General features: G+C 53.5%; 3 protein-coding genes across 4 annotated transcripts; 2 read left to right on the top strand and 1 right to left on the bottom strand.

Moving 5' to 3' along the window:
- Positions 1 to 11,936: 11,936 nt before the first annotated feature.
- On the top strand, positions 11,937 to 26,805 carry SIDT2 (SID1 transmembrane family member 2; the record flags this gene model as incomplete). Of its 2 annotated transcripts, XM_079708810.1 has the most annotated exons (27): positions 11,937 to 12,119; positions 13,750 to 13,871; positions 14,184 to 14,348; positions 14,437 to 14,482; positions 14,899 to 15,000; positions 15,113 to 15,196; positions 15,973 to 16,072; positions 16,270 to 16,335; positions 17,253 to 17,346; positions 17,693 to 17,745; positions 18,786 to 18,857; positions 19,005 to 19,085; positions 19,278 to 19,340; positions 20,149 to 20,267; positions 20,556 to 20,629; positions 20,738 to 20,804; positions 21,359 to 21,432; positions 21,577 to 21,700; positions 22,251 to 22,368; positions 22,856 to 22,992; positions 23,180 to 23,288; positions 23,521 to 23,597; positions 23,772 to 23,818; positions 24,080 to 24,185; positions 24,815 to 24,925; positions 26,556 to 26,669; positions 26,743 to 26,805. In XM_079708810.1, the coding sequence occupies 27 exons, from the start codon at positions 11,937 to 11,939 to the stop codon at positions 26,803 to 26,805; spliced, it is 2,571 nt and encodes an 856-aa protein (XP_079564936.1). The 2 variants fall into 2 exon arrangements, with proteins under 2 accessions (XP_079564936.1, XP_079564937.1); XM_079708811.1 differs by lacking the exon at positions 19,278 to 19,340.
- Positions 26,806 to 30,057: 3,252 nt separating this feature from the next.
- TAGLN (transgelin) lies at positions 30,058 to 35,372 on the top strand. The gene is made up of 5 exons (XM_079707597.1): positions 30,058 to 30,195; positions 33,583 to 33,774; positions 33,880 to 34,057; positions 34,345 to 34,447; positions 34,792 to 35,372. The coding sequence occupies exons 2-5, from the start codon at positions 33,595 to 33,597 to the stop codon at positions 34,934 to 34,936; spliced, it is 606 nt and encodes a 201-aa protein (XP_079563723.1). The 5' UTR covers positions 30,058 to 30,195; positions 33,583 to 33,594; the 3' UTR covers positions 34,937 to 35,372.
- A 1,252-nt stretch (positions 35,373 to 36,624) lies between these two features.
- Positions 36,625 to 57,272, bottom strand: PCSK7 (proprotein convertase subtilisin/kexin type 7). The gene is made up of 15 exons (XM_079708728.1): positions 56,790 to 57,272; positions 55,928 to 56,062; positions 54,970 to 55,135; positions 53,692 to 53,782; positions 52,739 to 52,793; positions 52,155 to 52,293; positions 51,255 to 51,355; positions 48,403 to 48,570; positions 47,843 to 47,950; positions 47,098 to 47,200; positions 39,306 to 39,462; positions 38,510 to 38,604; positions 37,606 to 37,699; positions 37,273 to 37,390; positions 36,625 to 37,002 (listed from the first exon to the last, which is right to left on the bottom strand). Exons 1-15 carry the CDS (start codon positions 57,258 to 57,260, stop codon positions 36,640 to 36,642), a joined length of 2,364 nt encoding a protein of 787 aa, XP_079564854.1. The 5' UTR covers positions 57,261 to 57,272; the 3' UTR covers positions 36,625 to 36,639.
- Positions 57,273 to 57,846: the final 574 nt, after the last annotated feature.

Genomic DNA, 57,846 nt, shown 5'->3' with positions numbered 1-57,846 from the left:
TTACTCATACATATTCTCAATGTTATAGCAACATATAACATCAGATTGAACGTGCTTGTCATTCAAGTATGGGAGATGCTATGGTTACAGGTGAATTTGTTCCACTCTGTTAATCTTTCCCATGCTTAGCAGTGAAAAATAGGTTTTGCCCCATTTGGGGGACTCAATGGAGGGTATTATTTTTATGCTGCTGAATATCATGTCTGTAATAGACCCATGCATGCAGCCTTTCCTCTATTCCCCCTCATCCCCTCTTTTTTTTGGTGGGAGGGGTCCTTGTTAACATTACAAGCTTTTAACACGTTTTTGACCTAGGAGCTCTGTTGCTGGAAGTATAAATCCCCAGCCAGTTACTCTCATGATGATATTACTGATGTGTAATTCATTCTTGTGTGGTGGTCTGTGCTATAGAGTCTGTGTAGTGCTATCCATATTCAGAGTTCTGGTTTGGTTTGTTTTGTTTTTCCCTTAGAACCTGTTACAGTTTTCCTTCTTTTGGGGGGAAGAAAACCCCAGAACTCTGTTTCCCACTCCATAAGCCCTGACTTTATTTCAAGTTTTGTAGTATTTTAAGGTGTATATTTTATTTTATTTTTATTGGCTTAGTTTTTAAATTATTATTAGTCCAGAAAAATTTGGCCTCTTCTCATGGGGAAATGGTGAAACTGCTCTTCCGAATAGACATTCTGCTTGATCCCACTGTTCTAGTAAAAAAAGAACTAGTAAAAAAGAACTTCGTTTAACCTTCAGGATTTCTCCTTAATACATCTTCATCTGAGAATTTCTTTCAAGAGAGCTCTTTATAATCTTAATGGTTTGTTGAGCTACAAGAACTGCCATTTAAAAAATAATAGGACAACAGGTGGTTTATTGTTTAATATACCTATGGAATATGTACAAACTGGATTTACAGACAAATACTTTAAACTGGACCAGGTGGATATTGAAGTAACCCATCAAAATGTGCTCTGCAATGATTCTGCTTAACGTTCAAGTTCAGTAACTAAGGCATATGTTTCTTACTCTGCTTGCAAGGCACATGGCATTGCTTTTGTGTGTTGGAGGGGGATTTGTGGTTTGTGCTAAGAGCCGCTTCTGACTGAAAGGGATAGAACTTGGGCTGATTTTTTTTTTTTTCCTCGTCGAGGCTTTTTCTGGGAATTTTGTTTTTTGGTTTTTTTTGTCTTTAAAAAAAAACAAAAACAAAAACTTTCCTGAATGTATCATGTCTTCATTAACAACTGAAAATATATGTGGTGTTTACTAAACTTGTTTACTATATTAAATTTTCCTTTTTATTTTTAGTAGCCCAGGTTCTTGAGGTTTTCAAGACAGATTGTTTTTTTCTTAGCTGAGGTATAGTTCTAGGGAGGAGATTTAATTAAGTCACAATTTTGTGTGTGAAAAGACAGTTTCCTATCCAGGTCTTTTCTGTTGTCAGAGGGAAGGAGTATGGTCCAAACAAACCCCATTAGGTTACTCCTGCAGCATGTGCTTTTAGCTTCTCTCTCTTGACTAAGGATCAAATATCCCTTTGTGAATTGGCCTTCAGCTCCTTTGCTTCTGTGTATAAACCTTGGATGTTAACTACATTTTATATCTACCAGAGCTATTTGAGCAATAGTATTTGAACCACTAGCCTTTTAAATAAAAGTCTGCCCCATTGCTAATGTGCAGATACTGAGTCCACTTTCATTTCTTGCCAGCTTTCTTTGCACTGCTTTAGGCAAAAAGTGTTCATCTGTTTTTCTTTGATTGACACCCCAGTTTGTTGCAGTGACAGAACTTAATGCATAATCTTTGGATTTCATATATATATATATATATATATGAGAAATATACACACACACATATATGAAGTTTAATGCACTGTCCAAGTGAAATGTCCTAGTTGTCCTTGTGATTAAGGGGCCAACTTTGCAGGCAGCCAGCAGAGGTGTTAATTCTGTTTGTCTCCCAGCAAACTTTCATTCCTTTGCCCACCCATTCCCACTACACTAGATGGCAGCTGGTGATGGCACAATAGAGATTTCTGTAGTCCCATCTTGAACGTGGCAGGTTGAAGATGTACTGCCAAGGGTGATCTAGGGCTTGTTTTGCTGCCCACATATTCTAGACTGCCATGGGCAGTGCTCTGGCTACCACCTTGAGTCTATTTGGACATCTGTCTAAACCTGAATTTTTTGTCAAAAACCTTAACCCAACAAAACAAATCTTGAGTGGCTCATGCCCTACTCTTAGGAATTCTGTCGTTGTTTAAAAATAATGTTCAACTTTCTTTTTTATTTTTTTAACCTAGTCACTGTTTACAGTTGTATGCTAAAGCCTGAAATATTGTCTGTGCTGTGGTATATGAGCATTGCCAATTTTATATTTATTGCAGCGAAGAAGAAACTAAAGATATAAGAAAATGAGGAGCGTGGCTGTGCTCCTAAATCTCTGTGGGTGCATGTGGGAGAAGTGAGTTGGGATCTCTTGAAAGGAGGCTTTTTGGGGTGGGGTCTCCCAGGCTTCTCCTTGGTGTTCCTGCTTGGGGATCACTGCTGCTAGTTGACTGGACCTCCCCAACAGAAGTTTGTGATTCCGCTTTGGCAAAATTTCATTGACTAGTAGAACTCATTCTGTTTTAGTGCATATTTCAATATAAATGTAAACATTTCACTCAAACTTGCTGTCTTTCTGTCTCCTTTATCATAGTTTGAATTCCAATGAAGAGAGAAGGGATTTTTTTTTTCCTACCTTATCACAAGCAAATTGGATACTTAGATCATCCTGCTGCTTTTCTGTGGAACTGAATGTACCAAGCTGACCCTCATCACTTATCTCCTTGGGGGTGCAGAATGGCAGGGTAGGATGAGCAGATAGAAGGAATCCTAAGTAGATAAATGGAAATATTGTCAAGCGAAATGTTTCAGATTTGTTAATAGTATCTGGTAGTGAAAAACAGAATTAAGTCATTAAATTGACCTCTTGACCCTTTTTCCTAATTTCAAATCTTTAGAATTTTATTCACGTTAATTGTCCCAATTTCTATAGTTTCTCCATTCCTCATGGTAATAATCACCAGTTCTTCTTTTTCACACTTTGGAATATTTCTTTCTACTGTTACCCCCAGCTTGAACTTAAGTGCCTCAAATTAATTGGAGTATTCTGAGTTCCTGTGTCGTCTAGGGAGAAAAGCTTCAGGATGACATTTCCCATATATTAACCTAAGCAATTTAGGTAGGTGCATTTCCACTTTACTGTTGCCTGGGAGGCCTGGAGAAGTCTTCTGTCTTGTCAAAGATGAGTCATGTAATATAAATGGTTGAGCTGGGATTTGAACCCAGCTTTACCTGAATTCAAAGTCCTTGCTCTTAACCACTACTCATTCAACCTGGGGTGTCTTTAGCTCTAGATTCTGATTCACTGAGTTCATTGCAGATACATCCCTAGTTTCCTATCAGTTGAAAGTCCTGGGAATGAAGTGACAATCTCACCTGGACCAAAGGCAACAGCTTCCTTCAGTCTTTCTGCAATCAATATACTCCCTTTTGATTCCATCCTCCACGTGGCCACAGAATTATTAGAATTTATTTAAAGTGCATTATCTGGCCATCTTGTTTCCCACCTTAAAACCAGCAGTAGAATTTAAATTGTGTTTATAGAGCCAAGAATTTTTGGTGGTGCGCATGAGGGGGTTCAAAGACTGGCAACTATATTAACATGTCAGGAAGTTCAGATTGACAGGAGGATACTACTTGGGTAAGTGAAATAAGATTTAAAGTCTAAAACAGTAAAGTGTAAGTACAGTCAGTAATAAATGGCAGAATGATTAAAATAGGAGTTGTCAGCTTCCATATGCTGAGGGGTGGTGGTGGGGGCCGCAAGTGCAGATGGAAATACTGAATGAGGGTTCATGTCAGACCTTCAGAAAACACAGCTGCGTCCCTTGAAGTCCACTCCATACATGAGTCCAGACAGTTCTGCAGGTGGGTTTCAGTGGATGTGTGCTGTGGACCACCTCATCTGACCTGGGTGAATGGCCTCAGTCTCAGTATAACAATGTGGCTGCTAGTGACAACGTGGACATAGTTCTCCTTTATCACCCTCGCCTCCCCAAGCTAACACATCTGCCCCAAGGACAACCTCTTAAGAGCTGTGTGACCAGAACAAGGGTCACTTACCTGGCCCATTAGGGCCTATCCAGATGACTAACACCACCAACCACGCCAGCGATGATTACGGCAGATTGATATGCCAATAAAATGTTCCTAAGCAGCTAACAGTGTCTGTGGTTTTTGCGACATTCCCTTTATCACTTCTCACCATGGTGAGGCTATTGGATTAAAATGATTCACTCCTATAAAAGGATAAAATTTGGAGATAACAGGTATTTTTGCTTTTCTACTTGCCTCCCCCTGCCTGCCCTCCCCATCTAATCACACCAAGTTCCTCTCCACCCACCCCCCAGAGGCATTGCCTTGTGAGCTGGTCACAGGTTCCCCTTAAATCACAGGACAGCAGTGAAAGCAGCCTGGGGCCTGAGGCTTTGCTGATTGTTTCCAAACTATGCCGTGTGAACCTCTTCAGTGGCCCAGAAGTGGAAGAGAGGGTAGTGTGGTGGAAGGGGAAGCTCCCTCACCAGCATCTACTTGGGGAAGGAACCAGCAGGAGAATCCATCCCTGCTTTTCTCCAGCCAAGGCAGGAGTGAAACCTTAACTCAGCTACATATTTTTACATAGCCACAAAGCAAAGAACTTAATTGTTTTGCTACACACATAGTCTTTCTTGGGCCTGGTTTTATGCTATGCCTCTTGCTTCTTGCTTATTTGCTGGCTTATTTTATCTTAACAAATCACATCAAAAATATGTATCAAAAAAAACAATTTTACACACTGATAAAGCTTTGACAACACCCCTGTAAAAATTAATGACACATCAGTGTACTGCAGCATGCTCTTTGATAACCACTGATAGTCCAAGCTATTAAATATAACATCCAATGTGCTCCATGACCTGGCCCTCTTCAATTCGTTTATATCCTCCCACCTCTTACTTTGAACTTTCATGCCAATAGCATTGAACTCTGAGTCTATGCCTTTGCCCCAAGTTGAGACCCTCTGTCTGGAATATGCTCCTGCCCCTTTGCCAAGCTAGCTCCTATTCATCTGTTAAGTCCTTCAGAGACTCCTGGAATGTTTTCTGATTTCTCCTATTTTCAGCTCACATCTGTACTAGGTCTCTCATCTCTCAATTCCCATAATACCCTGTGTAAATCTTTTATCATTGCACTTTATCACTTTTCTACACTGCTAGATATGAATTCCTTAAGAACAGAGAATGTGTTTTAAGTATCTCTGTGTTCCCAGCACCTAGCTTAGTGACTAATACACACTTGGCACTGAATGAATGAATGAATGAATGGATAGGAGATCCAGTAATTTCTTCATGGTCATCTAGCCAGTAACGGTCAGAATTGAAACAGGAATACAAATCGTTTGACTTCAATTTCTGTCCTTTCAATGGTATTATGCTGCTGCTTGTAAGAAACAGTAGACATTATTCCAGCTAGTGATAAATTTACTTAAGAACAGTGAAAAACAGAAAGATGCAGTATATACCTATTACAAAAATTATTGAGACATTTTCTGGAATTGTTTGATTAGAACTAGATGGAATTATGAAAGATACATGCACTCCAATATTCATAGCAACATTATCTTCAGTTGCCAAGACATGGAAGCAACCTAAGTGTCCATCAACAGATGAATGGATAAAGAAGATGTGGTATTATATACACAATGAGATAGTACTCAGCCATTAAAAAGAATGAAATTTCACAATTTTCAGCAACACGGATGGACATGGAGGGTATTATGCTAAGTGAAATAAATCAGACAGAGAAAGACAAATACTGTATGATATCACTTGTATGTAGAATCTAAAAAATACAGCAAACTAGTGAATATAATAAAAAATAAGCAGACTCACAGATATAGAGAACAAACTAGAGGTTACCAGTGGGGAGAAGGAAGGGAGGAGGAGCAAGATAGCAGTAGGGGATAAAGAGGTACAAACTATTATATGTTAAATAAGCTACAAGGATATATTGTACAACATGGGGAATATAGCCAATATTTTATAATAACTATAAGGAGTATAACCTTTAAAAATTGTGAATCACTGGGCTTCCCTGGTGGCGCCGTGGTTGAGAGTCCGCCTGCCGATGCAGGGGACATGGGTTCGTGCCCCGGTCCGGGAAGATCCCACATGCCGCGGAGCGGCTGGGCCCGTGAGCCATGGCTGCTGAGCCTGCGCGTCTGGAGCCTGTGCTCCGCAATGGGAGAGGCCACAACAGTGAGAGGCCCGCGTACCCAAAAAAAAAAAAAATTGTGAATCACTATATTGTACACCTGTAACTTATGTGATATTGTACATCAATATAATACAAGTATACTTCAATAAAAAATAAAAAAAGAACTAGATGGAATTAATAAAGATGGTTTTTATAGGAAAAGTGAAGCTAGAAGAAAAAGCTAGACTGGTTCAGAGGAACAAAAGTATCGTGAATGAGAAAATCACCTTTGTGAAGGCTCTAGGAACCAATGAAATAACAGAAGCAGCTATGGGATGTAGCCTGTGTCCGAGCCAGAGTGTAAAGAGAGGGGACCTGTTCTAATAAGAACAACTTGGAATAAGGACTGGGTAGCTGTATGTGATCTTTAGATACAGTCAGAGAGGAGTGAAAGGTTCTTCAGTTGCATCTTCTGATTTCTTAGCCAGAGACCCAAGCTTTCTTGAAATAGGAGGATGGCTGGCTCAGTTTTATCAGTGATCTTTGGAGACACGGATTTGAGGTGATCAATTATTCATCTGCTTGTTTTCAGCAACCTGATGACCAGCCTCATTTCCTGGAAAGCCCTGATGTTGGTTCCATCACATGGTCACAGGGAACCGGATGCAGGGCCTGAACGCACTGTGCACATTTCCCCTTCTGAATGGTGAAAACGAAGGTTTAGGAAATGCAGGGTGGCTGATCTGTCTCTGGCAGAAAGTCCTGGCCACTTGGTCAAAGCTCTTCTCCCTCGACTCCCCTTCTACTCTTTAGACAATAGTTCAGGATGATGAATTCAGTCAAGCCCAGCTCCACTGTGTGCGGCATTTAGGAGGACAATGGAGATGAGAGGTGGATACTGAAGGCTCAGAAATTGCAATTTGCCTACGATGCACAATATAGGGAATTAAACATAGAACTTTCTATCATCCAAGTCCTTGTTTTTTCCACACCACCATGAAGCTGTGGGACGGGTATGAGATCTTATCCCCAGAATGACAGAGTAAATACTGTATCTTTAACTGATTCCTAATCTGATGTGCACCCCTTTTCACAGTCCTTGATGGAGAGATAAACAGACATGAGGGCAGCTCTGGGAAAGAACAGAACTTGCATGGTGGGAAGAAGGGCTGTACTCTTGCTTCTGGGGCTGCCTATACCCAGGACAATTCTATTTGAGCTCCAAGTAGATACACTGAGCCCTTTTTACGGTCACAGTGAAAACAGGGAAATTCAACTTCATTTCCTTCAGGGGGGCTGGTTTTGCAACATTTTTTTCTGGGTTAAAGTTATACCATTAGTTAATTCTAAAGTCTGTTTTTGATTCTGCCACCCACCTACAGACACGGCCACTACCTACCACCCAGATTCCTAAATTATTCGATCGGATTCAGCTAATCCATTTACTGTGATTCCTACAGCATCCTGCTGTTGGTGAGTCTTAAGGTCATTTTAACAATACCCCTGAGCCAGCCGAAGCTTCCTTCCTGTCTTCTTGCTCCAAACTCTGAAAATCCTGTGACACAAAATGGAGCTGGACTCGTGGAAAGCTGTGAACCTTGTCAGCTGCCTGGTGAATGGTCCCATTTCCCAGGTCCTTTCTGCATTCAGGATCAGAAGAATGGCCCACAGGGAAATGAAAGGAAGTCATCCAGCCTTGTGACTCAACACTGCCCCCTTCATCGCCAGGGCTGAGGTTGGGCTTTTTATATAACATGGCAGAGAATGCAGTAGCTGGGCCTGTGCAGAAGGCCAGGGGGCCTGCCTTCAGGACGTGACATCTCTTTGCACTTAGAAGTCTGGCTTTGAGACCCAGCACTGCCCTTCTTTTATGCTGAATGCTGCAGCCAACAAAAAAAGCCTTCTCTCCACTCAGGGCTGCCAAACCTCAGAAAGGGCCTATTCATAACAGGCTTGTGCTGTCTGTCTCTCCCTCCAGCCCCCAACCCTCCTACCCACCGTGGGTGGGGCAGCAGGGCTGAGGAAAGTTCTGCAGACCTGAGAACAGCAAGAAAACACAGGGCTGCTGCCCTCCCACCCCGTCTGAACACTCAGGGTTAAGCCCTTGAGACCTTGAAAAAGGAAAAGATGTTGCCCGGAGAAAGGGAGCAAACAGAAATATTGATCGTCCACAGTTGTTTGGCCCCAGAGCGGTAGTTCTCAAAATTTATTGTGCATAGCAAACTTCTGGAGTGCTTCCTAATATGCAGATTCCTGGGTTCCACCTCTAAAGACTGTGATTCAAAAACTGCAAGTAGGGTCTCCATGCGCATTTTAAACAGGCCTAGAGGCACATTTTGCCCCCAAACCTGAGGCAGAGTTGGAATGTTTCTCTCCACCCCCAAGCCCAGCCTGGGATTATTCAGTACAGCCTCAGCACCAACCAGCCTATGGCAGAGATGCTCCGGTCCTCAACCTGTGGTCCTCACAGAACCCGGGAAAGTTCCTGGCACAGACAGGGTAGACCAGTTAAATCACATCAGCCTCTGTGGGGAGCTCAATCTCAGGGTGGCAGTATTTCTTAGAGTTCCAGATTTACTGGGAGGTTTGTGATGAGGGAAAAAGTGAAGTCCAGTTGGAATGTGGAAATCTACATTGACTCTCCACACTGGGCTGCTGACTGCATGGAGGGCTCATTATGAAGATACCTCTTGTAATCCTGAGGGTCCTCCGATTCCAATTCAGGTTTGTATAGATATGTGGGATAGAGTACTGGACCAAGGCACAGGGGACTTTAGTGAGCTACTCATGAGCTGACTTTTTCTGGGCTTCGCTCTGCCTATCTGTAAAATGAGGGATTGGCCCAGGAGTCTGCTAAAGTTCTAGAGTTCTCTAGCCCCTGCAGCTTGCTTCTGTTCTTCATCCTCACGTATGAATGCTTGGGCAGGGGCTAGGTCTAATTCTCTCCCTCACTGTTTGCCCAGTATAACTAGAACAGTACCTGGTACATAGTACGTGCCATTAAATATTTATTGCAGGAATGAATACATATTTATAACAGGTCATAAGCTAAAATAGTCCTCATTGGAACAATGCCCAGGTAGTAAGGCAGGGCAGGGACTGAGGCTGCTGGAATCTTGCAAGCAAGAGAACCCTGACAAGCCAGTGGCCTAGGTGGCTTCATCAGGGTATCTGACAACTTCAGAGGTGGCCTTTCTTTCCCTTTAAACATATCTAATTTGTCTTAGATATGTTCTTAGAATTTGTGTACATTGTAGAAAATTTATAAATTTTAAGAATATATTAAATAAATTTAAAGACCATCCAACCAGTGATCTTTCTTTTTTTCTTTCTTTCTTTCCTGAACTTGTCTATACTTTTGGAATTAGAGGGAAATGACATGATACGTGTTATTTATTTAAATTTATTTTTATTTATTTATTTTTGACTGCATTGGGTCTTCGTTGCTGCGCGCATGCTTTCTTTAGTTGGGGTGAGTGGGAGTTACTCTTCGTTGTGGTGTATGGGCTTCTTACTGTGGTGGCTTCTCTGTGCGGCCTCTAGGCGCGGCCTTCAGTAGTCGTGGTGCGTGGCCTCAGTAGTTGTGCAGGGGCTTAGTTGCTCCGCGGCACGTGAGATCTTCCCGGACCCCGTGTCCCCTGCATTGGCAGGCAGATTCTTAACCACTGCACCACCAGGGAAGCCCGATACATGTTATTTTAAAAGGCACCTGTAATTCAAGGGTAATCATTGCTAAATTTTATGCAGTTTTCAACGTTTTTCTATGCATGTTTATGTATTTGGAAAACATACTGTTTATATAGTGTCATAACCTGAATTCTCTGCTTGCGTGTTCCTTAATGTCTTAAGCATCACTTTCAATGGCTTCATGATAATAGTACATTTAAGCACTCCCTCATTATGGACATTTAAGCTGTTTCCTTTAAGCTTTGTATTATAAGGATCACAGTGATGAGGATATTTGCCCACACATTTTTTTTTTTTTTTTTTTTTTTCGGTACGCGGGCCTCTCACTGTTGTGGCCTCTCCCTCTCCCGTTGCGGGCTCCGGACGCGCAGGCTCAGCGGCCACGGCTCACGGGCCCAGCCGCTCCGTGGCACGTGGGATCTTCCCGGACCGGGGCACGAACCCGTGTCCCCTGCATCGGAAGGCGGACTCTCAACCACTGCGCCACCAGGGAAGCCCCATAAGTGGCCCTTTGAAGAGCTAATAACTATATGAAGAGTAGTTAATCTTTTTTTTTTTTTTTTTTTTTTTTTTGCGGTACGCGGGCCTCTCACTGTTGTGGCCTCTCCCGTTGCGGAGCACAGGCTCTGGACCCGCAGGCTCAGCGGCCATGGCTCACGGGCCCAGCCGCTCCGCGGCATGTGGGATCTTCCCAGACCGGGGCACGAACCTGTGTTCCCTGCATCGGCAGGCGGACTCTCTACCACTGCGCCACCAGGGAAGCCCTGCCCACACATTTTTTAATCTGTATTTCTCATTTCCTTAGGATAGCATCCCAGAAGTGGAATTACTTGGTCAAAGAGTGTAAAGCTCTTTAAGCTCCTTGAGACGTGGTGCCAAACTATTTTGTAGAAGTTTCTTTCAACGAGCTTTGTAGCTGCCTCAGCAGAGAAGAGAAACAGCCCTGCGAACTTGAAGGCATCCTTGAAGCTGTGTGGCCGCTGCGGTGGGAGGTGGGAGCGCACAGGGCTCCTCGGGCATTTCTGTCTCGGATTCCCCTCCACGGGCAGTTTCCTAGTTCTTAGAAATTTTTCTTTTCTTAAGATAATTGGGAGAAAAAAAAAAGTCCCAGGGGTGGAGGATGTTAGTGGTAATGGCAGTGGTGGTGGGGGTGAGGGTGATCCTTACGTGTGAAAAAGAGAATTTGTCAACAAGAATCCAACACTTGGAGATCCTTCACGGAAACATCCACCTAATCCAAAGTGAGCTTCCAGAGAAGGTCAGGATAATGAAAGAGGAGCCGGTAACAGGATAGGAGTGGGAGAAGGCCTCCAGCTGGAAAGCGGCGTCCCCTTTAAGGCCCAAACCGAGGCCTGGCCCTTTAAATCTGTGTCAGTTTCCCCTGACGTCAGCGGGCGGGCCGGCAGCCCTGCTGTTTACCGGCCCGCGGCGTTGCTCGCTCCCCGGAGTTCTGAGCGCCGAAGCCGGAACCCCATAAACTCGCCGCGTCGCGCGGCGTCGGGTCGCTACCACCTAGCACGCCTCTCACCCTCAGACTCTCCTCCCTTCGTGGCCGACCCCGCCGCCGGCTTCCCCTTCCTCCCGCCCTCCCTCCCTCCCTCCCTCGCTCCCCTTTCCCGGCGTCTCCAGGCTCCCAGCAACTAGCCGCCTCCGGGCTGTCACGGCCCTGGCGGGCGCCCGCCGGGTCTCCCAGCCGTGCTCGGCCCCTCGCGAGCTGGGGCCCCTTCCTGTGGCCCGTACCCCAACCCCTCCCCACCCCCTCCCAGCCGCCCCATCCCCTCCCTGGCCGCTGAGAGCATGTCTGCGGCTCCAGGGGAGGGACCGTTTCCTAATCTCAGGCCGAGGTTAAAGTTCTGGTCCTGGTGAGATGCTGGAAGCTGCGGCCAGAGCCGCAACCCGCCCTGGAGGTGACCTGTCGCTTATCGTCGTCGCCGCCGCCGCTGCTGCCGCCACTGCCGCCCGGCCGGGGCCATGTTCGCTCTGGGCTTGCCCTTCTTGGCACTCTTGGTGGCCTCGGTCGAGAGCCATCTGGGGGTTCTGGGGCCTAAGAACGTCTCGCAGAAAGACGCCGAGTTTGAGCGCACCTACGTGGATGAGGTCAACAGCGAGCTGGTCAATATCTACACCTTCAACCATACTGTGACCCGCAACCGGGTGAGGGAAGGGGCTGGGCTCGGGGCTGGTGGTGAGTGGGCGAGCGGACCAGGGTTCCGCGGTGCTGTCAGTCCCCAAGAACAGCCGCCCCACTGGGTTTCCCAGAACCACACTGGACCCTCTTGCCAGCCCTTCTTCCTTTCCCAGGGATGTTTGTTCTGAAGCTACCAGTGGACAGTTTCTGAAGTTGCCTCTTTCCCATCTTCTCTTTGATCCCTTCCTTCCTACCAGCTGTAGTCTGAGCAGGACTGGCCTGCTCCCTACCCAGCACCCAGAGTCTGACAGTGCTGTGGGGTCTAGGAGCAAGGAAGCAGCCTTGCTACTGGGCTTGGCCCAGAAAACCCCAGGGGGATGAGACAGGCCCAAACTGAAAGGCTCTGCCCCCAGGCAGTTATAGCTGAGACTCCCCAGGGAAATGAATGCAGGACTTCCCAGGCTGCTGTAACTGCTGGGACCTTCCCAGCCCTCTTCCTTCCCTTGGAAAGACAGCTGGCCTTGTAAGTTGAAGGTGGTGGAGATACAGCCAACCCCAGGTTGTGTGGGAGGGGAGAAGGAGTTTGCCTACCGTGGAGAAGCTTCCTCACCCTGATTTCTCTTTCATTTCTCCCCAGCTGTGAGTTGAACATGGGCACAGCTAGGTCTGGGAAGCCTAGACCCCAGGCAGGGCTGAGATTTGGAGCACTCTTGCAGCCTGGCTCACGGTCTCCTGCTCAGCTCTCACCAGGACTGGATTTACTAAGAAGTGGTGGAGTTCAGAATGGGAATCTGATTTTTTTTTTTTTTTCCAAAATGGGGAGGGATTGGGTTTTGATGGCAGGCCAGGATCTACCTTCAGTGCCTGGTTCTCTGAAGTTTGATCTCATCCAACTTAGAGTCCTTTCTCTTTTTGCCCCCACATGTGGGGTTACCCTGAGAACGGTGGCCTCTATCCGTCTGGGAGGTGCTGCCCTAAGGGCTTGGGTTTCAGCAGCCCAATAACAAGCAATCCCAGGATTTATTTTATTTTCTTTTTTTCTTTAAGCTCCGACTGTCCTATATACTTTCCTCCATAGTGCCCATGGTGGGAGTGTCTCCATTTTATAGAGGGGGATGTTGAGGCTCAGAGATGTGAAGTGACTTTTCCACAGCCCTATCCCTTGGTCAGAGCTAAGGATAGAACTTGGCCTTCTTGGCTTTCAACGATCCCTGTTTCCCCACCTCCCTGTGGCCTCTGGCTGCCAGATGAGTTGTAGAATAGGAACTTCCTGGTTCACAAGGAAGAAGGTTGGGGAGCACTTCTTGCTCTTCCGTGTCCCTGTGTGTGCACATGTGTGTACGTGCACGTGTGCGCAGACGCATGTGTGTGCAGGCATGTGCATCCGTGAACTTTTATAGCAATGGGGTATCCTGGGGATGCCTGAGGTCTCCATTGTGTTTCCCATCCTCTCCCTTAAGTCCCTCCTGGAGTCTGGGGGCTGCTCTGGCAGATGAAGGGGCGTAGGTAGCCCCCCAGCTCGACCTGGATGGGGAAAGCACAAAGCCGTCTGCTTGAGGGAGGGCAGAGCTCACAGTCTCTGGAGCCCTGTGTTCCCGTGGCAGAATTAGAGTCAGCACGGGCTTGACTGAGGGACATTTCCATGTCATCTTGCAGACAGAGGGTGTGAGAGTGTCCGTGAATGTCCTGAACAAGCAGAAGGGGGCTCCTTTGCTGTTTGTGGTCCGCCAGAAGGAGGCGGTGGTGTCCTTCCAGGTGCCCCTGATCCTGCGAGGGATGTGAGTAGGACCCGGGGACCAGGGAGCGGGGGTAGGCCCAGGCCAGGCCTTGCCCAGAGCCTCACTCAGGGCCTTGTCCAGGGCCCCCGACCACCTGGGTGCCCCTCTGTTTCTCCTCCCCATTCCCTGAGCCAGGAGACTGGTCGACGGCACAAGGGCCCAGCCAGCTGACCTGGAGCTTGTCAGCCTAGTAGAGGTGGGGTAGGGAGGTAGTGGGACCAGAGCGGAGGAATTGGGGCTCTGATCCCCCTGGAGCGGCATGCTGGCTGTCATGGGACCGCAGTCATGTCTCGTCTCTGCCTCGGACCGTAGGTTTCAGCGCAAGTACCTCTACCAAAAGGTGGAGCGAACGCTGTGTCAGCCCCCCACCAAGAATGAGTCCGAGGTCCAGTTCTTCTACGTGGATGTGTCCACCCTGTCACCAGTCAACACCACGTACCAGCTGCGCGTCAGCCGAATGGATGACTTCGTGCTCAGGTCTGCAGGGGAGAGCGAGGGAGCCACGGGACCGGCCTCCTTCCCAAGCTCTAGGAGTAACGGTGGGGGGCTCTGCTCTGCCCCACAGGACCGGAGAGCAGTTCAGCTTCAATACCACGGCGGCGCAGCCCCAGGTAAGACCTCCCTGTCAACGGTCCCTCCAGAGGAGAAATGCGGAAGCTTGAAACTTGGGGGTGGGAGTGGTCAGCGCTCTTTGCCAGGAGTTTCAGGTTGGTTGTACTCTCCGTGGAGGACTCTCTAGAAACAGGAGCACTGGCCCTAAGGCGGTGGGGGACAGACAGTATAGGAAGTGCAGAGACATGGGGTCTGGCTGCCATCTTTCCTACTTACCCCTTGGGCACTGTCCTGAGTGCCCAGCTGAGGTTGAGGGGAGTGGTGTATGGGAAATGGACCTGCTTGTGGGCAAGGCCTTTCTTCCCAGAGAGCCTCCACTGCCCAACCCTGGGAGGATTCACACTCTTCCCTTCTAGAGGGGCAAAGACAGCATCCTCATGGGCTGGGGCTCTCCCCGCCCTCCCTATGCCCTCAGTACTTCAAGTATGAGTTCCCGGAAGGAGCGGACTCAGTCATTGTCAAGGTGACCTCCAACAAGGCCTTCCCCTGCTCAGTCATCTCCATCCAGGATGTCCTGGTAAGTAACCTGCCCTTTTACTCTCCACCAGTGGATAGCAGGGCTGCTGAAGAGAGGCGACCGGGCCCAGGACCCTGCCCATCTATCTGTCTGTCCCCTCCTCCCTCTGTAGTGCCCTGTCTATGACCTAGACAACAACGTAGCCTTCATTGGCATGTACCAGACTATGACCAAGAAGGCAGCCATCACCGTGCAGGTAGGAAATGGGCATGGCCCGATGGGGGATGTGGCCAGGTGATTAGCTTTCCTAACCCTCGCTTCTTTTCCCCTACCCCATTCCTACCCTACCCACCGGACTGAGTCTTGGCCGTCCAGTCCCTGAGACTTTGGGTCCCCTGATATATGCAAGCATTGAATCACAGTCCCAGTTGCCTTTGGGGAAAGAGCAGAGTACCCTTTATGGCTGCCCTGTATGCTTCATTCACCACAGCTGGGAGAGGAAAGGGCCCTGGCTGGTGATGAGGGCTGCCCTTGGCAAAGGCTAAAACCTGTGCTGGGGGCAGGGAGGGAGAGGCATGTGTTCACCTCACGACATCTAGTTGTGCAGCTGACGGAGGCACCACAGCCCCTCCACTTTTTCTCCTGACTGATGCCCAGACTATAATAGGGCACCCATGGGCTCCATGATGATGGGGCATACCCTCATTTGCTCACCTGGCAGTAGTGTTAGTGCAGGGTATGGGCTCTGGAGTCAGATGATCCTGGCTCTACCACTTACTGGCAGTGTGACCCTAAGCTAACGTCCAACAGGGATAATGATAGTACTTACTCATAAGGATCTTTGTGAAGATTCAATAAAATAATATATGAGCAAAGAGTTTAGCATAGTGTCTGGCCTGAAGTAGGTATTCAGAAAAGGATGGTGATGGTGATGACAATGATGTGATGATGACAGTCATCTTCATCCTCACCATCCTCACCATCCTCCTCCTCGTCACCATCATCGCCATTATCACCGTCCTCATCCTGCAGCGCAAAGACTTCCCCAGCAACAGCTTTTACGTGGTAGTGGTGGTGAAAACTGAAGACCAAGCCTGTGGAGGCTCCCTGCCTTTCTACCCCTTTATAGAAGGTACGTTTTGGGCCCTGGGCCTGGCCAGGGGTGGGAGGGCTTGGACACTTCCTGGGAGGTAAAAGAGCCTGTGTGGCTGATTGATGGATCTGATGGGATGTGGGTTTTTGGCTCCAGACTCTCCCAGGCCTGGTCCCACCAACTCTAGCCAAGCTCCAGGCAGGCGCTTGTTTGCCATTTTGCCATTTTACTTCCAGGTGAACCGGTCGATCAGGGGCACCGCCAGAAAACCCTGTCAGTGTTGGTCTCTCGAGCAGTCACGTGTGAGTGCGGGTGGCTGAGTGGGGATGGCCTGGCCACTGGCTCTTCTTTCAGGCCTGGGGTAGGGAGTATTCTCTGAATGGGAAGGGTGAGGAGGACCTACTCGAGCAGGCTGACAGGGTGGGAAGGAGGAGAGATCTTGGAGGGCTTCATGACGTGGGGCGGGAGGGTGAGTAATGTGCTTTGGAGCATCCATGAGTGAAGAGAGTTGAGGGACTGAGTTCTAGATCTGTCTCTGCCACTGTGGGCAGTGTAATCTCATTGAGCCTCAGTTTCCCCATCTCTGTAACAGGACTAATAGCATCTGTTAGTCTCTATTAGTCTCACTAAGTCGGTTTAGCACAAAATTAGTAGGAAAGTTCCTGGCCCCTTAGTCATGCTCGATAAATGTTTACTGAGTGATTGAATAGAGCCCTTTGTAAGCTGGAAAGTATAAGATAAAAATAAAGGATTGTGATGGGAGGGGAAAGAAGCGGCCTCTCCTGCATGGATTCCTTATTCAGCACATTTGTTTCGAGTCCCTTCTGTGTGCTTGGTGCTGTGCTCCAGCTGTGGTCCTTAGGGTGGCCCTGTCTAGAGCCTGTTGCTATGCAGGGTGCTGAGGGCTGTGAGGAACCCAGGACAGTCACTGTGGGAGGTCAGGGCAGAGAAAGCCTCCTAGAGGACACAGCTCCTCAGCTGTGTTTTGAAGGTTAAGTCAAGGAGGGGTCTTGGAGAAAGAAGTAGGGGAGAAAGTTCTAGCAGAGGGAGCCGTGTGAGCAGAGCCAGGAATCATGTCGAGTTTGGCATATTGTTGGCACTGGCTGGGTCATTCCACCCGAGGGGAGACATGGAGAGAGATGAGCCTGGACCCTGCGTGCTGTGATGGGCAGGCTTGGAAAGTGCTGGTGTATTTTCCTTCCCACTTCCCTCCCCACAGCCGAGGCCTACGTTGGTGGTATGCTCTTTTGCCTGGGCATATTTCTCTCCTTCTACCTGCTTACCGTGCTCCTGGCCTGCTGGGAGAACTGGAGGTAAAGTGGGACCGCTGGGCCCTCCCCTGCTCTGGGGTAGGTCAGGCAGGGGGAAATGGCCTGGCAGGATCTGTGTGGCCCTGGATAATCTCCATCCATGAGGCATAGGAATGCAGGTCCCTGTGAGGGTCTGAGGTCCCTGGGCTTCTGCTCTGGAAACCAACCCCTCCCCTCAACCTTCTTCCCAAGCAGGGAGACCCCGCATTGCTTCCCAGCCTGGGAGGACCCCTGGCATCATGGATGGAGGACAGGGTTGTGGGGTGGAGAGGGTGGAGCCAGGCCAGCCCGGCACAGGAGGGAACCTCCGGCTGCCCTTCTGGTTTGTCTCTGGATTCTGTCCCTGCAGGCAGAGGAAGAAGAGCCTTCTGGTGGCTGTGGACCGAGCCTGCCCAGAAAGCGGTACCTCCAGAGGGTCTGGGTCGGTGGGCTGTTTGCTTTGTGGTTTGGAGGGGATAGTGGTGGATGGTTCCCTTGGGGGTTGGAGGAGGAAGGTCCCACTGGGGGCTTCTGGATGTTCAGATAGGGAGTAACACCGTAGGTGGAAATGGGGCTGGGGCAGTGTGCCTGTTGGTCCCTAACGTGCCCGTCTTAAAGACTGTCACTTGATTCATTCAGTGTCTGGGTCTAGGTACACTGTCTGCCGCTTCAGACAATGCGACTCACCGTCTCTGGGATTATTAACCTTTTGTTCTCTTCCCCTTTCTTCTACCCCTCTCTCTATATCCTCCCTCCTGCTTGGGACCTTCTCCCTCAGCTTCTCTCCTTGGTAAGCTCCAGGTGCTGTGGGCAGAGGAGCTGGAGTCCAGAGTGGGGAGGGAGGGGAAGTAGAGGGGTGTCTGGGTGGGACCCAGGCAGGCCGATGCTGGTCTGTCCTTGCTGCTGGTAACTTAGATGGTCAATTCCTTGACTTTGCTGTCTTTCTAGGGAGGAAAGAGGGGGATGAGAGTTTCCAGTGGGGCAGGTGGTGGTGGTGGGATAGGTGTTTGCTGGTATAGGTGCTTATTCTTTGCTGCCACCGTGGCCCCTCTGTGTCTCTCTTTGGATTCTTCCTTCCCTTTTCTCCCTGGCTTGCAGCCTCTCTCTGCTTCCAAGGCTACGGGGTCCTTGACTTCTTTCTTTTTTTTTCTTTTTTTTTTATGACTCATAAATTATAGTTTATTGAATTTTTAGAAACAATAATTAAGCATTGCAAATATGTTTTAAAATTTCTGTTGAAAAACCTTTAAAGTGTATTACATATATACTTTAATAACCACAATATACTCTATGATATTTAATTTTTCATGGTAACAAAGGGCTTTGAATATTAATCAATATGCTAAATACTAAACTACTGTAATATGTACAAGAGATTTCCTAGTACATTATTCTCATTTTAGCCCGGTAGCACCCTGCAGATGAGGAAGATAATGTAAGGGGTCCCTGACTTCTTGTTGCAGGTCACCCTCGGGTCCTGGCCGATTGCTTCCCTGGCAGCTCCCCGTACGAGGGCTACAACTACGGCTCCTTTGGTACGCGTCCGCACCCGAGCTCATGCTTGCCCACTCGGCCGGGTCACCACTTCCAGGGTGGCCTCCTCGGCGCCCCCTGGAGACGGGTCCAGAGTCCCCTGCCCTGAGGTTTCTTCTGCCTGCCTCACCATTTACTATTCCCTACAGAGAATGGTTCCGGCTCCACTGGATCTACCGACGGTCTGGTTGGCAGCGCGGGCCCTGGGGACCTCTCCTACAATTACCAGGGTGAGTGGGCCAGGCGGGGCAGAGCTGTGCAGTGCAGGGCTGGTGCTGGCTGCATGAACCGTGACGGTGGGCGGTTGCCTCTTCTGCCAGACGCTGGAACCAGGGAAGGGCTTGCTGTCTCCCCACCCCTCTCCTCCCTCATCCCTTCCTCCTTGGTCCCACTTCCCCGGTAACTTTCCCTTTCCTTTGAAGGGCACGACCAGTTCAAGCGGCGCCTCCCCTTTGGCCAGATGCGGCAGCTGTGCATTGCCATGGGTAGATGTGGGGAGGGCGAGTGCTGCTCTACCAATCAGCTCCTGCCAGGGCGGTTGACTGGAGCCAGAAGGCTCTAGGACCAGAAAGATGCTTTGTGCATGGCTTCCGCACCTAATGCCAATAATTGCTAGCTCGTGTGTCTTTTGAGATAGGCAGGCACTGGCCCCTGATGCTGGCAAGCTGGCACCCCAGCCTCCCCCAGGCCAGATGTTCTGGTTGGCTGTTGTGTTTCCCAGCACCTCACTCTCTGGCCTTCTGGGGCTCATGGGCCGGGGTGTCATGTCCTGGCCTCAGGGGCCTTTGGTCAGCAAGGTTACAGGAGGAAGCTTCCGAAGGCACAAGAAAAGAACAGGATAAAGGATTAGAGAGGAGGCAGCCTCTCACCCTTGCCTGCACCCCAGGGCGCACTGGGTCTTTACCCAGTGGGGGCCAAGGCAGTGTCTTCTCAGAACCCACACAGCTGGGCATCTTCTAATCAGCGTGACTTCTGCCAAATTCAGTCCTGCTGCTCGTATCTGGGGTCCGGGGTCTGCTCAGTGTCCTGGCCTGGAAGCCTAGCTCAGTGAGGCGGCAGGGCTGGAGCAGTCCCTCTTTGGTGGCCTCTTCGCAGAGTCCACCCTTGTTTCCCTCAAGGACTTAGGAGCACCCAATACCTCCTCCCCAGGCCTGAGCCCACCTCTAACCCCGCTCTGAGCCCACAGTTGGCCTCTTCCCGCTGCCTAGTAATTGTGACAATTGTCCCAGGGGGGTGGGGACAGGCCTTGGGTTCTGTGCCCACTAGGTTACCCTTCCCCCCTTTCTGCCCCAGACCATTCCCTCGATCCTGTGGGCACTCGGCCACGACTGGACTCCCTGAGCTCCGTGGAGGAGGACGACTATGACACATTGGCCGACATCGATTCAGACAAGAATGTCATTCGCACCAAGGTGTGACCCCACGTGGGCTGGCCCTGGTCACAGGTTCCCAAGGAAGGGAGATTGTGTGTTCAGCCCCAGCATATCTCCCCACTGGGTGGCATGTTATGAAAGCAAAGGGAAAGAGCTTGGCTGGGGTGGCACAGATTCCAGGGGACACTGAGTCGGCTCCCAGCCCTCCGGACGGCCCGCTGGAATTCTGGCCTGTGGGAGGGAGGCCCCCCATGTCCTCCTCTAACCTGGGCAAGAGGGGCTTCTCTGGGGCGGCGGGGCAGGGGGCTCACTCCAGCTTCTCCCCAGAAATACCTCTGCGTGGCTGACCTGGCACGCAAGGACAAACGCGTCCTGCGGAAAAAGTACCAGATCTACTTCTGGTGAGTGGGCGGAGCAGGCCGGCCTTCCTGTCATTGGCAGGACGGTGCGGTGGGTTCTCGGGTTCTTCCTCGGTGCTGCCACCTCACCGCCGCCCTCCCACTCCTCAGGAACATTGCCACCATTGCTGTCTTCTATGCACTTCCTGTGGTGCAGCTGGTGATCACCTACCAGACGGTGAGTGGGCAGGGGCCGGCTCCCCAGGGCCCATGCTAAGTGCCCTCGAGGAGCTGCCACAGGCCGGGACAATGCCCCAGTGCAGAGCCTCCCAGCCTGCGGCTTTGGAGCCAGCACAGGTCCTAGGTCATGGGTCCCGGGTTCCCATCCCAGCTCTGCCTTACCAGCTGGGTGGCCTTGAGCAAGTCACTCAACCTCCCTGAGCCTCAGTCGGTTCATCTGCAAAATGGGGGCAGCATGCCAGCAATGATGGCACCTCCCCCGGGTCGTGGGGATTTACGAAATGAAAGTGCTGGGGCTTTATAAGTCTCAGTTTCCCTTCCCTCTTCTCTGTACTGTGGGGCAAGAACCTCCGTCATGGTCATGCCTCAGGGTTTTCAGCCACACCTAGCGAGCGGGGCAGTGACTTTACCAAAAGTGGCCCTTGCTGGTGTCACATGCACACACGGGCTGGCCGTGGCGGCACCTCCCATCCGTTGCAGAACGTGACTGGTGGTGGCGCAGGCTGTGGACTGAGGCGCTTTAGCAGCGCCCCCTCCCTGCTCCCGCTGCAGGTGGTGAATGTCACAGGGAACCAGGACATCTGCTACTACAACTTCCTCTGCGCCCACCCTCTAGGCAACCTCAGGTGGGGATCCACTTGGGAGGAGGCCCCTTTTCCTGTTGAACGGTGAACCAGGGCAGGGGCAGGGGCTCTGCAAATGCCCGCCTTGGGTGGGGAAGCAACCAGGGCATAAGGCCGAGGCAATGTGCCTGGTGTCGCCCCTTCCAGCGCTTTCAACAACATCCTCAGCAACCTGGGGTACATCCTGCTGGGGCTGCTCTTCCTGCTCGTCATCCTGCAGCGGGAGATCAACCACAACCGGGCCCTGCTGCGCAATGACCTCTACGCCCTGGTGAGGAGTGCTTGCCTGCCCGCTGAGGCCTCAGGCCCAGCCCCTTCCTAGCAGGCGGGGCCTTGCCCAGCCCTGCCCAGCCCTGCCCAGCCCTGCCCTGCCCAGCCCAGCCCAGCCCAGCCCAGCCCAGCCCAGCCCAGCCCAGCCCTGCCCTGCCCTGCCCTGCCCAGCCCTGCCCAGCCCTGCCCTGCCCAGCCCTTCCCTGCTCTGCCCAGCTCAGCCCAGCCCAGCCCAGCCCAGCCCAGCCCTGCCCAGCCCAGCTCAGCCCTGCCCAACCCAGCCCAGCCCTGCCCTGCCCTGCCCTGCCCAGCCCAGCCCTGCCCAGCCCAGCCCAGCTCTGCCCAGCTCTGCCCAGCTCTGCCCAGCCCTGTCCAGTCTTATCCTGCCCAGCTTTGTTGTGCCCAGCCCTGCCCGGCCCTGCCCTGCCCTTGCTAAATGCCCACTCTACCCCTCATCCCACTCCTTTCTCATGATCTCCCTCCTTAGGGCCCCTTCCTTCCTCCCTTCCCGTCTTACCTCATCTCTCCCTTCCCTTCTCTCTCCGCAACAGGAATGTGGGATCCCCAAACACTTTGGCCTCTTCTATGCCATGGGCACGGCCCTGATGATGGAGGGGCTACTTAGCGCTTGCTATCACGTCTGCCCCAACTATACCAATTTCCAGTTTGGTGAGCGGGGCCTCCCTCTTCCCTGGCTGAACCTCAACAGGAATCTGCCTGAGTCTGCCATCCCCATTCACCCGCAGGGATTGGGATCCCCAAGATACAGCCATGTGGGAGACTCCAGGGCTGGAGGACCTGTGTGAACACACATCCTAGCTTGTAGAAAATAAGCGTCTGGATGCTATTTCATGCATCTGTCAAGCCTTTCCTATGGAAAGGCATGTGCAAGCACTGAGAAAACAAAGATAATTAAGATACAGTCCCCGATCTCAGAGTGCTCGGACTAAGTTGTGCTTGTCGTCAGGGGAAGTCAGACTGTGGGTGACAGCCAGTGGGGCGGCAGTGGGGCGTGGCAGGGACAGTTAAGGAGCTGCAGTTAAGCGCCAGCCCGCCACCAGCTTGCTCTGTGGCTGTGACGAGGTGTGGGGACCGGGGTTCCGTGCCCGGGCTCCGCGGATGTTTCCGTAGCTCACGTCCTCATCCCTCCACCTAGACACGTCATTCATGTACATGATCGCGGGGCTCTGCATGCTGAAGCTGTACCAGAAGCGGCACCCAGACATCAACGCCAGTGCCTACAGCGCCTATGCCTGCTTGGCCATCGTCATTTTCTTCTCTGTGCTGGGCGTGGTGAGGCCCCGGCCTGCTCTGCTCACCCGTAGGAAAGGTGCACACGTGTGCACACACCCCCGTCCACCCCTGCTCCTTCCCTTAAAGTGCCCTCCCAGCCTGGCGGGCTTGGAGCTGGCTCTCCCAGAGGAAGGGCGGGCCGGGGGAGCAGCTTTCTCCTCAGCCCTGCCTTCGGTGGCCCCAACAGGTCTTCGGCAAAGGGAACACAGCATTCTGGGTCATCTTCTCGGTCATTCACATCATCGCCACCCTGCTCCTCAGCACACAGCTCTATTACATGGGCCGCTGGAAGCTGGGTGAGCGCTCGCCTGGGGCCTGCTGGGGTTGGTGGCCTCGGCGACCTGGTCTCACGGGAGACTTTTGGGTTCTGCCCTCTCACAGGGGGCCCAGGGGAGTCACTGGGTACGGAATTCAATGAGGCCTTGGCACAGCTGTGCCCCCGAGAGGCCCTGGGTCCTCTCAGCTGGCGCAGACCAGGGGCCGGGACAAAAGGGTGCCCATGCCTTTCAGCACCTTCCCTTCTTGCAGACTCGGGGATCTGCCGTCGCATTCTCCACGTGCTCTACACGGACTGCATCCGGCAGTGCAGCGGGCCCCTCTACGTGGTACCTGCCCAGCTCCCCGGGCCCCTCCTCCTCTATCTCCACTCTTCCTCTTCCCTCCACTGGGGGGCGCGCAGGGCGCAGCTGAGAGCCCAGGGGCAGGGTGGGGCCCCCCTGACGGGCCTCCCTCCACTTCTCTCCCTGTCTCTCAGTTCCCGTGTCTTTGCTTCCCTCCAGGACCGCATGGTGCTGCTGGTGATGGGCAACATTATCAACTGGTCGCTGTGAGTCCGGCCATCATCTGTGTAGCCAGGCTGGGTGGGCAGCTCGGCGCTTGGCCAGCCATGGGCTTCCTTGGGGAACATGGACAAATTTGGGCATGAGACATGGGGGCTGGAGAGAAAGGTGTTGGCCCCTGGGGTTCTAGAATCTTCTGTGGGCCTCTGAACCCAGCCCCACATCCTCATAAAACATGGGTTAGTGGGGAGGGAGGGCCCTTTCCTTGCTCCTTCCCCGCTTCACCAGCTCTTCCTCCCTCCTGCCAGGGCTGCCTATGGGCTCATCATGCGTCCCAATGATTTTGCCTCCTACTTGTTGGCCATTGGCATCTGCAACCTGCTTCTTTACTTTGCCTTCTACATCATTATGAAGGTGAGTGGGGATGGCTGAGCCCCCTCAGCCAGCTGCTCTGCTTTGTGGGGAGGGAGATGGGCACAGCCTCCCTGGGGCGGCACCAAGAGGGAGTAAGAATTTTTCTGTCCATCTCTCCAGGCTACTGAGTCTTGAGGAGGGGAGAGGCTAGTCTCTTGCACGTACTCCCCGGGAGCCAGCTATATCCTCAGACCCGTTTCCTGAGCCCCTTCTGTATTCTAAGTATGGCTCATAGAACTGGTAGCACTTCGGGCCACAGCTGGCAAGAGCCCCGTTCTGTGGAGAAGGGGTTGAGGAGGTGGGGCTTGCTGAGTCTGTGTTGGGCTTGGGCCTCCGAGGGCTAGGTGCTTCCCAAGAGCCCCTTGTGCCATCCAACGTGAGAGGAGCCCCCAGGCCATACACCCCCCAGCCCAGGGTTCTGGGCACATGGATGGAGGCCCAGCCAGGGTGGACAGGAGTGAGGACACCAGGCTGCTAGTGTGGGGACAAGTTGAGCTGTGTAGGGTGATGGGATGGATCCAAGAAGGCTTCCTAAAGCATCCATCCTGAAAGCCTGGGAAGGCGCTTCAAGGGCAGGCCAGGAAGTGGGGCAGGGCCCTCAGGCTGCTCTTCCCCTTCTTTCCCCCCAGCTCCGGAGTGGGGAGAGGATCAAGCTCATTCCCCTGCTCTGCATCATCTGCACCTCGGTGGTCTGGGGCTTTGCACTCTTCTTCTTCTTCCAGGGGCTCAGCACCTGGCAGGTGAGTGGTCCTCCTGCCAAGAGGCTACGGGAGTCACCCACAGGCTCATCATGAGCCCACAAACGGCCAGTTCTCTTTTCAAAAATTGTTTGTGAGCATCGCCCGTGCTCTTTCACAGCTGCTTTCTCTTTTTTTTTTTTTTTTTTTTTTTTTTTTTTTTGTGGTACGCGGGCCTCTCACTGTTGCGGCCTCTCCCTTTGTGGAGCACAGGCTCCAGACGTGCAGGCTCAGCGGCCATGGCTCATGGGCCCAGCCGCTCCGTGGCATGTGGGATCTGCCCGGAACGGGGCACAAACCCGTGTCCCCTGCATCGGCAGGCGGACTCTCAACCACTGCGCCACCAGGGAAGCCCTGCTTTCTCATTTAATCCTCCTAACATTCACCATGCCAACGTGGAAGTATCCCCATTTTACTTATGAGGCAGCTGAGGCTCAGAGAGACCCAGTGACCTGCCCAAGGTCACACAACCAGTGGTGGCACAGCTGGGGTTTGAAGCCAGAGATGTCAGGCTCTTCTCTCTGCCTCGTAGGGCACCTGCTGTGATTAGAACTAAGTCTGGCATCTCTGCCTTTGAAGCACTTATAATCTAGTTCCAGAAAGAGAGAGACTGTCAGTTCCTGGCTTTTCTTTACAATATGGTACGTGAGATGAAGGGTAATAGACTAGACAGGTAGGGGCTGTGCAGGAGGGCAGAGGACAGAAAGGCTTCTGTGAGTCAGGAGGTCCAGGAAAGCTACTTAGAGGAGGCAGGGCTTGCTCTTGGCCTTTAAAGACCCTGGCTGATGGGGAAGGGCCCTGTGGCCCAGAGGTGCTGTGACTTGAGTAACGAGGCAGAGGCAGCTGAGGGGTCAGTGACTGCAATCGCTTGGGAGCCGGGTAAAGACTGTGAGCTCCTTGAGGGCACTGCGGAGCTTTCTTGGTCATCTCTGTGGTCTTAGCATATGGCACAGACAGTCCCCAGACACAGAGTGAGGTCCAGCCAGTGTTTGCTGGACAGAGGTTGGGGAGAGAATGGCGGACCTCGAGGGCCTCGGGACATGGCCCACAGGTTCTGGCTACTGTCGTCCTCGGGCAGGGCTGTGTGACCTGACAATAGTGCTTTGGAGAGAAAGTGAGCCAGGAGGAGCCCTGGAGGCCTGATTGGAGCCGGGGCGGAGTCCAAGGCAGGGAACGGAGTTAGGAGGCTTTGGTGGCCTTCTAGTCCTTCAAGGGAATCATGACCAGTGCTCTCAGGGAGCAATTTGCAACTAAAGGCCAATTCTTAGATGTGGGAGATGAGGGCAAGGGGTGAGCCTGAAAAAGGGTGCTCTCCATGGTGGTTGAGAGTCCGCCTGCCGATGCAGGGACACGGGTTCGTGCCCCGGTCCGGAAGATCCCACATGCCGCGGAGCGGCTGGGCCCGTGAGCCATGGCCGCTGAGCCTGCGCGTCCGGAGCCTGTGCTCCGCAACAGGAGAGGCCCCAACAGTGAGAGGCCCGCGTACCGCAAAAAAAAATAAAATAAAAAATAAGGGTGCTCTCCAGCCTAGGGCTGGGGCTGGGAACAGAGAGTGCCTAGAGGGGATGGGAGCTGGTCTGGCCCAGCCTCCCCTGGGTGGTGTCAGCAGGCAGCTCTCCCTGTTCCACCCCAGAAAACCCCTGCAGAGTCACGGGAGCACAACCGGGACTGCATCCTCCTCGACTTCTTTGATGACCACGACATCTGGCACTTCCTCTCCTCCATCGCCATGTTTGGGTCATTCCTGGTACGTCGGGGAGGCTGGGGAGGAGGCGGAGGTGGCCTCCTTTCCTGTGCTTGACTCCGCACCCGCCCTCCAGGTGTTGCTGACACTGGACGACGACCTGGACACCGTGCAGCGGGACAAGATCTACGTCTTCTAGTGGGAGCCGGGCCCCTTGCTTCTCTCACTGGGCCCTTCGCTCCTCTGCCGCACTGCCCAGAGCCTCCGTAGTGCCAGGGGCGTGAGTCCCAGCCCTGCTGCCCAGTGCCAGGTGGCCGTGGGACAGCGAGGTCCAGCCCAGGCTTGGCCCGGGACAGTGGTGGCCTTGAGTCTTGTTCCTGCCCTCTGCCGGGGAGGAGGCCTGCCCCCCTGAAACCCTGGATGTTGGCCAAATTGCTGCTTTCTTCTCAGTGTTGGGGCCCTCCACAGGTCCCCGTCCGTCAGCTCTCTGTCTGTCATCTGCAGAAGAAAGGAGGGAAGTGTTGCCTGCCCATCTCATGCCTTGCATTCTGCCATTCCTTCCCCTCCCCCCTGGCCTGGGACCCAAAGCCCTTTCTTCTTCCCCGAGCTTCCACTCCAGGGCCCTGGTCTGGGGCCTGATTCTCTGTGCTGCACCAGGGTTCTCTCCACTTCTCCTGGGTCTGCACCTGGCTGCCATCACTGCCCACTCAGCTCAGCCAGGATGGATGGGGCTGTCAGATTTTGGGGACTGGCCAGCTGGTGCTGGGCTTTTGGTGCTAAGGCCTGCGAGGGGTCCCAGGCAGTGCTGCCTCCTACCTCTGACCTGTGCTCGGGGCTGGCTCTTTAGCAACGAGCGTCAGCCCACCTTGTCAGAACCACCTTTGATCGAAGGACTGAATTCAGAGGTCACTTTTGTATCCCTTCAGCCCCCAGACTGATGTTGGCACCAGGATTGGAGGGAAAAAGCAACTCACTTTCCTTCCCTTCCTTGTTCTTTCCAGGCCCTTAGTCCTGCCAAGCCCCAGTTGGGGGCCTTTCAGTGCCATTGACACTGCCCAAGAATGTCCAGAGGTGAAGGAGGGGCGAAAAGAGCCCAGCCCAGCCCGCCTCCTCCACAGCCATGGGAGCCCCAGTGCCTATCTTAGAAAGGGGCTCAGGGAAGGGACATGACATTCCCCTGTGTGTCCCTGGTCCAGCCTCACTCTAGGACCCAGGGCTGGCTTCTAAGTTTCCGTCCAGTCTTCAGCCAAGTTCTGTGTCAGTCACACACATGCACACATATGAAATCTTGGAGTTTACACTGAGTTGCCCCAGCTCTGGTCCCCCTGGCTGCTCTGCGCCTTGGATCCTCTTCGCCCTACCTGGTCTGTTCTAGGTGCCAAGGTTGGGGGAGGTCAGGTCGGGCCTCTGCCTTGGGGATGGGAATGTGTTTTATTCTCCTCAGCTTGTTTTTATAGCTCTCCTTTGGGCTGGGGAGAGGAGGAGGGAGGGTCTGGATCTTTTTTCAGAGCTCCGTTTAATGTCTGTTTCCATGCTATGGTTGCATTTCTGTTTTCTATGAATGAGTCTGCATTCAATTAAAGAAACAACCAGATGCAGTTCTTGGGCTCATCTTTGCTCCCTCTTTCTGGGTGGAGATGTTGAGAATGATGGGTGGGGCGGGGCGCCCCCATTTCCCAGGTCTTCTGGTCTACCTTTCTCTTCCAAGCCCCAGTCCCATCGGGAATAGCAGTCCCTCGATGCCCTCACGTTTTTTTCTCTCCTTTGAGCAACGGCATCAATTCAGTCAACATTTACCAGGGGCCTGCTCCATGCCAGGTGCCATGAGGGTGGAGAGGATAGCGTAGTGAAAAAGCCTTCGCTGTGCCGTCTCACCTCCAAGAGTCTCCCCTTACCTGGCAAATGGCAGCAGCCTCTGCCCACCTGGTCCCCACCCACCAGTCAGACGAGCTTCACTTCTGATCTGAGCCTCTCCCAGCTCGGCGGGCTGCAGGCCGCAGGCACAGGCAGTACTCCCTGACCTGCTTTAGTGGACAGGTGGTACTCTGGAAACACCAGATGGTGATGGATGGTGGGAGAGTGGGCATGTGGATGACATGCAGGCTCCAAGAGGAAGGAGATTTGAAATGACCCTGGAAGGTTGATTTAGATTTCCGTAGGCTAAGGAGGACAAGATGGGGAGCGGGCGGGGGTGGGAGGGGGTGGGTGGCAGGGAAGCTGGTGAATTCAGGACACAACCAGAGGTCTGGGCTCCTCTCTAGCCGATCCCCAGCTCCTCTCCATGCTCTTCCCAGCAGATGCCACTGGGGGGCAATATAGCTCTTCGTGCCCCTAGGCTCTGGCGTCGGGAGCTGGCTGTGGTGGGCAGACCCTCCCTAGACTGCCTGGCCCGGCCGTCCCTCTCCTGGTGGTGCCGGGTGTGTGGTGGAGAGTGTTAGCTCCTCCCTGCCAGGCTGCCCTAGGATGGGGTGGTGCCACGGCAGGCAGGCCAGAGACCCCACTGGAGGCCTCTCACCTTTCTTCACTTCCTATCTGTTCCCGGTACCCCACCACCACCCCGAAGCAAGATTTGAGCAAGTCTCCTTCCTGGGTGATGGGGTCCAGTCTGTTTTCCAGGGTGGGTAGGGACTGTTTAAAAGGGAGGGAGGGATGATAGCAGCCTCTGAATGTCCTACCCCAGTGTTGGTGTCTCAGGCCCTAGAGACCCCCTGGATGGGGCCAGGGTCAACTGAGCTGTTGCTGAACCCTCAAATCCCACCCCCAACTAAAGCGTGGAACTCAAGACCCACCCCAGCTGTAAACTCTCAACCTGAGCAGGGGCAGGGGCGGGGGCGGGGGGGCGGGGTGGTCGGCAGGGATGCCCAGGTTCTGCCACTCAAGACTTACCACGTGACCTTGGGTAAGATGCACTCCGAGCCCTTGTTTCCTCATTTGTAAAATGGGGTAGTACTTTCGCTGTCACGATGCAGCTGTGAGTATGAAATGAGCGGATGTGCAAAGTGCCCGGTATGTAGCCCGTCCTCAGTAAAGGTGAGTTCCTATCTCCCACTGGAGCCAAAAGCCCCTGGAGGAGAGCGTGGCTGCTTAGTCCCCCACAAACCTCAGGGAGGGGCCCCCTAGCCTCTTGCCTCTTTCCCTGGACGGCCCCCTCTTGAATTTCCCCCTTCCCTCAAACTCGGAGGCAGGAAACAGTGTTGAAGGAGCAGCCGTAAGTCCAGACAGCAGGGAAAGCCTTCACGGTCCTGTCCATAAAAGGCTTTTCCCGGCTGTTCCCCGCCGGCAGCGCGGCCCCGCCCCCGCCCGCTCCATCTCCAAAGCACGCAGAGAATGTCTCGGGCAGCCCCCGGTAGACTGCTCCAACTTGGTGTCTTTCCCCAAATATGGAGCCTGTGTGGAGTCACTGGGGGGGCTGGGGGTGGAGAAGGAGCCAGTTTCCTCTAGCAGGGAGGGGACCGGGGTGAGCCAGCAGCGGGGAGGCTGACATCACCGCGGTGGCAGCCCTTTAAACCCCTCACCCAGCCAGCGTCCCGTCCTGTCTGTCCAAGTCCAGACAGAGCTCACTCCTTCCTGCGAGCCCCAAGGAACGCCTGTAAGTACATCTGTCCCAGGGATGGAGGGGAGTTGGGCTGGGGCTTGGCAGTAGCGGTGGGTGTATTGCAGGCAGGGCCTCGGGCGCCCTGCCTGGGGCAGCCCACCCTCTTCCAGCACGCATTGCTCATCTCCACCTGTGGAGCTGGTCCTAGCTTGATGGGTGGGATGGGGTTGCTGGAGTCCCGTATCTCTTAGACTGGGCAGCCTGGGGCTCACTGAAACGCCCAGGGAGACTTGGCTGGTGCAGAGGGATTGATGGTGGAAACCTGGGAACTGGGGTGAGGGAGGCTCCCCATTTTCAGCCATAGTCACACCCAGGGGGGTGTGATAGGCTCCAGGTGGTGTTGGTTTAGACACAGGTCTTGTAGTCTGCTATCTACCTGGGAGGATGTCCGAGGAGGTGAGGAGGTGCGTGGTACACCAGGGCTGGAGAGCAATGTCCCACTGGTGGGTCCCCAGGTCCTGAGCAGCATCAGAGAGCCCCTGGGTAGCCACTGCGGCAGTGGGCAGGACCACAAGACTCGTCTTCTGGAACAGGCTGGGGTGGCAGGGTGCAGGGCCAGTGAGGGAGCTGCCTTTCCAGGCACACAGCTCCCTCCATGCTCTGAGTGGGAGCCCCCCCACACCCTCCGCCCCGGGCAGAGGAGTGGGGGCGAGCGCCGCCAGGAGCTTTGGAATGATAGCCTGGGTGGTGCGGGCAGGGCCGGGCAGGGCCTGGGTCTGGCTGCTTCCCCTCAGTGGTGGCTCTTCAAAGAGTAGCAGTGAGTCTCGGAGAGGTCTCCTCTGTCCCCAGAATTCAGATGAGCCACCCCTCCTGCCTTCTCAGATCCACGTGTGCTCATCCTACGTGCTGTGTTTTATTCTGAAGTGATAGGGGCACAGCAGTCCTGCAGAGGCCCCTGGTTCTGCCAGTTTTTCTGGGTTCCTGCTGGTAGGAGGTGCCAGCTTTGCAGTTGGACTTGTATTTTTCTCAGGGGAGGGGAGGCTGATGGAGCCGCAGGCTAGGAGGGTCAAAGCAGAGCCTCAGGCTGCCCTGTCCATCCTGTCCCAGGAGCCTTTGCCTAGAAAGGCCCCTGGGTGGGCCGCCCTGCCGCCCTCGCCCTCTCCTCACCCCTCCCCTCCCCAGCAGCTCCAAGGTGGGCCTGGGGAGGGCTTTGTCAGAGGACTTTGAGGGATTCTTGGAACCCTCCACTTTCAGACTCTACAAGGGGGGGGGGTGCCTTTCATCCCCCTTCTTTGTTCTGATCAAAACCCAAATGTCGTCTCTGGATCTAGGGGCCGCAACTTTGTGTACTTGTCACTGTGAGCCTTGACACCTTGACTGTCTTGAATCTCCTGAGACCGGAAGCTAGGGGTGGGGGACACACTGCTGGCACCCTGTTCCTCACGGGCCCAGCGCGAGGTCTGGGAGGGGAAGGCAGATGGGAGGGGAGGTGGGGAGGGGAAGGCAAGAAGGTCTGGGCATGGAAGGTGGGGAGGGTGGTGGTGCCCGGACCACAGGGATGCACCTTGCCTGCCTGGGATGGTACGGTGAAGGCTGAGATGACGAGGGAGGGTGCGAGGCCAAGACGAAGGATGGCCTGGTCCCAGCTGCTTGTGTGTTTTGACCACAGTTCTTCACCCAGGAGTCCTCGGGAGGTTGGGAAGCAGGGATGAGACACACAGCGGGGTGGGGAAGGGAGGGACTTGGCCTTTGGATTCTTTGGCCCTCACTTTACAAATAAGGAAACGGACTCAGGGAGAAGTGAGTTGCCCAGTGGCTGGAATTTAGAGGAGCCCTTCTTCTGTGCTTCCTCTCAAATTTCGTTGTCCCCTCGGGGAATGATTTTGAACAGGGGTGGAGGCTGCAGCAGGAAGAACACTTACTGTTTTTCACCATTTGGTCAGGTCGCTACCAGGAGACTGGCTCTGGGGACAAAGGACTGACATTTTGGGGAGCTCTGCTGAGGGGCAGGCAGTGTGTTCAGTAGCCACAGACACGGCCTCGTGGAATGTTCCCAGCCCTCTGGGGTAGATAACGTTATCCTCACTGCAGGGACGGGGCATTCGAGCTCAGCAAAGCTGTCGGTCGTGGGGAAAGAAGGGCCGGGCAAGCGCGGTTTGGTGGCTGAGCTGGGCCCGTGTGAAGCGGTGATGCTCACCGCCTCCCACGGGGGTGGGTGGGGAGAGGGACTCAGCTCTGAGAAGACAGGGAGTTGAGAACACGCGCTGCCTCCATCCACAGACCATTCTCTCCTTGCAACCTCCGACCTCTCTGAGGGCCAGGGGATGGTTTGGCCTCGTTTGGTTCCTCTTCGAAGGGTGATGCCTGAGGCAGGTCAGGTTCCTCCTGGCTGGCCACATGCTGGTCTGCCCAGCGGCCTGCCTGCCTGGCCGGCCCTGCTCCTGCAGCCTCCCCTCCCTTTGTAGGGCTCTCCTGAGCGAGGCCAGCCCCAGGCCCTAAGGCAGCAGCTGCTGCTGGTCTGGACAGGGAGGGCTTCCCATGCTCTGGTTGGCAGATTCTTGGCTCACGTCCCTGGAGAACTCTGGCTTCCTGGTTACTCAGGCTCCCACCGTGGTGAGAGCCTGAGGGCACGAGGGCAAGCCGGTGGGTATGCCAGCTTGCAGCCCTCTCTCATCTGGCTCCCCTGGGGAAATGCAGCTTCTTGGCCCAAAGCTCTTGGGCTTTGCTGGTTTCCTAGCCCGTTCCAGGGGTGAGTAAGCTTCGGCCTCTGTAGCTGCAGGCCGGAGGCTGAGCTGAGCTGGCAGAGAGCCTGAGTGCTGGAGTTCCCGCTTCTGGGAGAAGTGAGAGCTGGAGATACCTCCATAACTTCGGGCAGAGCTGCCAAACCGCCTCACTGGACAAAGACATCTGCTGGCTTTCTTTTGAGGGGCAATGTGACCTCTTCCGAAAGGCCTCTGCAGTGCCTCCATGGTCAATCTTGGCAAAGAAAGAATGCTCTAGACCAGGGGTTATCAAACCCATGGGCTAACTACAGCCTGCCATCTGTTTGTGTAAATAAAGTTTTATTGGAACACAGCCATGCTCACTTGTTTACACACTGCCTAAAGCTGCTGTGGTGCTACAGTGGCAGGGACCTTATGGCCTGCAAAGCCTAAATTATGACCGTCAGTAAAATGACTATCTGGTTATTTACCAAAAAAAGTTAACTAACTCCTGCTCTAGACTGCCAAAGATCCGGCCTCCAAGTTCAGAGAGGCCCCGTGGACTGAGGGGACGAGCTGGCCCAGGTGAGCGGTGCCATGGAAACAAAACCAGGAAGCAAGGGGAGGTAGATAACCGGCTAGGGTGGTTGCCCAACACAGAGCTGGAAGACCTGCCCGGCCCCAGGAACAGCAGAGCTGTTCTCTGAGCCTCTCCCTCCTCTGGCTTGTGCTGCTTTAGCTCCCCGCCAACATGGCCAACAAGGGTCCTTCCTATGGCATGAGCCGCGAGGTGCAATCCAAAATCGAGAAGAAGTATGACGAGGAGCTGGAGGAGCGGCTGGTGGAGTGGATCCTAGCGCAGTGCGGCCCCGACGTGGGGCGCCCGGACCGTGGGCGTCTGGGCTTCCAGGTCTGGCTGAAGAACGGCGTGGTGAGTGGCACCCGGGGCAGGGGAGGGCTGGGTCCATGCCATCCTGCCGGAGTTGTGGGGCAGAACCCCCAAACCGAGTGCCAAGCTACCTTCTATGCCTGGCAGATTCTGAGCAAGCTGGTCAACAGCCTGTATCCGGATGGCTCCAAGCCGGTGAAGGTGCCTGAGAACCCGCCGTCCATGGTCTTCAAGCAGATGGAGCAGGTGGCTCAGTTCCTGAAGGCAGCTGAGGACTATGGTGTCACCAAGACCGACATGTTCCAGACTGTTGACCTCTTTGAAGGTACAGAGAGAAGAGGGGTGGAGGCAGGTGGGGGACAGGAGGCTGAGGCAGGGACGAGGGATGATCAAAACTGCCATGATGATAGGCCTGCACAGCAGGAGTGGGATACGCCAGGGGAATCCCTCACCCGCAAGGGCGTACCCTGGGATCTACTGCGCCTCTTTCGATTTTAGGACAAACTCTGCCCCGGGTTGGCCATTTTTCTGAGAGGTGTGGGCAGGCTCTGCCTTGGAGTCCTGTTTACACAGTCCTGAAGATCATTTCCCCTCCCCTCTTTCTACTCACAGGCAAAGACCTGGCAGCGGTGCAGAGGACCCTGATGGCCCTGGGCAGCTTGGCAGTGACCAAGAACGACGGACACTACCGTGGAGACCCCAACTGGTTCATGAAGTACGCGGCCACCAGGGCTTCCCTGCACCCTGAGCTGGGGTCTCTGCAGGAGACGGGCTAACCCTTTAGTACAGTGATTTGGGGAAGCAGATAGCCAGGAAGGTATGAACTGAAAGTCGAGGATGGGGGGAAATGGGTCCCTAAGACTTCTTGACTCCTCCCTTTCTACCCTCCTGTCTCAGCCAGTCTCCATAGCCTGTGCTGCGGGGCAAGCTAGATTAAGGAAACAAGAGCAGTGAAATGGGGAGGGAATGGGATCGGCCTAGGAAGTAACCGAGGAAACCAAAGATGGGTGGAAAACACACAGTCCTGGCAAGTCTTTGACCTGGTTCCTCCTCTCCTAGGAAAGCCCAGGAGCATAAGAGGGAATTCACAGAGAGCCAACTGCAGGAGGGAAAGCATGTCATCGGCCTACAGATGGGCAGCAACAGAGGGGCCTCCCAGGCTGGCATGACAGGCTACGGCCGACCTCGGCAGATCATCAGTTAGAGGTGGAGGGCCAGCCCCCGGCCCCGCCCTTGCCCAGCTCGCCGGCCGCAGCCCTCCCGCCTCGCCAGCCTCACCCACACCCGTGTAGTTCCTTCAGCCCCGGCCAAGCTTCGAGGCTCCGTCACTGAGCAAAGGTGACTGCACGTGGGCAGCTCGCCCGCACCCCTCAGCCTCAGCCCAACTTCTGACCCCAAAGCACTGCTCCCCTGGCCCACCCCCCAGCTCCCCGGCCAGCTCCACTGTCTCTCCATCCCGGGCCGAGCAGCGGAGACGTGGGCTGGTGGTGGTCTGGCTGCGGGCAAGTCCACCGTCCTCCTGGGCAGCTGATGCTCATAGAAGGAGACCCAGCCCAACCGCCCCCGATTATTTTGCTGGAATATTTTGGGGGTTGAAATTCAAAAGGAAAAAAAAAAATACATCAATCATCTTTTCTCAGGCCTGGCTGGCAGAGTCTGATTTGCCCGATCACTTCTGTTCTGGTTACAGGAAATCTGAGCAGGGATCAGGCAGGCAGCTCGGGTTTACGTGTGTCCCTGGCTGCCATCCCCTGAAGGACCCCTCGAGTTCCAGGATTTCAGGGGCTGGAAGAGGAGGGTGAATCTCGGGACTGAAGGGAAAGAGCGGCAACTTGGAGACTTGCAGTAGCTCTGGGGGGGCGGCAGAAAGGAGACGGGAAGGGGCGGGACTGTGAGGAAGGTTTTTATTTTGGAAAAGCTGTGCAGAAGAAATTCAACAAAATGTTGCTGTGAAAAGAGAAAACCAAATCTTAAGCGTTAAAAAAAAAAAAAAAAAATTCAAATCGACCAACTAGCTCAGAAGAGGGGAGGAGGCCAAGAATGGGAGGAAGAGTCGCAGCCCGCCAGGCAGATGGCTGGCCTCCGGCAGGCAAGGCCATTTCCCTGAGCACTTTGCAGAGGAAGACGGGTGGTCGCAGGGCTGGGGGGGCAGTGACTGATCCGACACCTGTCCCAGTCCTGCCACAGACTCCCCCAGGATGTGCCCTAGCCCTGCCAGGTGCGTCGTACCGATCCTTCAGGATGAAGGGTGGGTGTGATGGTGAAGGGGTCAGGCGTGTGTTCAAGGTTGGCTTCTGATCAGGGCTAATGGAGGCAGCTGCTTCCAGGGCATGTGTGCTGAGCTGATGGTTGACTGCCATGCCCATATGGCCAAGGTCCAAGGCTTAGGCTGGAAGGTGAGGGGGAGAGAGGAAAAGTCTGCTGTTTCTGGCCCCTGGGTCGTTACAAGGACAGGCATATCCGGGGCTCTTCCCAGCCTCCACCCCTAAGCCCTCTTCCCAAGTGACCCCAGTGATGTTTCTGCTGAGGTGCTCTTCTGACCATGTGTGGGTGAGGGTCCGTGTGACCAACACCACTGGCCTGCCCTGGAGAAACACGGATGGAGGCCTGCCCAGCAGGGGCCCCAATCCCTTGTCCGAGACCTTCTCACCAAAAACTCCCGTTGGGTTGGAGGAAGGTTCCATGGCTGTTGCGAGACTGTAATCTGGCTCCGCCTGTACCTTCTGAAGGCCCTTGCCCTCCCTGAGTGTGGTCTTTAGCCAGAGGGTGCTCTTTAGGCCTCTGGTCCCAGGTGGAAGCATCGGGGCTGCCTTCTCCCCAGAGCTCCCGGGACTGCGGAGCAGCTTTCCAAGCTTCCCCAGTCTTAGGAAGTTAGAGCCTCTCCCACGCTGGCTGTCAGGCCCGAGGTCAGCAAATCTGCACCTCCTTCCCCTGCAGCAGGTCTGGGGGCAGGTGCTGAGGGCAGTCCAGGGCACTCCTGCTCTGGGACAGGCTCCAGTCCCCTTGATCCAGCAGGTCTGGGGCGTGGAGCCCGGCGGTGGCGGGAGGGCCCTCGCTCTCCATCCCCGCGCCACCTGGATCCTGGCTGCTGCAAAGGGGCACTGATTCCAGTTCTGTCCCCTCCTCCTTGGCTGTGCGGCTTCGCTGGGGCCGGTGGCAGGGTCCACTCCTACAAACTGGGTGAGAGGCCACATTCCTCTGGCTCAAGTATACTTCCAGCATGTAGTAAATGGTCCAGAAGACGGCGAAACAGCCTATCAGCACCAGGGTCTGGGGGAAAGCCAAACACCTATGTAAGGGTGGTTTCCCAGAACAATGAACTCAGAAACTCTCTCTCTCCCTAGGGGCTGCCCCTCCCACCCCAAGCCACTCCCCCTGTTCCCCCCCACACACAAGGAGTGCCCTGGAGAGTTAGCCTGTAGAGTGGGGACCTAGGTCTTCCCAGCCCCTCACTCCCCAAGTCACCTTGAGTCTCCCACCAAGGACCACGTCCCTCAGGACATTCCTGCCTGCCTGCAGCTTGGGTTTTGGCCCTCGTACCTTGAGGGTGTTAGGGGTGATGGTATAACCATCTTCCTCTGGGATTTTCAGCCCGGGAGGGCAGGGCAGTGTGAAGCCATCGTGCAGGTATTTCCCACTCATGGCACTTTCTAGTAACCTGTGGAGAAGAAAGGAGACGAGGATGCCCTACTCAGCCTGGTTCCTCTACCGCCTGCCTCACCCATCCTCCCACCTCACAGCCAGACAGAGGGAAGCCCCATAGCAAACAGGGGAGGGCCACGCTGTGGGTTCCCAGGGAGGTGGCACTCCCTAAGTGGCCTTCTCCCTGCCCCCGTGAGTCCCCCTCCCTCTGACACATGTGTCTACACCTACCTTTGTCTGTCCCTGATGTCTACTGGACTCCACACAGAGCCATATAGGGTCAGCTGCCATTGCCGGAGGATGCCGGCCTGGGACGTCTCATCTCCTAGAGCCGCAAGCAGGGCGGTCCGTGAGCCACGCCCCGCTGTTGGCCACACAGACAGCAGAGGCCCTGCTCACCCCGCCGCCCAGAGGGACTCAGAGACCACATGAACGGCCACAGTAGTTATCTAACTGTGTCCCACTGACCCCAGGGTACTGCAGACGTGCCTCTCGGGGTGCCCTTAGGAATGGAAAGGCGGAGGTGAAAGGTGGCACTCCCAAGTGGAGAAGTTTTGCCTCTTTCATACATATTTTGGGGTTTCAGCTGGGATTTTTCTTGGGAAAAAAAAAAAAAAGTCCAGCTAAATTAAAGGAAGGTTTGAAAACCACCAGTCTGGGGATGAACACCTAACTTGGCTGGAAGTTGGGAGGGTTGGGTTCAATTTCCAGTCCTCACTGAGATACTGTGTGACCTCACACAAGTCACTTAAAACCTCTGGGTGGGCCTCAGTTTAAAAAAAAAAAAAAACGGTGAAAATTAGTCCTGCCCTTACCTGCCTACCAGGGCTGGCCGGAGGATGGTTATATGTGAAAGAACTTGAAATGTGGTTTCAACAAGGAATTTTTGTTGCTATCCTGAGGAAAAATGGATCAGTCACTTCTCCAAGGAATATGAGAGGTAGTACAAATGAACAATTCTAGGTATCAATGCCCGTTTTTTTGGATGGGGCATACGTCTTGGCATCTACCCTCTTGGTCCGATGGCAACCCTATGTTTTCCACCTGGGACAATTTCTGTGGGGACTCTGAGATCCAGAGGGACCAGATGACAATCACGAAAGGCAGGGCCCTGGTGGGGGGCAGGCAGGCTTACCTACATCCCTGATGACGAGTCTGTAGGTCCCTTTCGCTCTTTCCCCCCAGCACCGCACAGTGGAGAAGGTCCAATCATTGAAGCCATTGGGGTCCCTGGGGCAAGAACAGAGGAGACAGAGGAAGGCATGGAGCAGGGAACTGACCCCTTTGCCCAAAAGCATTTTCTTACTGTAGTAGCAGTTGTTGTCTGAGCTACAGCCATCGGGAGGGTGCCATGAAGGACCCTCAAGTGCTGGCGCTTGCCCCTGGGATCTCAGGGGCTGAGGGACCTGTGTCAACATAGTGTAGTGGAAAAAGCAAACGTGGAGAGAACACGGGCTTGGGAGTCCCATAGGTCTAGGCTTAATGTTATTCTCTCAGGCGCTTAACTAGATCTGTGACTTGTTTCCTCATTTGTAAAGGGTTACAAAGTCTACCCTGCATCGTCCTTACTAGGATTAAAGAAACTTGTGACCACCTAGAGGGGTGGGATAGGGAGGGTGGGAGGGAGGGAGGGAGACGCAAGAGGGAAGAGATATGGGAACATATGTATATGTATAACTGATTCACTTTGTTATAAAGCAGAAACTAACACACCATTGTAGAGCAATTATACTCCAATAAAGATGTTAAAAAAAAAAAAAAAGAAACTATACTTCAAGTGCAGTGCTGAGCACATTGTAAGCACTTGAACAAAGCAGGTAATACCAGTGCCACGGTAGCTTAGGACAGTGCCAGTGTCCACTCCTCCCATATCTTTTCCTGGAAAAGGCCCTTGTCGCAGAGAGAGCTCAGGTGAGGGCACGTGTACGTACGAGTCCAAGCTGCGGGGGGTGCCAATAAGAGACATCATGCCACTGGGGCAAAACAGCTTCAGTTCCAAGCTGCCACGTCGTGGATGAGTGATGGAGACTGTCACGGCCACGTGCTCCAGGGTCTTCAGCCCCGACATCTCCAGGTCCATCCTGCTGACTGTGGGAAGTCAGGCTGGGCAGCTGGGAAACCAGCCCCACAAACACGCCCTCACTTCACCCCAAGAGACAAAGGAACATACTCATGGAAGACACATACAAATATCTTTGGCAACCCTGACTGAACCTCGTGTACACTCGTAAATGGAATGCAGTTGCTGCTTTCAAGTTTACAGTCTAGTTCAGAGTCCAGTTGGGAGGACAACACATACCCAAGACACAACGGAAGAACCAAACGGAGCAATTTCCGACATTCATTCACCCAAAAAATAATTTACTGAGTACCTCCTACATTTCAGGCACTGTGCTAGCTGCTGGGAATATAAAGAAAAGTTGGACATGGTCTCTGCCTTCTATGTGCAAGTGGAAAATGATACGGTATGCGGTCTACATAACTGATGCTAGAACAGAGATGCGTCAGATGGGTTTAGGCACGCAGCCGTGAGACACACTCTGAGGGAGGAAGTGAATACGATTGGTGGAGAGTGTTGGTAGAGGGTATTCTAGAAGGGGATGTGGCATGTAGAAAGGCAGAGGTGGACGTGAACAAGTTTCATACTGAAGGAGATACAAATTAAAAGAAAAACTACTGAAGTGAATACATTTCAAGGAAATTGTGCTGAATGAAAAAAAGCCAGTATCAAAAGGATACACAGTGTGTGATTTCATTTACATAATATTCATGAAGAACATAACTGTAGCGATGGAGAACTGATTAGTGGTTGCCAGGTGCTAGGGATGGTGCAGAGGGGACGGGTGTGGCCATACAGGGGTGGCACTGAGGAGTCTTGGGATGCTATGGTTCTGGATATTGGCTGTGGTGGTGATTACACAAGGCTATACATGTGGTAAAATTACACACACACACACACACACACACAGAAATATGAGTCTAACTGGTGAAGTCTGAATAAGTGCTCTGGATTGGACCAATATCATTTTCTTGGTTTTGCTATTGTCCTAGAATTAAGACATTTAACATCAGGAGAAGGGTGCACAGGACTTCCCTGAACATTTCTTTGCAACCTCCTGTGAATCTACAATTATTTCAAAATAAAAAGTCAAAAAAAAACCCCAAACAAACAAACAAACAAAAAACCCCACCAAACTACTGAAGTAGAAGATTCAATTGGGGAATATTAAGAAATTAGGCTGCAATGAGAAATGATTCTTTCCAAAGCAACTTTCCTTTCATTAATTCATGCCCACAGGCAAAGCAGAGAGCAGCACCCCCATTTCACAGATGAAGAAGCTCAGAGAGAATATGAAAGTATGGGCAGGGGACCTAGCATGGGAAGGGCTTTAAAATTTTTATTTTAAACAAGCAACTGAGAGCTATTAGAGATTATCGAGCAAGGACAGAGTTAAAAAAAAAAAAAGTGTTAACGGAAGGTTACTCTTAACAGCTGTGGGTAGGCTGAATCAGAGTAGGAAGAAGGAACAGGTGACAGGAAGCCCAGCTAAAATGCTTGATTCTAAGGGTAAGCCGATGTGAGCGTGGATAACTGATCAAAGGAGAAAGAGCGGGGGAATTCCCTGGCTGTTCAGTGGTTAGGACTCTGTGCTTTCACTGCCGGTGAAATAAACCCTTTCTCAACTCTTGTGCCTGCTGGTGTTAATGGCATGGGCTCTGGAACCACCCAGCCTGGGTTCAAATCCCAGCTCTGCCATTTACTAGCTATGAGAATTAGTTTCTTTGTCTGTAACGAGTCCCCGTCATAGTTCATGGTTTATCATTGTAAGGTACACTCTCTGTCTCTTATTTTCTGCTGTACCTGGGGCCCCGGGCTCTGGAAAATAAACTTCCCAACTCCTGCCCGGATAAGGCTGCTAAGGATGGGAGAAGGCACCTGGGAGTCTACCTTTTTTTTTTTTTTTTTTGCGGTACGCGGGCCTCTCACTTTTGCGGTCTCTCCCGTTGCGGAGCACAGGCTCCGGACGCGTAGGCTCAGCGGCCACGGCTCACGGGCCCAGCCGCTCCACGGCATGTGGGATCTTCCCGGACCGGGGCACAAACCCGTGTCCCCTGCATCAGCAGGCGGACTCTCAACCACTGCGCCACCAGGGAAGCCCGGGAGTCTACCTTTTAATTGATCTCTCATTTTACTCTCACACCTCATCTCTGTCTTCTGTAGTGCATGGGGCCTCCGAGTCCTGAGCCTTTGGGGATTCTGAGGCATGAACGAGCTTGTTGCCTAGGCTCACCCTTACAGGTGTTTGGTTTGCAACTTTCTTAGCCCTGCCCATGTCACTCATTTTCCGTCTTTCAAAACCGTGCTGCAATCTCTTCTTTGCTGTGGTCTCGTCTCTCATTCTCTTTGTCCTTGTGCTTATACCACTTTTATTCCTTTATTCTCACTTTGGTGAGGTCTTGGGAGTAAGCAGAGATAAAAGCACGTGTTCAATTCACCATCTTTAACCAGGAATCTTCTTCTGTCCCCACGAATTGTTCAACCCACCGCAGTCTAGCTTTTGTCCCCAGGAACAGACTGAAACAAAGCACTCTTGGCAGTGGAAGCACCGAGTCCTAACCACTGGACCACCAGGGAAGTCCCAAAGTATTCTTCTTAAGGTCACCAACGGCCTCCTTGATAAACCAGGGACGCCCTCAGTCCTTGCCCACTTGCCTGCTCCCATCAGAACTACCCTAGATTCCAGTGACACCATCCTCCTGCGTTCTTTCCAACCTCAGGCATCTCTTCTCAGTTTCCTTCTGAGGCCCCTTTCCTCTGTCCAATCCTTTAATGTCAGCCTGTGTCCTAGGTCCTCTTTTATCCTTGTCTACCCCCAACCCTAGTGATCTCCTTCTTTCCCAGACCTTTCTCTTCCATTTTTATGCGGGTGACTCCCAAACCATTACCTCCAGTCTAGACCTTCAAACTTATTTATTCAACTGCTTTCTGAATACAACCTTTAGATGTTGCATAGAAGCCTCAAACGCAGCAGAGCCCAAATTCTCTTCCTCAGTTCTTCACACTCCATAGTCCTTGCCCAAACCTCTTCTTCCTCCTGGGTTCTTAATCTCATGTGATGGCACCACCATCTAATCAAGGACTCCAGCTAAAAATTTAGAAATCTTTATATATATAGGTGTATGTATATAGACGTACATCTATATACGTACACCTTTATATAGAAATTTTTACTATAGAAAGTTTCAGACCTATATAAATGGAGAGAACAGATGTTCTCAATACCTCACTTCAATAACTACCAATATATGGCCAATCTCGTTTCATCGATGATCCCCACTTCTTCCCCTCCCCAGATTCTTTTTTTCTTTTCTTTGCAGTACGCGGGCCTCTCACTGCTGTGGCCTCTTCCGTTGCGGAGCACAGGCTCCGGACGCGCAGGCTCAGCGGCCATGGCTCACGGGCCCAGCCGATCCGCGGCATGTGGGATCTTCCCGGACCAGGGCACGAACCCGTGTCCCCTGCATCGGCAGGCGGACTCTCAACCACTGCGCCACTAGGGAAGCCCCTCCCCCAGATTCTTTTGACAGAATCGCCAGGCATCACATCCTTTCATTGGTGAAGATTTCCCATGTATCTCTAAAAGGTAAAGCCTCGGGAATCTCTGACCGCTCTCCTTCTCCCTTACTGCTAACATCAATTGGTGATAATTGACCTCGAAGGCTCCCCACAAACTTCAAGATAAAGGCCAAACTCCTTACCATGGCAGACATAGTTCCATGTGGCCCTACCACCTGAGTTTCCAGTCTTCCTCTGCCAGTCAGGAGCCAAGCTCCAGCCACACCACATGACTTGTGCTCCCTGAAGATACCGTCGACTCTGCACGTGTTGCCCCTGCTGCCTGGATGTCCCTTTCCTCGCCTCTGCCCCCGGCTAGCTTACCTGGTGGGACTCGGGTCAATCTCAGTTGCTTTGAGAACCCTCCTGTGTCTTCCCGGGTGGCAAGAGGCACCTGCGCCATCTCCACGGCAGTGCTTGTAACACTGCGCTCTACCTGCAGGAGGGACTGTCTTCCCTACCAGACTGGGAGCAGCTCTCTGAGGGCAGGAATCGTGTCTTATCTCTGAATCCCTAGAACTTAGTACAGTGCCTGGGATGAGGTAGGTCTCACATACTTGTAGAATGAATGAGTCAGTCAATCAAGAGACATTTCAGAGAAATAAATGAAAGACAAAATTGTGAGGGCTAGAGGAAGACCTGGGGAGAGGCCAGGGACACAGTGGGATTGAAAACTCCCGAGTTTCAAGTTTGGGAGCCTAGGGAATGGTGATGGCACAGACGGAAATGAGAGAAACTTGGAAAGCAAGCTGGCTTTCGATAGGCGATAATGAAATCTAAGATGCTGTACATTTTAAACGTAATGTATTGATGGGATATCCAACAGCTCACAGCGATTTAGGAATAGAAAGATGGAGGAAAATATTCCTGGCATAGTTGAAGGAGAGTGTTAACATGGAAGATAAGGGCCTAACAGAGAGTAAATGACACGTTATAGAGCACGACAGAACAGAATGGAATCCAAAAGGAGCCCCGCGAGTGCTTGTCTGTGTTAGCATGCGTACGTTGTGGCACGTTACATGTATTTCCTTACTGGGGTGTACAGGGACTTGGGTGGACAGCCATGTGGCAACACGAGAATTATTTTATTAGAATTAAATGAGTTAATCCTTAAGCCAGTGCTTGGCACCTAAAAAAGCACTCAAATCTTAGCTGATGATGATCATCATATTATTTTGCCTTTGGCAAGCTGGGGTCTTTTTCAACCGCCCTCTCCCTGCCCCACCCCGCCCCGAAGATCCCAGGGATTTATTTGCCCATAATCTTGTGGAAGCTAGAAAAATCCCTACCTCTCTCACTGGTTAGGGATCAGAATAAGAGAAGTTGATCTAGGAATCATTTGTGGAGAGGTGGCAGCTGAAGCCATAAACACAGCTGTGCAGTCGAGGGAGAAAACTGTAGAGGAAGGGTCAAGACCATGGAATGAGTCGTAGAAGGCACTCATGGTTTGGGAGTAGTGAGGAGAGCGAACAGAAAAACCAAGTTCCTTGTGCAGAGAAGCCAGAAGAGGGCCACGGAGCAAAGGAGGTCACTGCAGCCGCAGGAGGAGGGAGGCTGCCACACAGGTCTCCTTAGTCCGGTCAGAGAACAAGAGGGCTGAGAAGGATGGGCTGTGAGCTGGCCCCTGGGTCTGAGCAGGAGAGGGGCGCTGTGAGTGATGGAGTTAAGTCTTCAGCAGTGGAGAGGGTGTGAAAAAGGCGAGCAACTGCTTTGGTTAATTCATTTGAAAAGGTTACTGGTTGGAGGGGGGCAGGGACTTAAAGGTGTTTCCTAACAGACGCTCGGAGGGTGTTTGAAGGAGGAGGAATCAGTGGGGAGAGAAAGACTGGAGAAGAGGAAGATTTAGAGCCAGGAAGGAACAGCACTCAAGCATGGCCAGAGGGGGAGCCAGCACTCGGGCTGCAAACAAGGATAAAAGGGTAATTGCAAGTGGTGTTCAGGAATCTTCTGTAAATACACACAGGCTCCCTTGTGTTTTGGATACTCCTCCCAAACCCCGCCCTTCCTCCCACCCTCTGGTAGAGATTTCAGACCCAGAGTCAGAGCTAAAGGAACCAGGGGCTCCAATCCCCTTCCCCCTACATCCTCCTCCTGTCTTGCTCTGGAGCTGCCCTGCCCAAGAAGGTGGCCACCAGCCACATGTGGCTATTTAAATTCAATTACAATAACACACAAATTTAGTTCCTCAGCCACACGAGCCACATTTAAAATCTTCAATAGCCCCACATGAATTGCACAGCACAGATACAGAACATTTTCATCATTGTAGAAAGTTCTCTTGGACACCACTGCTCCAGAGTCTTAGTGGTACTGCACCCCTTTTCCATCTCAGGGATGCTCAGTTTCTTCTACCTTACAAAAAAAATTCACCTTCCAGCCCTTGGACACTGACTCGCCCGGGTCTTGGTGGGAAAGACTGTTGCTTGGCTATAGGGAAAGAGGTTTACTAACTGTCCGGGACTAAGTTGCTCAGCTCTATGTGAACTTTCTGCAGCCTCCAAGCACGCCCACAAGCGTGGACCTTCAGTTCTGTCTGCTCAGGGGTGGATGGAGTCACAACAGAGGGGAAGACACCTTTGCTGACCTTGAAGATCGGCAGTCCGCTTACTGCCCTCCAAACCAACGAAGGGCTCCATTAGCAAAACTCGCTGAGTCTTCACCTCCCTTCTCTCCATCCTTCTCTCCCCAATATCCCACCTCCCACTCTCCTCTGCCCAGGACAACCTGTCCTTCTTTCTCTTGCTTCCTAGTGACAAACAAGCAGCTGCCAGATGCCTCTATACCAAGGGAAGTTTGTTAGACATGCCGGGGAACATCCCTGGTTAGTGGGAAGCAGAAGATGATGAAGCTGGGAAGGACCCTAAGTCGACCCGCTCATTTGATGGATGCGATTGCGGGCTAGCAGCCCTGGATGGGAGGTAAAAGTTAAAAGACATACTGTCCCCAAGACATGCAAGTGCACAGCCCCGAGGTTCCTACTGAACTGCATTCCTGGGAATGTTCCTGCACTTCTCTGCCTTGGCTGATGCTTTATGCCCTTTCCAAGATAGCATTCCTTTTACGGAAAATGCAATGAACTGGGCCCATGGATTTCCTTCCACGTAGAGGGGAAACTGGGCAAGTGCTGGACATGGTTAGGGAGAGAGACAACGGGACTATTCCCAGTGAAACCTCCACCCCAGGGATGCCGCCTCCACCCTCTCCTCCATGCTCCCATCTTTGGCCATTCCTCCTTTTGCCATTGTTCTGGTTTGAACACTTCCTAGGAGGATGGGAAATGCGAAAACAGTTCCATTTAGGTACAAAGCATGACATGCTCCAATCTTCACAAAAATTAGTGAATAACTCTGCCTGTCAAAAATCCTTGAGGAAAAAAATCCCCAAGGAACTGGAGGTAGGGAAAACTCCCCAGTGGGAAGTCCGGGAAATCTGCAGACAGAAGATCCTCTTGCTCAAGTATCCCAATCCAGCAGCCCTCTTCTCTGGGAAGGGGTTCAACCTTTGTGCTGAACGTAAGATGACATCTCTGACTGACAACACACGGCCCTCACCCCTTCGGATAGTCCTAGTGGCCCCAGGTGTGATGGACACGTGGGCAGAGGGAGGACCACCACAGTCTAGGGAGCCCTCTGGGGACTCCTCTGTCCTCCCCCTACAGGCCCCAGCTAACTCTCTCTGTATTAGACAAGCCTGAGAATCAAAGGAAGACATCCTCAACTCCCTCATTCCATCCAAAGGCCACCAGGTTGCAGAGAATTGTCTGGCAAGTTCCTAGCATGGAAGTCAAAGGAAAGTCTTTCAGCTTGTGCCTTGTCTCCCAGGTCCCAGTCCCAGCCCTCCCACCAGCCTTCCTAATCGCTTGCTCGGCAGCTCCTTCCCACCACCAGTAACTCAGGAGAAAGGTCTCATTTAAGCAGCCAGGGGGCCAGCCAACTCAGAAGCAGCAACATGTCCTAAAATGGTCAAAGAAAACTCCACAGGTTTGGCTGGAGCTCAGCTCATAAAGGAAGGGGGTAGGATCCGGCAGGGAGGATGAGTTTAGCTTCTCCATCACCCCGCCCCAAACCTCAGGCCCACGATTAACCCCCTTTCTGCTGACTGCTTACCATTCCACAGGACCTCCAGGGGGCGGGTGGACAGCGGGATAGCCTTGTTCTCTTTCAACACGGGGCTGACGTAGGAAGCTAAGTAAGGGACAGACGTCCAGATCTATGAAAGGAAGGGCGGACGGCGAATGAACAAACAAGACGGACCCCACACACCCACTCTCATCTACTTGGCCCCTAGGGCGCTGCTCTTTTTATTTCTCCCTCCTCACCACCTCCTTTTGCTCCTGAGGCTCCTGCGGACCACCTGGACTGCTCCCTATGGCACCAAAGCAAGGAAATGCCGTGTCCAGGACGGCAGATGAGGGTCAAAGCACCCTGAGGGTTCCAAACGATCCTCAGGTCCCATTTACTCTCCACCGATAGTTTAGAAACTTTTTTTTTTTTTTTTTTTTTTTTTTGTGGTATGCGGGCCTCTCACTGTTGTGGCCTCTCCCGTTGCGGAGCACAGGCTCCGGATGCGCAGGCTCAGCAGCCATGGCTCACGGGCCCAGCCGCTCCGCGGCATATGGGATCCTCCCAGACCGGGGCACGAACCCGTATCCCCTGCATCGGCAGGCGGACTCTCAACCACTGCGCCACCAGGGAGGCCCTAGAAACTTTAATTATAGTGTTGAGCCTGCTTCTTCATTTGTAAAATGGGTCTCAGATGAACGAGCATTTATTAAACACCTACGACGTGCCAGGCAGTGTCTTAGGCATTCTCCCCACCTCCTTCGTCATTCCACGCAGGACACCTATTCACCTTGGCTGCGTTCACAAGTCTCCAAGCGTTGAGCAGGCCGAATCCGTGCTGGTGGCTGTGGCTAAAGCCGGCCTCGTTGGTGATCCAGTCCGCACGGCGATCCTCATACTGAGAGGACAGGGGTCCCAGTTAGTGTCTCGGATTTTAAGTTTCCCTGCTAGCCCTGCTAGCTGATCCAGTCCAGACTCTCCCACCAAGGCTGCTAGCAATGGATTCCCCAAGAAAAGCTGGGACAAAAGGGCAAAGGCCTGTGATGTCACCAGCCCAATGGCCTGTTTCTAGAGAGGGAGCCAGGAGCCCCAGGCTCCAGAGTCAGGAGCCCAGCCAGAGCTCTCCTTTGCAGGTAAAAGGGCAGCAGCAGAACAGGTGCAAGTGAATTTAGGTCTGTGGTCTTGATGGGGTCCCCACACTTGTTCCGTGCACATGCAACTCTGGATGGGATTTGGCACCTAACGTCTGGGACACCTAGAATCTGAAGCCTCCTGAAACCTCCGAGTCCTTGGGACCGAAAGTCTGACGTGGGCTGGGCCAGGCCATTTGTCCACCTGCGAGGATCTCACCTGGGTGGCTGTGAAGACGATGATGTGCTGGACGTCACGCCACGTGAGACAGGGCCGCACCTGCAGCATCAGGGCTATCATGCCGGCTGCCAGAGGGGCCGCGGCTGAGGTCCCCGTGTGGCCCTCGGTGCAGCCTGTGCCCTTCTGAAGGTCCCAGTCTGTGGTCACCTGGGAAGCGGAATGGAGAGGACGGGGACTGGGTTAGGGACTGAGTTCCCAGGTGCTGTGGAGGGAGGGGTGCGGGGCTGGGCCTCAGCGCGAGCCTCCGGGGGCCCTTCCGTTGCGAGAGCTGAAGGTCTAGCAGGTCGGGTCGAAGGAGAGTCTTCCTTCTTCTTCGCCTGACAAGAGAATCTCTGGAGAGTTGAGAAGAATTAAAAGTTACTCTGCGGGTCTGGTTACGGCGGGGGAGGGGGCGGAAAGGAGCTAGAGAGAAGGGAGAGGCCTCATGCGCAGAGGATGGTTTACTGATTCCGGCTCCTCTGGTGACCCCTTCCCAAATCCTCCACCCACCCCCCAGCCCCGCCCCTCCAGCCCCCGCGGCCCTTGGAGACAGAGGAAGTGGCCGGGAGCTCCCGGGCCCCAGCTGGAGCGGGGACAACAGTGACGGCACCAGTTGAGGAAATCCAACTTGGCAGCTCAGCGACAGGGCCTGGAGTGACATCCGTGCGAACAAAGCGAGTGTGTTTCCAGGGAGAGGAAGCTGTCCCCTGGCCCACCCGTGGGCTCAGCATGGGTGTAGCATCTACACCCCTTGCCCACCCTGGCCCGGGGCGATCCACAGGCTGAGCTGCCTCCCTGCTCTGGGCCTGGTGCCTCGGGTGGTTTCCATGAGTCCCCCCTTCTCCACCTGTGGTCCTGATGTGGGAGGTGAGAGCGGGGGTCAGGGAGACACGGCATCTGTCTGGCATCCAGTTCTTTTCACGCTCTAATCCACCCTGGAGCCACAGAGGGTTTACCCGAGGGGAGCCCTGCCTAAATCTGCTCCAGGCCGTGGGCCTCCGGATCTGCCACTCGGTGCCCATGCTAAGACCAGAAAATCTTCTTCCAAGCTTCTCTCCTGGGTCAGATACCAAGGTGCTAACTTCTCCCAAGAGCTGCCCTTTCTCCACTGTACTCACTGCTCGCCTTCCAGCTGTTACAGCAGCTGCCAAGAGATGTCATTTTCACTCAGACATCGTGCGCACGGAAGAGGAGGCAAAAACTCTCCAAGTGGAGGTCTCAGTGAGGGTGGAAAGCCTGGTCTGTGCCAGGGAGCAGGTTGATTTTTTCCTGTTATGGAAACAGCCTCACACTGACAGTCTAGTGTGTAGCTGTGAGGCCCGTGAACTTGCCTGTGGCGGCAGGAGCCCTGGGCAGCCACTGGAAAGGGCCGGGAAGGGCTCCGGGCAGCAGACGGTGGGCAGCCTGTACCTCCGTGCCCGCCCTCAGGAAGGCAGCCCCACCGAGCTGATCATTGAACAGAAACTGGCAACTGGTTTCCAAGGCAAGAGCGTCCCAAAGATGGGAGCCTGGCTAAACAAACTCTCTTTTCATTTCCGGACAAATTATAGCTCAGATGGAACGTGGTAGGGGTGGGGGTGAGATGCGGAGCTGCGTCAGGAGGAGAAAGGCAGGCAGCGCACAGTGAGAGGAACCATTATGCTCGCCAGCTTTCATGGTCCCTCGCTGGGGCCGGGTCGAGCGGGTTCCAGAGAGTTCTGCCAGGATGTTCCTGCTCTTCCTCCCAACCCAGCCTGGCCTGGGGTGGGCGTGGGCGGTGCCCTCTGCACCCAGACCCCCACCTGCTGAGTGAAGCCTCCTGCCCACGGGGTGGGGAAAGGGGCTGGGGCCACCCGGCCCTGAGCCTTAAAACACTGTGCTGACCAGAAGTCATTTAGTGGCAAAACAGAATTTCAGTCTGGGAAAGTGAATCTGAGCCAGAGGAAGCAGCCGAATTCCCAATGGCCCCGGAGAGCGCTCCCAACCCAGAGCCACTGGAGAAACGTGACACCACCTGGCTGCAGCCCAGCTCTGCCCCAGAGCCCCTTGTCCCCGGATCACTCTGTTAGGGGAACTGGGGACAGGCAGGGAGCTCTAGGATGACGGGATGGAGCTCAGCCAGCTGGGTGTAGGCACTGGACCCTGAATTCTTTCACAGGTTCCCACAGCTTGAGAAATGCCACTCCCTTGCTCCGACCTCTTGTTTGCTGTGGCTCCAGTTCCAGCTCCAAGGAAAGAGCTGTCTCTCGGGCTGACTGAGACATTCCTGACTCCTTTTCCTGCCCATTCAGGGCCGACAACCTCTAGCTTTAGTCCCAAGGAGGAACAGGAACAGAGCTCACGGTATTGACATAAGGGCTGCATAGCAGTGGAATGATGATCCTTTTTTTACAAAGGTCACAGAAATTTAGCCAAAGACCATATTCTACCAAAGGAAGACATTTCAATCAATGTGATACTTTTTTTTTTTTTTTTTTTTTTTTTGTGGTACACGGGCCTCTCACTGTTGTGGTCTCTCCCGTTGCGGAGCACAGGCTCCGGACGCGCAGGCTCAGTGGCCATGGCTCACGGGCCCAGCCGCTCTGCGGCATGTGGGATCCTCCCGGACTGGGGCATGAACACGTGTCCCCTGCATCGGCAGGTGGACTCTCAACCACTGCGCCACCAGGGAAGCCCTCAATGTGATACTTAATCAATGTGATAGAGTGATTCCTATGATAACATGCATATTTGTAAGTTAAATTTTTAAAGATAAAACCCCTTTACACAGATATATTTAGAGTCCTCAGCTCCATTCTTCCAACAGGGGCAGACCCTTAGGGACACAGATCTGCTAGGGAAGAGGAACCCGAGGGCCCGGCGGGGGCACTTACGATGCTCCGGAGCATCTTGTCCCCACCGCTGAAGGTGACCGCCAGCATGGAGGCACACTCCTCTGCATAGAAAGGCATCCGTCCCTCCTCGTCCACAGCACCTGGGGACAGAGTAGGGGAAATGGGAGCAGAGATAAGGGCCTGACAACATTAGAGTCATCTCTGAGTTATCACCCAGGGGGTTGTCCTGAGTTTAAAAAATGATCTCACTGGTCCAAGTCCTTCAGGTACCCACACTCCTCACCAGGACAGGCAGCCTCAAAAGGCAGAGGGTATTCTGCACCCTAAGACCATTCTTTCAACAGGCTCCAGGGTGAACCTGGGGGGCGTTCCACCTCAATACCTACTTATCCATTCGCACATGCATTTTCCTCAACATTTACCAATTACCTACCCTGAGTCACGCACTGTGTGAGGCATGGGGGCCATGGGAGAAGGGCACAGGCCTGATCTCAAGGAGCCCATAGTCAGGGAGGAGGTCGGGTAAGTAAATGAAAACAACCGGGATGGTAAATGCTATGGGAGGGAGCACAGGCAAAGGGCATTTGGGGGTCAGGGAAGGCTTCAAGCAGGAGGGAAGGGACCCATGGAAGAGAGGCCAAAGCAGAGGCCTAAGCAGCTGTGGGGAGTGGAGGCGGGGGGTTGGGCTGGGTATCCCAGATGATGGGTGGAAAGTGCTCCGGGGTATGACTTCTAAGGAAGTCCTGACATCCTCTGAGAGCAGGGCTAGTCCCTCCTAACTATCAGAGCCTGAAGAGAAGATCATGCGTACAGTTTTAGACAGACACATGGAAGCTGGGGGCACACCCACATACACGGTCCCGTCACCACTGAGTGTCTCTCTCTCTCACACACACAGGCGTGAGCACACATGCACACTCGAGGCCGTCAGGCCACTACCTATGGTGACTGTATAGATGGAGTTGGCGTAGCCATCGTAGTTGCAGTTGTCGTTGTGCTGGCCCCCATTGCCACTGGCTACCACGAAGATGCTCCCGAAGCCCTGGCGGCCAGCGATCACCCCGTGTTGCAAGGCAGCCTGAAGGGCAAAACGTCCAGGTCAGTTGAGGAGTTCATAGGAAGACCCCAACCTCCATGCCGCTCATTCTTTCCTCCCCTTTTAGAAGGAAAAGAAAAAAAGCCAAGGGCACTGGACACGGGAGAAAGAGATTTAAAGATGGACTCAAGGGGAAGAGGCTGTTAGCGGAACAGCTGTATGGTGGACAGGCTCTGCTTATCAGAGAGGGTAGGGCCAGAAATGGGGAGCCAAGCACACAACCAGAGCGAAACAACCTCAGAGCACTGCTCCAGTTCTCTCTGAGAACGTCCTCCACACTCCCCCAACCCCAGGTCAGGAGCGCTCTCCCCAGAGGAGGTGCCTGGGCTACATGGTAGGTGTGGCCCTGCAAATGGGGGTGGGGTTCCAGGAACGGAATGAAGAGGGGGCCCTAGGTCTCCAAAGTTTCCACGCGGTCCCCAGTTACCTTCCCAAGCTGATGGGGACCGTCCACTGTCTTTCCATCATCATCTGGTCCCCAGCTGTTGAGAGATACCCAGTGGGAAGAGCCAGAGCCAGGCTGTGGCTGCCCACCCAGGCCCCCCAGCCTCAGCTGGCCATCCCTCCGCCTGGGCCCTTCCTCTCCTCCCAAGGGCTCCCACGATGAAAGGACATAGGGGTCAAAGGTCCAGCCCTCACTCCAAAGTGGAAAACAGAAGTACGTGCTAAAGTTCTTCTTGTCCTTGGAAACTTTCCCAGTTTACGACTACTTTAACCTGACCCTAAAAACCCTTTCTCAGGTCCCCGGGGAGTACAGAGTGGTACAGATGGGTGGGACCTAGGGATCTAACGCTAGGCTTGATGGCAGAGCACAGGGAAGGAAGTATCTGTGAAAGCTCTCGGGTCTGAGGACTTCTCCATTCTTTCTCTGAAAGGAAATGTCCATGTGGATAATGCCGTGCATTTACAGGAGACACTGCTTGGGGAAGAGCAGGTGCCTTCAGTGCTGGGGGGCAGCCCAGCCTCAGCCCCTCCTTATCAAACACCCCCTCCCCGCCATAACCGTAACCCGGAGCTGCAGGTGTGTTTCTGGGGGGTGGTGTGAGGGGGCCTGATGCTGGGTGTCCAGCTCCGCTGTGGTTGGAAAGGAATGTCCAATTTCTTCCAGAGCCTTCTGAGTTTGATAAACAGATAAACACGAGGCAGGATGGAGCACTCCTCATTGGGCAACCTGTACTGGGGTGACTGTGGGGCTTAAGACTGAGAACCCAGATGCTGGGGGTCTGGAGAAATGAGGGCAGTAGACTTACAGACTGAACCCAGTGGGGAGAGCCCCGCTGGGACCTGCCCGAGTCAGCCCATCCTGCTGTTCTTTGGTTGGAGGGTTCGCCCCGGGCCCGAGCCTCCGGCGCCCTCACCTTGTTCCTGGCTCTGCCTTACCTGCAACTGTAGATGTCATTGATCTGATAGTGCTTGTTGAACGCCACGGCCTCCATGCTGTCTGTCAGGGGTCCATCCAGTACCCGGATACCTAGGCGGTGAAGGCCATACCGGCTCAATAATGCTGGTCCCCTAGACGGGGAGCTGGGTGCTGGGGGCCCCCCGGCGGAGACTTACTTTTCCGTCTAAGTGCTCCTGGATCTTTTGAATTTTTATACCATGTGCATGTACCTGTCCAGAAATATTTTTTAACATAATGCTAAACCTTAGACTTTAAGGGTCCTGGGGTCTGGTGGGAAGATGCGGAGCCTAGAACGTGGGGAATCCAGGGTCCCCTTCTGATGTGCATCCTTCACCATGTAAAACACTGCAGCGGTGCCTGACACACACAGGGCATTCAATAGATGGTACTCATCAGCATTACTCCTCTCGTGGATGCCTGATCTCACCCAATAAAATGGGGTGGGTCACGTCCTGGTGACCACATAGAGCGGAATGGAGCTTTCAGAAGGGACTTGGGCCCTGAAAGTTTCTGGCTCCCTCTGTAGCCCCATTCACAGAGAGGGCTGCTGACCTCTGCTGGAGTGTAAGAGGAGTACAGCCAATCTATTCCAACCTCGGAAATGCAGGTCCCAAGCGTTTATGAGGAATCACGCGGACAGCGTGTCCCCATTCATCCCCTTCACCTTCTGCCTCGATGGACAAAGACCGAAAGGCAGAGGAGCCGTAGTACCACCCCAGCGGGGGCCAGGGCTGCTCCGCTCTCCTGAAAGGATGGAGAGCAGCCGGTGACCATCAGAAGGGCTGGGAACTGGAGAGCTGGGAGAAGGGAGAGGGGCCTCCACAGACACACGGCGGCCAAGGAGGAAGGGCAGAGCAGGAGGCACTTGGTAAACCGTGAAAATACAAACACAGCATGGATGAGTACAAGGAGTTATCATCACAGCGAGCTGAGCATTGACAGGGCATAACCGTGATCAGAAAAAGGGAAGAGTCGTCTGAGTAGGTGGGGCTTGGGCCTCCACCTCCCATCCAGAGCATTTCATACTTTCAGCTCTTTTACACAGTGGGGTTCACTGCTAAAAACATGTTGGAAACACAGTGCATTGAAAAAAAAGCAATGAACCGATATGTCCTGCAGACACCTATTTATAAGCTTAACCTTTGCTTTCTGCTGTGTGTTGAGAGTGAAATAAAGTCGGGTTGGAATTCATGGGGGAGGGACAGAGGATGGACAGCTGTCACAGGAGGAATGTACCGAGGCTGGACTGGAGGTACCTGCTATGCGGCTCCCATACGCCACTCCCACGGCACAGAAGCTGTTGTTGGGCACGGCAGCGATCTCTCCTGCACATCTTGTACCATGGTGGTTGCCATTCTCCACATCCGGGTGGGGCATGGGGTCAGGGTCGTTAGAGTTGAGGTCATAGCTGCCCTCGGGGCTCTGAAACAAGGCGGGGGGACAGGCGGGGCATGTGGTCACTCGCTGGTTACAAGGGGTCAGGTCTTGGAGCTCAGGGAGAGAGGGGAACTGGGATTTGGGGGCTCTAAGCCAGCACTGTGCGCCCATCTCTGCCAACCACATGGGCTGTGAGATATGAGGACAGGACACCTTGAGGCAAAACTGAGAAGTGCTGCAGCTCTTGGAAAATTTCTCTCTTGGCCATTATAGAAATGTGCCTAGGAGCCGCTTCCATGGTGTGGGAAGCCTGGGATAAAAGAGGTTTGGGGCTACCTAAAAGTCAGGCTTTAAGGAACTTGTGCAGAGAGGGAAGCTGCCCGCAGAGGCCACTCCTTACTCCCCAGGGCAGGGAACGGCAGCAGGAACCAGGAAGTGTCTCCCTTGCTGATATGGAGCCACGTCCTGTGTCTTAGCTACCAGGCTGGAAGGCTGGCTGCGGAAGAGGAGTAGATAAAGAACACCATCCCACCTTCCAGGCCCTTTTGTTTGGCCCAATGACCTCTAAGAAAGGGGACAGGCCTGAGGGAACATCAAGAATCAGGTAAGGGCTTCCCTGGTGGCGCAGTGGTTGAGAGTCCACCTGCCGATGCAGGGGATGCGGGTTCGTGCCCCGGTCCGGGAGGATCCCACATGCCGCGGAGCGGCTGGGCCCGTGAGCCATGGCCGCTGGGCCTGCGCTCCGCAACGGGAGAGCCCGCGTACCGCAAAAAAAAAAAAAAAAAAAGAATCAGGTTAAGGCCCGGCGGGGGGACGGGTCGTTCCAGTGCCACTCACATAGTTGGGTGCGATGTCCCGGATGGTGTGCTCCACACCATCGTCCACGACCACCACGGTCACCCCTTGCCCGGTTACATTGCGCTCCCATACACCCGTCACGTTGATGTCCCTGCCGGGGCTCCGCCGGTTATTCTGCAGGAGGGACAGGGTCAGGAACTATTCTCTGAGCCCTGGGAATCCAGTGTCACGCAGCGTAGCCCATAGAGAGACAAGTTGCAGCGAGCACCCCTGTGCACTCCTGGCCACCGTCAAGGAGCCAGAGAGAGGTTGTAGACCAATAAGGGTAGGTGGGGACAGAGCTAAGGAGGGACACGTGAGAGCTTTGCCACAGCCTAGGTCTCCAGGAAAGCCTGGCATCACTCACGGGCAGTAAGGGTGAGATGGTGGCTAGGGTCAAGGGTTGGATAATATAATTCGCAGGCCATATGATATACATTATATTAACACCGTATAACATAATGTTACTAGTTAGCTCTTGTAAAGTGTTTCCCATGTGGGCACAAGTACATTAGTTCACTTAACCATAACCATAACCATTACAATCTTCATTTGACAGAAAGGGAAACTGAGGCACGGAGAGGTTAAACAGTGCGCCCAAAGGTACACGCTAGTCAGTGGCAGGCGGCCCAGGCAGCCTGGTCCCAGGACCCATGCCCTGCCATTGCAGTCTGCCGGCTCTCTGGATGTGAGTACAGGGAAGGTGGAGCCCGAGGACGAAGCCCACTGTGGAAGCCCATAGAAATGTCTCCTCAGGCAAAGGATGGGGGCCACTGAAGAGTAACACAGACAAGAGCCCACTAAAGCACCGGGTACCCCCCGCCTAGCCATCTGAAGCCAGAAGCTGCAGGGCTGGACTCACCAGGTGCCACTGCTGCGGGTACTTGGGGTCATTGAAGTGGACGCTGCGCTTGGTCCGCTTGAGCAGCCTCTGCTCTGAGTGCCAGCGCACAGCTTCGTGCCTGGCCAACACGGCCTCCACCTGCTGCCGGACGGCCTCCACCTGCGGGGCCTGCTGGTGCCCTGCCGGCTGGACCAAGAGGTAGTGCCCCTGGAGCTCCCCGATGCGTCCTGCATTCACCAGCCCTGCCGCCTGGGCCAGGGCATCTGCCCGCTGCTCCAGCGACTGTTCTTCCCTTTCGCCTTCTGGGCTGTCCACACGCACCGCCCAGCTCAGCCCCTCCGGACCCTGGGCCCCAGGCCCACCTGCCCCCACCAGGCCCATCACCCAGGGAAGCAGTAGAAAGAGCCCGGCTAGCTCCAGGCAGAGGCAAGTGGGCCTGGGGCCCAGGGGGGCATCTGAGTGTGGCACTTTCTGCCTCCCCTTGGGCATCAGAGCAGTAGGCTGCAGACAAAGAGAAAGGACATCAGAGGTAAGAGCGCGATAACATGGCACACCTGGAAATCCCCAAGCCGTGCCTTTTAAATCATTAAACAGGTGATCCTCTCCTGTTATTCACAGTTATCTCTGACCAACAGGGATAAGCCCCCAGGGGCAGTGTGGGCCAGCACGAACCCCGGTGGGTCCCTCAGTGGCATGATTATCACTAGATAATAAAGCAGGATGTCTAAGTTGCTAACAGGCACCGTGCTGCTCTTTCCCACTGTTGCCATGAAAAGGGTTCAAAAGTCATAGGACTCCTGCAAATTCCTGGCAGAGTCATGACCGTTCTTTAGAAGAGACCCTCCTCCCTTCTTTAGAGGGGACAGAAGTCTTTCCCCAGCTGACTTCTTGGTCCCGTTGTCCTGAGGGCTAACTCCCCGCAGTGGGGCCCCGTTCCCACCTGGACCCTGAGTGAGGCTGAGCTCCTGGTCTGGCTAACCACCTCGCGCTCATTTTGTGCAAACGGAGAAAAGGCATCCCATTCGCTGTGAGCAGTGGTGACTCCAGGCACAGACTGCAGACCTGTAGGCCCCAA

The sequence above is a fragment of the Hyperoodon ampullatus genome (genome assembly GCF_949752795.1).
Source record: "Hyperoodon ampullatus genome assembly, chromosome: 7".
Classification (NCBI taxonomy): domain Eukaryota; kingdom Metazoa; phylum Chordata; class Mammalia; order Artiodactyla; family Ziphiidae; genus Hyperoodon; species Hyperoodon ampullatus.
Note: the sequence above shows the minus strand (reverse complement) of the source record. Positions and strands in the feature narration are given on the sequence as shown.

Coding starts and splice junctions, on each gene's coding strand:
- TAGLN (XM_079707597.1), top strand. CDS start 33,595: ATGGCCAACAAGGGTCCTTCCTATGGCATGAGCCGCGAGGTGCAATCC. Junction 33,775..33,879: donor TCTGGCTGAAGAACGGCGTG/GTGAGTGGCACC, acceptor TATGCCTGGCAG/ATTCTGAGCAAGCTGGTCAA. Junction 34,448..34,791: donor GACCCCAACTGGTTCATGAA/GTACGCGGCCAC, acceptor CTCCTCTCCTAG/GAAAGCCCAGGAGCATAAGA.
- PCSK7 (XM_079708728.1), bottom strand. CDS start 57,260: ATGCCCAAGGGGAGGCAGAAAGTGCCACACTCAGATGCCCCCCTGGGC. Junction 52,294..52,738: donor GTCCCCATCAGCTTGGGAAG/GTAACTGGGGAC, acceptor TTTGCCCTTCAG/GCTGCCTTGCAACACGGGGT. Junction 37,700..38,509: donor ACTCGTCATCAGGGATGTAG/GTAAGCCTGCCT, acceptor TTGCGGCTCTAG/GAGATGAGACGTCCCAGGCC.